We start from the raw sequence: 72,089 nt of genomic DNA on the forward strand, positions 1-72,089 counted from the left end.
AAAGAAAGACCGTTTTATTCGTTTTTATTAGAAATAAGATGATTTATAAACCCTTTTGAGTTGTTAGTAGAAGACTTCTACAATATTAATAATTTAATTTAAATTATTAAACATTCATGTAAAACCAATAAAACCAAAAGTACCATGTGGCCATTGTCGTCTTAACTTTGTTTATAACCCCCAGCGAAATAGGCAAAAAGCATCTTTATGAATTCTATTTTTAGGTTTTAAATAATACGAGTTTTAGGTGTCTGCGATATTTTATATTTTTCATAGAACTCATTAGAACATCATAGAACAACAGATTCATAGAACTCAAACTCAAGTATAGTCTGCGAAATTTTCTCACCCATTTTTTTTAAATTTTTAATCGACTGACTGCTATAAAAAAATATAGCATATTATAGATATTTTACCTATCAATTGTTAAACGACTATCAATATTTGCAAAGCAATTCGCATTCCTGTATTGAATAGATTAACGGAAGAGTCAGAAAATTTTATGGTATCAATTTGGCATGATGTAAGTGACATAAATATTGCAATTGACATTTCATCTGCACAAATTGTGATTTTCCTCCCAGGATATTCCTCTCTTTTGACCTTTTTCCCACTGACAAAACATCCACAAACCAATCTTTGTGACATATAAATCATCCTTCACACGGAAAATATTAATAACACCGCCTCAATGGTATTTTCTGAGGGGCAAAATGTCAAGATGAGTGCGAGAAGTGGAATTAATTTATGAAATACCTAGCGCAATATTTGAATGAGAAATGTGCACAATGTGCTTTCTGATTCAACTGTTTTTGGGGATGAGAATATGAAAGCAATATGAAACACTTGAGGAATTCATTACATTTGCTTCCTATCACATCATAATAATTTCATTTTGTCACGATGATGAACAATTGTGGAAAATGAAGAAATAAATTAAACTTCTAAGACAATATCCTGCAAACTTCATTATATTTGTGGTCTTTTGCTTTTATTGCGATGGTGAGTTGTGGATACGAAAAACGACGAATAAATATTGACGGCTGAGTTAAGATTACCTGGTCTTTAATAAATTCTAGATTAAAGATACAAAGTATATTTCAAATATTTAAAAAATCATAAAAAAGATGATCTTGATGAAGATGATAGATATTAATGAACTGGAAATGAGTAGTAATGCAAACCGCCGGCTTTTAGATCACGCAAATTTTTAATAGCTTACTATTCAAGGATAAGATAATCTTGCATTAGTGAAGTATATAGTTAAGTGAAAATTTCAGGTAGATTAGAAATTTACAGATTTCTTTCTTGTATTATATTTAATATTTAATAATCTCAACAACTTTGTTGGAAATATTTTTCATAATTTTGAGTATTTGTCAAGCTTGCAGAACAAAAATAGTATAAAAGTGGCGTATAATTATTTCTCTGAGTGTTTTTAGTGTTACAATGGCGTTATCTGAGGAATCATACGCCACTATTCCACTGAACATGAATCCTACGCCACTGTATCACTAAACGGTAATCATTTTTTGACATTTCGAGGAATAAACAGTGACAACATAACCTAGTTCGCTCGTGCAGTGCAGTGGATTGTTTTCTAGAGAGAAATTGCAAGATGGAAAAGGTTTACAATGGACCATTGCCTCTAAAAGACACAAAGAAACGTGATCTTATTTCTTTGTGTGAGGGAAATCTTATTCCAAAAAAGCAAAACACATTTTATAAAAATCTTGACTAAATTGTAATTCGAATCTTGACTTTCTTAATATAAAAAATGTCAATTGTATATAAAGTACAAAGAGATCTGAAGAAATGAAAAGGATTCATGGACAAATAAAATGAAATATAAATAAAATACACAACTTTTCATTATTTATTTTTAATTTCAATGGGTCTATGATTTTTAAAATTAATTTATGGTCGAACAACAAAAGAAATATTGTACAAATCCAATAAAAAATAATTCTATTAAAATTTAAATTACTAAACAAGAGGCGTATCTTAAAATCCTTGTCTGGATTTTTAGTATTACAGTGACGTATAATTTTGGCAATTTTGCCGCATAAGTGTAAAAGTGACGGATAATTCTTTAATTCTTTAAATAACTATATTTTTAGGTAATAAAAGTCCAACATTTCGAGTTCCACATATGTGCTCTATCCAGTGGAATCATATACAAACAATCTTTAAAATTTGTTAATGAAAATAAGAAAATATTATGAAATTTAGTTTTTGAAGCCGTCTCCTGAAAAATGCTGAAATCTGACATCCGCCATTGTAATATTCAATGTGCGATATATAATATGAACAATATTTCGAATGAAATAATATTTTCTAATTTACTTTAATAAAACTTGAATTTTTACAAAAAACAGCGAGAACTTTTTGGTACATCCAATATGATAGATATCCTGGTGATTTAACTATTCAAAAGTATTCTGACATATAAAAAACTCATTCTTTTTTAAATCAAAACTTTAATTCGACGTTTTACTGATAATTTTTGTTAATGATCAAGTATATTTTTCACTGACCAAATAAATTTTTTACAGACCGTTTTTACTAAAATATTTATTATTTATATATAATAAATATAATATTTTACCCAGGATTAATATATTTTTTGTTTGCATTAATCTTAAATGTTACTTCTCTTTTTCTTTTAAAGATTTACATTTTTACTGACTAAAATTTAATATCTTACTGATTATTTTTAATGCTGATTTATTTTTTTGACTACAGGTTTTTATGAATAATTTATTTGCAATTCACAATATCATTCATCTTAAATCTATGTGTTTAGCAACTCTACAAATGAAGGTCGTCCGATGGAAAATCACATTAAAGGGAGAAATAAAGAAGTAAAACCGTTCTGCAATGTTGATTGTCTCACGGGAAATTTTCATCGCTTATTCTTCTTTGGATGTGAGAATGTGGGAGAAAGGTGAAAGGACTTATGAATCTATAGATGTGGAAACAAACGATTCAGTTTTGCTGATAAAGACTATTTGCTTGGACCGAAAATCCCCCCAAAGGCTGAAGAGACAAAATAATTAACCATTATGGAGAAAAAGCTCTAATGAACTTGAGTGGCGTAAATTTCCAAATGGACCCCTCGAGCTTTTCCCGGCGGAAAATCCCACTCAAACAGTCAGATGGAAATTGTCAAGAAGTTCCCTCGCTTACGACTTAGAGTCTGGATGGCAGTGATTTTAATTCAAACGACTTGAGCGGGGATAATAAACAGCCAGGGAGATGGAGAAGACAAGAGGATTTTGAGGTATTTGATTGCTTTCTGCAAAAATAAATCTCCGAAGTGGATGGTATTGGAGAATAATACGGTTATTTTGCAGAAAAAAAAATAACCAATCACCTTTTGTGCCGGTGGAAAAGCTCTTGCGTGAGCTTTCCAATCAAAATTTTTTTATCGCTGAGCAAATAATTGAAAAGTTACGTGCTTTAGTGCTTGGATTGAATGTTGTGGTTCCGTTGATTTAAATGAGCGTGAACATAAATAATGAATCTATCGATATTTCCAATAAATCAACCAAATTGCTGGTCATTTCGTCCAGGAGTGTTCTAAATGATTTTCTCACATGACAAAATAAATTCCTAAATTCATCCACTTTGGGTCTATTTTTTTGGAGCCATTGTTATTACAATAAAAATGCCTTGAGGATGTAACTTCACGTGTCCAGGGAAAATGTTGTAAAGTAATATTTTCTCAAAATTAAACCGAAATATCTGGCTTTCAGTGCAATTTCCGAATGGCACTGACATGCTTTTGTTGGGTGTATTTGCCATTAGTGAGAATTTGCACAACAGCAATTTCATTGTGGCTTTCCATAAGCACAGACCACAAATTTTCCAGCCATGGCTCAACAGCGCCCGTCTCCGCATATTTGTGATATGAACTAAATGGATTCACCACGACAGTGGAAGCTGAAGAGGCATCTAGAAGGGAAAGTTCCCAAAAGCTCCACTAAAGTCACAAATTATTTCCTAAATTCATTTTACTCTCCCTTCTCAAATTCACAAGACCATCCAGGAGGGAAGATATTAAAGAAATAAATTTATAGAAAATTATATTGCTATTACATTGAAAACATATAATCTTTCAAAATTGCTTTTAAATTTTCCTTGAAAAAAGCACGTGGTACTAACAGATAGTCTTGAGATCGATTCAAATAATTCTTTCTATTAAATATGAAAATTTCCAATTTTAACTTAAGCCTAATATTCCCCACAAGAATTTTATTAGTACACACATGTTCTAAAAATTTATCACTACTCCGCGGAACTATTTATCTCTCACAAAAGCTTCAAAACGGCAATGTTTACAACGACTTAAGTTTTACAGTTCTGATTAACAAGAAAGTAACTATATAAATTGCTTTAGTACAGACATTGACATCTGAGGAATATTTAAATCAATATTTGACATTGGATTTTCTATACGCTCTGAAGAGCTTTAAAAAGAACTTTCATAACGGCTTACAATTTCAAAATTTCAATTTATAAGATAATTAATATGAATACATTTAGTAAAAACATGTGCTAAAGATTTATAAGTAATTGACATTTTAATAAATTATCTCACACAAAAGGTCCAAAACAGCAATACTTACGACGCTATGTTGGAAATTTCATTTTGTAGGAGTTTTGTCCATAAGGAGATTTAGTACAAACATGTGCTAAAGATTTAAATAAATATTTAATATTGTAACATCTAACGTTTTAAAAAGCTTCCATATAGTAACATTCCTGATGTCTTGAAGTATTATAATTTTAGGTTTTAAGATATTTTTGTCGTGACTTATTCAGTACAAATACAGTGCCCGCTTTGTAATCCGGATGATTGGGAGACAATATGACAGATGTCCGCTTCGTAATCCGGAAGGATTTTTTGAATTTGTTCTACGTCTCGAAAATATAATACAAGATTTTTTTGAAGAATTAGTACAAAAGTATTAAAGAAGATTAAAAAGACATAATTAGACAATTTTCATTTATTAAACAAAAACCTTACAGGATAAGTCATTTTCATTGTTAACACACATGCATACATAACCTCAAAATTCATTTAAATGTAACCGTCGAGAACTCGTCCGGATTACGGCGATCCGGATTAGAGAGCGGGCACTGTATGTACTAAATAATTTACAAGTACTCGACATTTTGATCTTTTGACAAAATTCTGAGGGTTTAGTGTTTAACATCAAATCTGGCTCGTACAGAAAACTGGGCCATTCTCAATGGACTGTCTTTTAACTCTAAAAACTCATAGACCTTTATTATCTCCAGGAGACCCTTATCAGAACACTCAGTCGCACTTTTGATTCCTGGACTCAGGATGCGTGGACTTCTGGTTCCGAGAACTCACTCGAACCATAAGTTTTATATGAAATCTAAAAAAAACAAAAATTTTCTGAGTTAAGGAAACTTATAATTTAGTACTTTGGTTTTAGTACTAAATCTTTTGACTATTCCAAGGTTTTTTTGTCACTTATGGATTAAGTAAATGTATGTACTAATCGATTATATTGGTTTTAAAGTTCTAAAATTATTTAGATTTAGTGTTAAACATTGCAATTTTGAAGGATTTTTTGCCACAAACAGCTTGTAATAAATCTAAAGCTTATATATAGTCATCCACATTGGTATTATTAAAATACTTTTATTAAAACATAAACATTTTATTAAATGGATGTTTTTAAATTCGTTTACCGCGAAAAATTATGCAAAGTAATAGAGAAATTCATGATCCATACATTAGCTGAAGTGCTGCCAATGATATAACTAGAGAATTTAATATTAATTATATGAATTAATAGGTTGGCAATTATTTTCATAATATGAATAATTACAGATTGGTTTTAATCACAAACATCAAAATTATTCTAATGGGAATATTTTATAAAAGATCCCTAATATCGCATACAATGAAAACTTCAATTTAAAATTGAGCCAATCTATGTGGAAATTTGAAATTAAATAATTTATTCTAGTTTCTCTTTAAAGGTAAAAAGAGAGTAGCAAGTTACATTCCCTCATGAATTGTGTGGTGGATATAAAAGTTGAAAGAAACTCAGTGAAGTCATTCAGTCATCGAGGTGTCTTCAAACTGTAAACAGTTCTAAAGAATTCTTCTACAAAACCTTCTCAAAATCCTCAAAATGAAGTTCATCCTTGCCGTGGCCCTCTGCATTGCCTTCGCCGTTGTCCTGGAAGCAGGAATCCCAATCAGCCACACGATGAGGCATGATGACTTTGAGCCCATCAAGGAGGACTGGGTAAGGACTCTCTTCAAGGATCAGGATTATTCCTAAGAAGATTTTAACAATTGAATTTTCTTTCAGCACATTCCCAGCTACGAGTACAAGTACGGAGTCCAGGACCCCAAAACCGGAGACCACAAGGAGCAATGGGAACATCGTCATCATGACATAGTCAAGGGAGGATATATGCTCCATGATGCCGATGGCACGAAGCGTATTGTAGAATACACTTCTGATCCCAAGACTGGTTTCCATGCCATCGTGAAGACTGAAGGACACGCCAAGCATCCACTGATCTACGGAATTGGTCACTAAATCCTGCGCCTGAATTTGAAATTGTAAACCGTTGAAGACAAATCATTTCTCCTCCAAGAAATCTTTTTAAATTAATTTTTTTCAAAACATTTTCTAAAAAAAGAAAAAAATATAAGCTGTGTGCAATTGAAAGAAAAAGCCTGAGGTTTTTAATAGTGTTATGAAATTTTAAAATTATTTTTAAACATAGAACAGGATTAGGGTAGGATTCTGCATGTCGAAACTTAAATATTTCCTTTAAAATATTACTATTCCATTTATTCATTGGACGAATTCGAGACTAATAGAACAGCTGAAAAATCTGCAGCTGCCAAGTCTCGAACCCGAGACTTCATAGTCATAGAGCCATTACTCTATTCACTGATTCACTTGCTCGGCTTGTTGTTTCCGCCTGCAATGAACATCGTTGTCATTCGTTGATGTACCGGTTGCTCACATGAATTTTAACCTTAAGCGTAAATGAGCGCAAATTGCTTATTTTTTTGACTTTTCTTTCCCTTTAGACGAGGGAAACTTAAGATAACGGCTTTAGGGATATTTTGCGATAATTTCGCGTCACAACAATATGTTGACACTCGAATGAGACGCTTTGAAATTCGAACTGGAAGTGTTTGTACTACAGCGAAATGAGAAGCCAAACTTTCCGTAGATTTTGAAATATTCGGAAATCTATTTGAAGATCCAAAAAAGACACTTTCCTACTTTTAGATAATTCTGCAAGGTGGCTGAGATACATCCTGTTCGAATTTCGAAGTGTTCAAGTGTCAAAATGTGATGGTCTTCACATTGTTGTGAGGAAAAAACAGAACAACGATGCTTACTATTCTTGTCCCATTACTTAATCACTCCATAATCACTGAGTAACTCTTTTGCCAGTTTTTCAGTGTGATATTTGATAAATTTTCCCTACCTTGTTCGAAAATTTAGTATGAAAATTCGAAATTGAATTTGAATTCTTCGAACTTCAACGAATTTTTGTGCAAATAGAGTTAAATTTACATTTTATCCAAGACACTATTGGAGAATCAAAATCTACTTGTGTTTAGGCTCTTTCTGGCTTTCGAAACCGATCTTCGAATGCATTTTCTCTTATGGCGTCAACACACTAGAAGCAATTTTCGTCAAAATATCCTTTTTTTAATTCGACATTTCTACCTACAGTGATAGAGGAAATTTTATTTAAAAAAATTTTTTTTACTAAATTATCATATATTGCTCCTAGAGTGTACACACCTCTAGGCAAACTGCTGTTGTAAATACGATGTATGCGGAACTTGTTTAGAATTCTGTGATTGAAAATGGTGAAATGGTTAAAGTTGTGTCATTCTCAAATAACTTTGTAAATTTCGTCATTAGAAAGTTTGTAATGTCAAATTATTTGTTTTTATGCAAAAAGCTTAATGTTTAGCGTAGCAGAAGCTAGGAAAATTGTATAATAGTTTATTTTAATAATGTCATCATTGCAAATTTTAGTACAGCATGATCTCTTCTGAGTGGGAAGTTACTCACTTTAATAGTAGGAAGACAAAGTGTTATGTAATTTGTAATAGTGACATATACAAATCAAATCTCGATTATAATTGATTGATGTAGTTCATTCAAAATTCATAATAACTTCCCTCGCCTCCCACCTATTCTCACAGCAATTGGTGTAATGAATGTATGCTAAACACTATAAAAATTTATAGGAAGGAAATATTAATTTCACAATTCGTGTAAAATAATTAGGTCGAACAAACAACATTCAGCTTTAAAGTTATTTACCTAAACAATATTAAAATGAGGAGGAATTCCAATTATTTCATTTCTTGATTTCTTTTCGATACACATATTTTGTTCAATAAATTAAAATTGCCTTGAACTTGAATTAATAGAAACCCATGCTACATTATTTTTCCAATTTTTTCTCAAATCTTAAATACTATTTTTAATTTGATTTTAAAAGGGGGAAGTGGGATTTTTTAAATGGAATTGAGTCATATCGTCAGTTAAATCAACATTTGTCGTAACTCCCTTTTGACAACTTTTCAGGAAACGAAATTTTCAATTCAATATTATTTTTCTTAAAAATGAGCCCCGAATACGATACTTTTGAGTCAAAATAATAAAAGTGACACTAATAAACTGTAAGTTAACACGAGAGAATCTTTATAAAATTATTTAAAAGCTGCAATATTGAGAAATATGCTCGATGAAACACATTAAGATTTTATCGTAACTTCCATCGTTTATAAAGCCGTAACTTCCAATGTATGGAGATCTTGGAAGTTACGACAATTTTCAAAAACACATTATATCAATTTGAATTATTCTAGTGATAATAAGCGCCTTGATTTGACTAAATTAGTCAATTAAACTGTTATCCCTGTCCCTAAAAGCTTTTATTCCGTAACTTTTATTGAATAAATATTGTGCGCCGTGTCGTTTGTTTTGTTTGGAATTAATGACAGATGGGCAGGGATTTTTCCTCACTTCTTTCTTGCAAATATTGAATTAAAATAATTTAATGTTGCATTATTCGCACGGTCTTTGGACATTTGGAAGAGTTTGTGAACGTTTTATTGAGAAATATTACATTTTTGCTGCAGATTACAAGCCATGCAAAACAGCAAAAAAAAGTTACGACAAATGCTGATTACTAAAAATTTTGTATGGAAATTTGTCGTAATTTCCCCAAAAATGGAAGTTACGACAAATTCTGATAAATTTTTCTTAATAAAGGGCACTTACGATATTTTTTGTTTAAAATAATTTTTATTGGGCTTATAAAAGTTTCTTTTTCACAAGTGCGTTTAACAAACAAAATTAAGCTGATTCCAAATATGTATATATCCCAAAATCGCAAAAATGAAGTTACGATAAATGCTGATTTAACTGACGATATAATGATGTAATTTAGCGTCTCAATCTATATATAATAGGACAAAATTTAAATATTATATAATTTATAATAGGAGAAAAATACCAATTTCAAAGCTGCCCCAAATTAAAAGCTACCCTACTTCCCCCTATTGGTTAGTAAAATATCTCTAAGATTTTGAGAATCAAAATCTGATTAGATTTCAGAGCAAATATGAAAGCTTTTTGGGTTTTAACAAAAATATTCAGAATATTCATTATTACTATATGGCATTTTCCTATTGCAAATATTTAATGAAGCGAATGGTTCATTCCTGTTCTTACCCCTTCTTCCACATTCCATTAACAATTTCTTTAGTTCATTTTAAGAAGAGGGGTATATAAACCAAAAGGTATTCAATGGAAGTCATACAGTCATCGAAGTGTCTTCGAACAGTAAACAGTTCTAAAGAATTCTTCTACAAAACCTTCTCAAAATCCTCAAAATGAAGTTTATCCTTGCCGTGGCCCTCTGCATTGCCTTCGCCGTTGTCCTGGAAGCAGGAATCCCAATCAGCCACACGATGAGGCATGATGACTTTGAGCCCATCAAGGAGGACTGGGTAAGGACCATCTTCAGGATTTACTCTTGGAAGATTTTAACAATTGAATTTCCTTTCAGCACATTCCCAGCTACGAGTACAAATACGGAGTGGAGGATCCCAAAACCGGAGACCACAAGGAGCAATGGGAGCATCGTCATCATGACATAGTCAAGGGAGGATACATGCTCCATGATGCTGATGGCACGAAGCGTATTGTGGAGTACACTTCCGATCCCAAGACTGGTTTCCACGCCATCGTGAAGACTGAAGGACATGCCGAACATCCATTTATCTACGGAATTGGTCACTAAGTTCCTTGTCATGGACTGAAGTATCTCTCCCGCAGAAGACAAAGCATCCATTTCTCTCCATAAATTATAATCTCCAATACTCGTGATATTATTAGTTGAAAATAAACAAGCAATTGTTATTCAATCAATTGATTTTCTATATATTCGCATGGTCTTGTGTAGTAATTGATGAAAAGAATAACCATCTCATTTACAAGAATACTTTCGAGGTATTTATTTTGTAACTTAGGAAATGTGAGTTTTTTTGCCGATACTTAAAGAAAAAAATAGATAGAATTTTCTTTGTTGGAAAAATTAGGTGTGATTCCTTCTAATCACACCTATTTTTATATCTTGAACCTAATTCTTGAAAGATGAATTTGAAATTTTGAACAATATTTCGTAAAGATGCCTAGCCCTTCTAGACCGAAAGGCCGTAAGCTTTAACGGATATTGACTATTAGTCATTCGATAAACTACTTATAAAATGATCTTAATGGCTTTAGCACACATTTTAAACCAGCAAAATTTCAAGAAATCAAGATTCACGCCCCCTTCGTTATTAGTTCTTCCACTATAATTAAGTCTCTCCCACTATTTCGTACTCTTCTTCTTCTTTTAACCCTTTAAGGACGATTGGAACACCGGTATCCCATAAAGAAAATAATTTTTCCTGAGTACCTAAAGTGATTTTTTTCTTATGTCTGTACATAATTGTAAAGTAGAAAATTGAGGAAATCTAGAATATTTTTTGCAAGTCTCTAGCTATTTGCTATGTAGTAAATATTTAAGTTCAAAAATGGCGAATTTTTAAATTCTCAAATTCATAATTGATTTTATTTATTTTTTATACTTCCAATTTTTTTTAAGCAAAACCCTTTTGGAAATAAAAACTACAATACTCATACGTAATATTTTTCATTAAAGCGAAAAATATTATTCATTGGTATTGTCAGAAAAATTACTTAAATTTTTGGGCTAATTTTGTCCCTATCGTTCATAGAAGCACAAAATACACCGAATCAGACTCTGTTGGACTTTTCAAGGTTAAGTGTAGGGGAAAGTGACCATGCTTGATACGATCCAAGCTTGATAATAACTATTTTTTTCCTATGTTAATCAATAGTTATGACTCATCGCAATATATTTCAACAGCTGGTGCTAAGCCTGACATTTCCTAAAAAAATTAGGATCCTAGCTCTTTTTTCCTAGTTTCAGGAAGCAAAAATCAAAAATAGGCACAAAACTGTAATTTCGATACATGATATTTCATAAGTATTTCTTAATTAATGTCGCTGTTCACGAAAACTACTATCATAGGCACATAGAGGGGTCATCAGTACTAATATTTATGTAAAAATATTTGTACTTGGTGGACACTGTTTTTGTGGGTGGTTACAAATTCAAAAATTCTACTTGTGTCCATCCTATATTTTAAGAAGGGTCCATGAATGATAATTTTAATGTGGCAACTATATCATTAGATGTTATTCTTTCATAATTACACATTTTGCAATCCGCCAATTTTACCGACAATTGACATAATCTTCAACCCTGTTGCCTAAATTTTAAGGTTGCAGAGTGTCATTTTCATAGACTCAAAGTGAAAAAATGGTTTTCGCTAGCGCCCTAATGTCATAAAAACATGGCTTAGAAAAATTACATAAAGGTGATTTTAAAACTAATAACCAGTCGTACAAACGATTTAAGCAGATAGATTAGAGTTTCGTCTAAATATTGATGTGCAATTTTTTGTATCCGGTGAATTTTTTGCAGTGAAAATGTGCCTCCGAATTGTCGAATCAATTATTATACAGGAAGGCCCCGGACCCAACTTGTATAAAAATCGCTACTGAATTTCCATTTTCTTCTTGAGGAAAATCTAAGGATTTCCAGGAACCATTTGAGGTTGGATTATGAACCTAATAAGTGAGACATTTTTTTGTCATAGTGGAAGAATCGCTTCGGTTTGTGTGTTAATCAGAAAATAATCACAAACCTTGGACTTTATTTTACAGTATCAAGCATGGTCACTTTCCCCTAAGACTTATCATTGATTATGTTTCTCAGTTTATCTTTTATTATTGGTTTTCAGTCCGTAAAAAGTGTCTCGTTGTTAAAGGGTTAAACATCACATCAAATTTTATTTAGTTCAATCTAAATTAAGGTGCGAAAGACTGAGATGGACAGGACATGGAATTATCCTAATCTGAGAGATGTGCTGGAGCTAGAAGTAAAAAAAAATGATATTCATTCTTATTTTCACTTTTTAAATAAAAAACGCTTTGTGTTTTTTTTTTATTTAAAGACGTTCTGATTTTTCGTAATTTTCGAAAATGTTTTAGTTCAGAAATTACTCTGGCGAACATTTCATCTTTCTGCGTCACTGATCTTCAAACATAAATTCTAACGTTTTAACAAGATTATATATGAACCCTCTATGGACAAGTAGAAATCATTAACCCAAGATCAAAAATATTTTTTGACTTTAAAAGGTTATTTTATCTAAAATATTAAATAATCAGAAAAAATATGCTTTTTGTTTTAAGGACATGGCTGTCTCACTTGTTCTTAAAGGATTTAATAGATTTAGTAAAAGAATTTCTGGACCATAGATATTTGCAAAAATTATGTTTCTTTGATGGTTTATTAAATCTTAAATGCATTAGATAAATTAGCAGTAAAAAGTTAAAATTGAGTAGTAACAAAAAATTTTGAAACAGTGATATTATCGTCCAAATTTTGGCAAAGGGAAAATAAAAGGCTTTTCATTCTATCTATAACAATTTTAAACGTTAAATATATAAATTAGACCCGTTTTTGTAAAGATTTAAGCTTTCTACTGACCATGATTAGATAGGGTAAGTGTGCCAAATTTCGGCATAGTTGCATGCAAGCGACAAAGTCTCATGTTTGAAATGAAATATTTTTAATGAAAATTGAATATTTTCTCTTTTGTTACTCTTTAAAAGGAGTGTTGCTTGGAACCTTGCAGTTAGTTTATCATCTTTATTTTCTTTAAAATCATTCTTAATACATTTTAAAATGAATAAAAATGTAGACATAGCATTGGTGGTCTATTTCGGCCACCTTCTTCTCATAGTTCCCCTTGCCCTTCCAGAATTCTTTTAATGTCTTTTTTAGATCATCTTGCTCGTCGAAGCAACATTTTTTGTTATTTTTTTGCTTTGTGCAATCTCAAGAGAATGCAAAAACTAAAAATTCATGGAAATTCGAGGAACAAAAAATATGGCCGAAATTGCAAGCTGGCCGAAATATGGCACACTTACCCTATTTTAATTTTTTACTGTACATTTTGAATTTTTACTGCTCGTTCTTTTTTTTTCAAATCTTAAATAACTTTGAACATATTCAAACTTAATCGCTTCGAATCGATTATGTCAAACTTAATTCCAATCTGACACAGGGTAAGGAAACCCACCCCGTTAAGACTTTACTTAACAACATCCAGCTTTGGGCACTATTTTAGGTCATAACGCTAGGATCTGATTAGGAGGTCTTAGTTAAGGACTTGTTTTTTTCTACGGACATCAATGGCGGATGAATGATATTGTCCCTGAAAGATAGGGGTTAATTCAGGATTTAATTTACTCTTACCTGGTCAGTCGGGTTTAGAGAAAACTATAATTTTAAATTTCCTATAGAAAGACGGTTATTTGCTGAATTTTCAACAATTTATTTTGCAGTCTAAACCTTAACCCAGTTTCTCATGATCTTGAGATTCTAAATAACAAGACTTTATTAGTGATACCTCAAAAAACAATGGACACTTTCGCCTTTAATTTCCAATTTCACTCCAAAATTTTGTTAAATTTTAATAAGTTAATAAGAAATAATAGAAATTAAGCCGTATAAACTTTTGGTCTGGGGATTGCATAATATGCTATAGACACCACAATCACTAAAAGTGAATGATTCGTTTTGATTCTTTCACTCCCCCCCTCTTCTATCACATTTCATCAAAGATTTCTTTAGTTCATTTTTAGAAGAGGGGTATATAAATCAAAAGGTATTCAATGGAAGTCATCCAGTCATCGAAGTGTCTTCGAACAGTAAACAGTTCTAAAGAATTCTTCTACAAAACCTTCTCAAAATCCTCAAAATGAAGTTCATCCTTGCCGTGGCCCTCTGCATTGCCTTCGCCGTTGTCCTGGAAGCAGGAATCCCAATCAGCCACACGATGAGGCATGATGACTTTGAGCCCATCAAGGAGGACTGGGTAAGGACCATCTTCAGGATCAGGATTATTCCTAAGAAGATTTTAACAATTGAATTTTCTTTTAGCACATTCCCAGCTACGAGTACAAGTACGGAGTCCAGGACCCCAAAACCGGAGACCACAAGGAGCAATGGGAGCATCGTCATCATGACATTGTCAAGGGAGGATACATGCTCCATGATGCCGATGGCACGAAGCGTATTGTGGAGTACACTTCCGATCCCAAGACTGGTTTCCACGCCATCGTGAAGACTGAAGGTCATGCTGAACACCCTCTCCATTACGGAATTGGATACTAAAGACAGAAATCTTCCAGAAAGATTCAATGATCAACAGCAGTTCCTTGGAAACACTCCAACTCTCTTCAACTCTTCATAAATTATAATTTGCAATGCTCATAAGATTAGAAATAAAAAAAAATCAGTCAAATTCTTTTTTATATTTATTTAAAATTGTGGACAAGAAGAACAAATTCATTTCTTTATATTACTTCTCTGCACTGAGAAAAAAAGGAGGGTGCGATTAACTTTTTTTCCTCATAACTTTAACACTTTTTAGATGTAAAAATATATCAACATTTTTAATGTTAATTTTACACCTTTATAAGGGTAAAATTAACATGAAAAAGGGTAACTTTAACCCCCAATACACCTAAAATTAACATTTCCGGAATGCTATTCTAACTTTTTCGGATTGCTTTCAGTGTGTCGACTTCTAGAAGGGTACTTTGGAGATCGCAAGTCGCTATCATTCGCAGTTTGTCCTCCTCTACATATCGCTCCTTGGAAATTACAAGGGGCCAACTCAATCTGAGGCATTTTTCAGGAGACAGCATGAAAGATTAAACTTTATATAAATAACTATCTCAATTAAGTATGTTAATAAAAACAATTTAAGTATTTTCTATTTGTATGAGCATTATTATAAACATCGAAACATACATATTTTTACCTTTCAAAATATGTTTTTTTATTAGTTAGCTCTTTGTCATTCTAAATGATGCGCAAATTTTCATGAAATTAGAATGACACGGGGTCAACTTGCTTAAGTTAGTCCCTTGTTTCACAAAAAATTGAACGATAAATCTATTTTGTGCCCCTTGACTTCTAACAAAACCGCGCAAGCAATCATAAAGAGTAAAATTTTGAAAAACTTTTCTAATAACGAAATTTATTGACTCATATCATCTGAAATTTTATTAAATTCTCTGTCTGAGTGCATTAAAACCTCAAAATTGCCAAAAAGTGAGTTGGCTCCTTGTAATTTCCAAGGAGCGATATTAAAACTGACAAACAAACGGATGTGTTCCATTCAGCTATATTTCTCATAAATTTTTATTCTGAATATTACGACAATATTTAACTCCTAAAGGACTTTAAAATTGATTATTAAAAGTTTTGTTACATGAATATTGAGATAATTAAAGTTTCAGTAAATTAAGGTAAAAAGTTTGGATAATTCAATCAAATTTCAACAGGTTATGACCAGATGATTTCTTGCAAATTAAGACGTTGCTTCAGATGAACTATTGCATTTTCGAGTAAATGTAAAAAAGATTTAATCTGAATGAACGTTAATTGTATAAAAATATTTCCTTCAGCTAAGAGCTTTAGGTTTATTTTTTCTTGATCCGAATTACTCTTTATTGAAATAGTGTTGGGAGGATTTATGAATAATTTCCTGACGTTTTCGAATAGGTAAACTTATGAAATAAGTCGTTAGAAAAAGCTTTGGAAATTGGTAAAACTCATTAGAAGTGCGAGTTTAGAAGAAATTTGTTTCATAAAATAAAGTAACTTTAGTAAGTTTTAGAAAATTATAAGATAGCACATTCCGCAAAGCTTGGACTAGGACATTTTTCTATTCATTTGATTTTTCTAATATAATTTCTATTTTAAAATATAATATTTGCAACCTCTTTAACGCAAAATTTTGACCTAGGATGATTCACATCTGAAGCACTAAATAGGGCTTAATTCAACAACTAAATGCTACAGAATTTATCAAAAACGATTGGATTAGATTGATAACACTTTGAGGACTTTTGGGTATGACACTGATGCCTTCATTTGAATATTAGTTATAAGACAAAGGTCATACTGTCTGCTGTCTAATCTAGCCCAAGTTTTTCCCATTAGTCTCGATAAATCAAATCGTTCTACAAAGTCGTAATGGCCTTATACGCAGGATCAAGATGATTTCGGATTATTTGAAAGTAATTAAAATATAAAAATATTTTATAATCACACATGCTTGTTTATTTATTTTTTTTCCTAATTATTTCACTGAATGCACAAGTACAGATTTGTCATTTTAATTCACTAAAAATTATTGAAGGAGGGTTCTTTGTCTTTAAATAGCTGCAGTTGATCACAAAATCTTTGGGAGAGATTTATGTCTTTAGTGTCCAATTCCATAATGTAGAGGATGTTCGGCATGTCCTTCAGTCTTCACGATGGCGTGGAAACCAGTCTTGGGATCGGAAGTGTACTCCACAATACGTTTCGTGCCATCAGCATCATGGAGCATGTATCCTCCCTTGACAATGTCATGATGACGATGCTCCCATTGCTCCTTGTGGTCTCCGGTTTTGGGATCCTCCACTCCGTATTTGTACTCGTAGCTGGGAATGTGCTGAAAGGAAATTCAATTGTTAAAATCTTCCAAGAGTAAATCCTGAAGATGGTCCTTACCCAGTCCTCCTTGATGGGCTCAAAGTCATCATGCCTCATCGTGTGGCTGATTGGGATTCCTGCTTCCAGGACAACGGCGAAGGCAATGCAGAGGGCCACGGCAAGGATGAACTTCATTTTGAGGATTTTGAGAAGGTTTTGTAGAAGAATTCTTTAGAACTGTTTACTGTTCGAAGACACTTCGATGACTGGATGACTTCCATTGAATACCTTTTGATTTATATACCCCTCTTCTAAAAATGAACTAAATAAATTGTTAGTGGAATGTGGGAGAAGAAGCAAGAACAGCAAGTTGTCCATTCACTTCGAAGAAATAATAATCACTAGACCTCTAAAGTAGGAAGCATTCTTAGAATTCTTATTGCAGATTTACGAAACTTTGTCATTCTTATGACTAATTGGACAAATTAATAAATCAATCGCTATTCTTTTAATTAAGGTCAGAGTCGAATGAAATATTGTAAGAATTTTTAACTAGTTCACATTATATGAACGAAATTAATTATTTGAAGTTTTTAAGATATTCAATTTTTTTAATAATAATATTAATTAAAATGTTTTAATCAAATTTATTTTACATAAAATAAATGTTCTTGAGATAAATAAAAATCTTGTAGAGGTTTAAGAACAATTTTGCACAACAGATTTTTTTTTAAATGTTTAATTTCTTTTAATTATTTCAATGTCACTCAAAAATGCCTGTTAGAATAGATTGATCAACATATTTGAAAGTGTAATCTTTTGGTAAAATCTAATTGTTATTGATTGTTCAACCGTGACATTCGGTCTTTAGAAATGCTAAGAAATCGAATTGTGCATTTTCAGTCACGATCTACATGCCTCAAACACCAACAACACTGAAACAGTTTTTTAGTTATGAAACTAAAATTAATAAACACATTTTTACCATTCATCTGCCTGGTAATCTTTTACAAAATTGGCGCAAAAATAAATTTTTGCATGTTCATTTTACGCTCCATTTTATTTAAGCATTAGTGACTCGAAATTGATTTTTTTAGAAGTTTATGGTTGATGATTTGTATAATATATCCCACAAGAAAATTCTTTCAGTTGGTGATATTAATGTTTGGTTTTTTTTTAATTCTTAAAATGCTTAAAATAGACTAAGATACATGGAAGGTCTTTGGCAAAATTAGACACTCGATAAAGCGGTCTTCAGACTAGAGGTTTAGCCCAGTTTCCGACGGACAAAAAATCCTAAATAGCAACCAATTTTATTGCTCTTTCAGAAAGTAATAGGCCATTTGTCCTTAATAATCCAATACGAAATCAATTTTTTCCAAAAAATCTTGATTGTTGAAAAATTAGAGTAGTTAAGCCACATGGCTAAGTCTCAGGTCTGAAGTCCGTATAAGAGCGGTAGTGTAGACAGTAAGGATACTTCTGATCATATCGTGCTGCCCAGCCAAAGAGGCGAAATAATCTATTTTACAAAAATTGTGAATTCTGAATTCTATTAAATTAGAATGGTGTAATATTGATTCAGGTTGTCCAGAGTGTGAACTTTTCCAATTAAATTTCAATTTTACTAGTTTTCTTGCCACATTATTGACACAATAACTAAATTTTTAAGGTTTGTTTGCCAAACAATCCTTAAAAACCATTTCAATGGAGTAATAGCGGTAATTAATTCAATATATAATTACAATAAGAATGCTTAATAAAATTTAAATAATAAAAGCAAACATTCCTGAAAAGACGTATGCGAAAAAAAATCTAGAGGATTCATAAAGTCAAAAAAAAGCTATCAAAAAATAATTTTGTTGACAAAAACGGATAATAAAGCGACCGAGACTTTGCAAAATGCTCGAAATCGTGAACTTATGACTCAGATACTGTACCTCAAAAGTAAACACTTTCGCATCATTTACTGTTTGAAAATTCTCAACTGATTTGAGTCGATTTAACCCATTCAGTCAATGTACCAGAAATACTTGAGATAGATTGTTCATATTTTGGGATTACAGTAGACTCTCGCAAATTCGGCTCTTTTAAGATCGGGCAACTTTTTAATTCGGGCAGCGGTTACATTTGAAAAAAGTTTGTTGTCATTTTTCAAGTTTGATTATGATTATCAAATGAATCAAATATGCTCAAATTTGGCATGGTTTGTCTTAGTTTTGATGTGATTTTGCATTACTGATGCATTTTCATGCAATTTACGTTATATAAGTGTGTAAACTCAATATCTATATGCACATGAATAAAAAATCGTTGCATTTCAAAAAGTTTGTCGCCCGAATTTCTGTCTAATTCGGCTGACATTTCTGTCCCATATGCCCGAATATGAGAGAGTCTACTGTACAAGCTAAATATCCAAATTTTGAAGTTCTCACTTAAACTGGAATCGCTGGAATAGATCAATCTGGAACTCCCTGACTTCGAGAAACTAAGAAAAACGAGAAAACTACAGTAGACTCTCGCAATTTCGGCTCTTTTAAGATCGGGCTACTTTTTAATTTGGACAGCGGTTACATTTGAAAAAAGTTTGTTGTCATTTTTCAAGTTTGATTATGATTATCAAATGAATCAAATATGTTCAAATTTAGCATGGTTTGTCTTAGTTTTGATGTGATTTTGCATTATTGAGGGATTTTCATGCAATTTACGATATATATCAGTGTGTAAACTCAATATCTTATATGCACATGTTGCCCGAATTTCTGTCTAATTCGGCTGACATTTCGGTCCTATATGCCCGAATTTGAGAGAGTCTACTGTAGTTTCCTATAAATTAATAGATGAATATTTTAAAAAGAAATTTTTTTTACCTATTATGGGGCGCGGGGAGCCCCTGTCAAACACACGTCGTAACGATCACTGAATTTAAATTCTGTGCATTCATGTCAATTCATTACAAACTCTATCGATTTAGATAGAGTATCTATCTAAGAAAACAAACTGGCAACTAGAATTCACATCAGGAAAGAAGAAAGAGGCCAATTTTAACAAATTCGACGGGATGTCGAATTTTCCGTTCGCCATTTTGAGCAAAAATTTCGCATGACCTTCCGCGAAGCAAGAAAACAATAACAAAATGTGTTTTCATCTCTGTCGGACTATTTTTCCCAAGTAATTGAAGACCTAAAGTTACTAAAAATGCATTGCCGACAGCAATTTTGATAAAAATTGCTCAGGAATAAATCATCTAAAATCACTCAATTTGCGTATGATGTATAATACCATGGTAAAGAATGGGTTAAGTTCACTCAAAATATTGTCCAAATTACCTTTGGGGTAATATAATTGAATTTCGGAAAAAACAGCTAGCGGTTTATAACCGGTTCACAAACGGTTCATTACCAGTTTACAATCGATTGGAATTAGTGCAGCCTTGTCAATGATCACAAGACCTTTCCAATGAGCCCAAATATGATACCATTCGGTTGAGAAGAGCCTTTTAAACCTTTGACCTTGAAAAAGCCACTACAGTCGAGTTCCTCAAATTTGAACAACGGTTGAGTTCAAAATGTAAAATTCGAGGTTGTGTGAAGAAAATTTTGCGTGGAGTCTAAATTAGAACCATTTTTCTCTGGTGTTTTTTCAATATTATCGTATTATATTAACTTCCGCGACAAATTCCATTTATTTCACAATAAATTACACTGATATATTTTCTAAAATTGTTTATCTTAATTTAGGGAAGATGCATTTCATATGAATTCCGTTACATTTTTGAAAATATCGTTCAAATTTGAGGAGTGAGAAATGTCATCTATACCCCCCAAATGTTCAAATTTGAGGAACTCTACTGTATAAGGAATGATGCAACGGTATTTTCGTATAAAGACGAAATGTCCGCCTAGGTAGTCTCTAAATTATATCTAAAAATAAAACAAAATCGCCCGATGCGTTTTCCAGTAATTTCAAAAATTTGGTAAGAGCGTTCCGATGTTGAGCGGTATGATCCACTAATTAGCTGTCAATATTGTGAGTTACAGTCCCGCCCGATGCAAACGATTGGAACTTTATGATTAAATATTTTAGTCATTCAAAATAAAAATTAAAGAAATTTTGCTTTCATTACAAATTGCTTGATATATTCATTAATATTTTATACATAGATTATCTTTGTAGGATGATGTGTTCGAAGGTATAGGAGATAGAAGGGTTAGGTTGGGGTCAATTATGAAGCCTTGCGTTGTATCACAAAGGTCCTGCTTCAGTTCCGGTGAGACCATGATTAGATCAGTATGGATGTTCTGCCAGGCCTTCTGTCTTTACGATGGCGTGGAAACCAGTCTTGGGATCGGAGGTGTACTCCACAATACGCTTGGTGCCATCAGGCTCATGGAGCCAGTAGTGTCCCTTGACAATGTCATGATGACGATGTTCCCACTGTTCCTTGTGGTCTCCGGACTTGGGATCAAATACTCCGTATTTGTACTCGTAGCTGGGAATATGCTGGAAGAGTTTAAGGTCAAAGTTAATACTTGAGTCACTAGTTCTCGGTACTTTGAATCCTCACCCATCCTTCCTTGATGGGCTCGAAATCATCGTGCCTCATCGTGTGGCTGATTGGGATTTTGGCCTCCAGCACAGCGGCGAAGGCAATGCACAGAGCTAGAGCAAGAACGAACTTCATTTTGTCACTTCACTCTTAAGAAAAAGCTTCTTCAGAACTGTTGACTGTTGGAAAACACTTGGTTGACTGAATACCATCCATTGAACACCTTCTGATTTATATACAAAATATGGCCCTAAAGTATTAGCCAACCACATTAAAATATCCGCAATTTTCTAATTTATTAGTCAAAATATAAATATATCGTAAAGTCTTCTTCTGCAAATAAAGAAATCTACATGAACATGTGTAGTGTCGCTGTTCTTGTGGCCTTTCGTGTTCTTGTTATTGCACATGATGACTATGAGGAAATTCATTTGAATGGAAAGTCGCTAAAACTTGAGAAATTGTCAGTATTTCGCCACTATCTCCCTGAAAATTCTAAGAGCGTGGGAGGCTCCATCAATGGAGGGTTAAAATGGTTCAATTGAGAGCCTTGAATATCCACTGGGCGACTGTCAGAGTCAATTGCACCAAATGCATTCCACATAAGTAATTTTAGCAGACCGGCAAAGTGCAATTTCCATTGATGTGGCCAACACTTTACATTGAAGCACCTGTGTTATGTTCACATGAGACTCCCGAGACGATGAATTACAGGGAATTCTCATGAAATACCGTTCAGTGATCAATAGGCTGGATAGAAGTGTCTTTTGTCCTGAATTCTGAGGCATTTCCATTAAATGTCTCTAGGTGTAGAGCGTGGAAAAGGGTAATTTAATCTAGCCCTCGAAATGCCAGTGGTTAATGTAGGAGTGAATAAAAAAGCTGTAGGGGAAAATGGGGCAGATTGGGGCAACTTTGAAATTAGGTTGCTTTCTCCAATCTGACGAGCTTACATCTTGGACCAGAAAAGCTGAAATCCAAAAGAATGTGAGCTGAAAGGTAAAAAGGATTACGATGTTTTATAAAATAAATAAATAGGGTGGAATCACCACTTCTCGCCAGTGCCCCACTTTTCGCCACTTATATTAAAATTGCAATTTTTCCATTATTTGTGAAATAAATTGGCCGTAAAATTATTTGTAACTCTACTGCTGTTACTTATAGAGTCGAAAAACACTTTGTTTTTTGTTTTGAATTTAAATGTTTGAGCATTTTTTAGAGGAATATTTTAAGCAAGTGCATCGAATCCAATATTTCTTATCAAATATAGTAAGTGTCATGAAACTTTTATCGAACAAAATTTAATTTTTGAGTAAATAATTTGTCTATTGAACATTTAATTACATTCGCCGAATACATAAAATTTGTATTTAGTTAGTTAATATTTTATTTTATATTATTTTTATGTATAAATGAGCCATGGCGGAAAGTGGTAATATTCTAAAATTGATTCACCACCTGTCGCCATAGCTTTTCAATAGGAGACGCTAACTTCACTTCATAGATTCTCAGTTGTCAAATTTACATTGTTTACTTTCTGCAATAGTCTAATAATTTGATTTCTCAAATAAAAGCGAAGAAAAATCATTTATTATGAGTAATTATAAGGAAAAAGAAATGCTGAATGTGTTCTTTGCATAATATTGCCCAAAATAATCGAGTTTGAACCTTTTCAAGTGGGTGGCGAGAAGTGGTTACAGAACTGGCGAAAAGTGGTAAAAAGTGGCGACGAAGTGGTTATTTTTGCATTGTTAATAAAAAACACTTTTTTATGTACTACCGCGTTAAATTGTAGGACAATTGTTTTGACGAGTCTAGAGCCAATATATCTAAACAGCTTTGTGTCAAATTTGAGTTATTTGATAATAAGGGGTTAAAAGTTATAATATAATACAATTAATTTCACTTTTTCCTAAAAGTGGCGATAAGTGGTTACTCCACCCTAAATAAGTAATTTTCTTTTGATTTTATGACTTTTTGAAAAATTTGCAATAACCTTATTAGGTAGTGTTATTTTCAATTCCAGGAAACTTAATCTGGACAAAACAATTCTCAATTTAGAGCAATGTGTACGTTGTATTGAAAACCGAGAATTGTATCTTTGTTCATATAATTCCACAGAACTCTTACGACAATCCTTCCAATCTCAAGAATGAAATACAATACAGTTACAATATTCTCTTTCACAAAATATACAGCTTCATGCTTCAATCAGAATCAATGATTCTGATTGATATGTACTTAAAAATTCTTAAAATCCCTAAAAGTAAATTCTTGAATTAATTCTCGAATATGAAATATTGAAGACGTACACTGAGAAAAAAAAGAGGGTGCGATTAACTTTTTTTCCTCATAACTTTAACACTTTTTAGGTGTAAAAATATATCAACATTTTTTAATGTTAATTTTACACCCTTTTAAGAGTAAAATCAACATGAAAAAAGGGTAACTTTAACCCCCAATACACCTAAAAAGGGTAATATTTACACCGATTTCGGATCAATAATGCAGGGTAAAATTAACATTTCTGGAATGTAATTTTAACTTTTTCGGATTTCTCTCAGTAATTCAACGTAATTCTTTCAAAGTTTCGAAAATAAAAATTTTAAAATTAACAACTCTTTAGAACCGTAATAAATTCAGGTGAAAACATGAATGATTTCTATAATTAACTGAGAATCCGTCTCCAAAGTAAATTGCAGGGTTTTTCTACGCAAGTTTTGCTGACGTCTAAAGGTGTTCTGTGTCCCAGGCAGGTGAGGGATGATACAATTTAGATGAAATTTTCTTTCCATCTCAGAGAGCAATAAGAAAATTATTTTGCTGCAAAAATAACTAGAGAAGAGGACACGAAGGAGCTGAATTATTTGCTTGGATAACCTTGGGAGTTGTTTGAGGAAGCACAGCAGAAAATGTTGTATGTGTACAGGTGTATTGAAAATGTTTGAAAAAGGGATTGAATTGGGGTAAGAGATGAGAAATTAATTTTCATCTCGTATGTGTACAGAGTGAAAGTGAAAATTCAATATGGGGAGATTCCCTCTATATCTTGATATTTTGATTTGCCAGGAAACATAACGAGGCAATTTGTTATTTAATGTCAGGGAGACCAATTTGGTATTAGTGTGCAAATTGGAGGGAAAAGTGAATCATTTAATCAGTTACTGTTTCGATTGTGACGTCATGAATCCGGAAAATAGCGAATTATGGGCTATGTCATCAATTTGTTATAGGTATTGGGTTTTGGAGAATTCTATGAGACCTTTTATTTCATGAAAATTTAAGGGAAATTGAGAAAATTAAACAGATAGAACTGAAGGTATGCAGGATTTTGATATTTGAGGTTATATATGGAATTTTTGAAATTTTAAATACATTAAAAATTAAAAAAAAAAAATCAATAGAAGAAATTCAGCTAGGGGAAAGTGCCCATGGTTCGTGTGATCCCAAGCTTTGTAAAGCCTAATTTTTTTTATATTCCTGAATAAATGTGTCTCACCTGTCAAATTTAACGACCTCTTATCATAAGCCAAGAGTAGGGAAGTTTTTTCCGAATGAGAAACTCACCACTGTCGAATGAAGAGCCCTGTCTTCTTAGACCGTATTCAGACTAGAGGTTTAGCCCAGTTCCCAATGGTCTCAAAACCTTAAACAGGAAGTGATTTTATTAATTTTTCAAAATGTAATAGGTCATTTGCCCTTAATAATCCAACCCTAAGTCAACATTTTCCAAAAGATCTTGACTAATAAGATATTAGAGAAGTTAAGCCATATGGCTAAGTCTTAGGTCTGAAGCCCGTATTATAGATCCTATAAGAGATGAGGTCACATATACTTTAAGACATTTCGTTTAGCCCTATAAGTTAGTGGTCTCTGGTCCCAATTGAAATGTGACGTAGTATCTACAGCAGAGGCGTGCAAGAACCGTTGAAGCCGAATAAACGTCAAATAAAACATGTACGTCAATGGTCAAAACGCTACCAGAACAAACTTATTTTAACGTTTATTCGGTTTCAACGGTTCTTGCACACGTCTGATTTACAGGATGGGAACCCATCACCGGCAACTATGGAGATCCGTCATTATTGGCCTGGCGAGAATAAGGCCGCCCATGCTTTCAGACCAGATGTCGCCTTAAAGCTCTAAATACGCCTTATGAAGCAAGGAAAGAACCGTTTTGCCTTTTGTTACGAGTCCAAATATTAAGTCAAATAAACCGTCAAGTTTGAAGTTAACCCCAAGTCTTCTTAATGTCACTGGCCCAAGACTTGATCTCTACTTCCCGCTCTAAAGGTCGAAAGGTCTCATCCACAACACTGATTAAAAAACATTCGTTAAATTCCAAACAGTTTCCAAATTTCTCTGTAATTCGATTGACATTTCAAGCCTGAATATGAAATAATCTACTGTAAGTCTTCCTTATTTTATTTTTAGTCGAGACACATTTAGGGGAATTATCATTATTAATCGTGTCGAGAAATTCATTCATTTGTCCGTTCTTTTATTCGTTTTCGATATGTCTTGTAATATGTTTATTCACATTACAGCCGGACTCAAAACAGTGCCATTATTAAACGGTAGATTAAATTCTATTTGCACAAAATATGCATGACTTTTGAATTTTCGAAATTAGCCAGAATTTTCGATATTAATATTCGCGATGCATTGCTCGCGTTCCTTTCACTAATAAACGTTGTGACCTGTGTCAGAGCGGCAGAGCTCAACCAGATGATTCTGGAATTGTGTTACCAGTTGAAAAAGACTGCAAATTCACTAGTGACATAGAATATTTAAATACCCGCAGGAGATATCTGTGGAATATGTTACGAAAACGCCGTTGTGTATGCAAAACTTTTTCGACATCAATTTTTCGGTCGTCTTTCAGAGCTAACGATACAAAAGAAAAACGTTTAATTACCTCAAAATAATAGGCAATATCCATCCAGACCTCTGGGAGAATTATAACAGATGGTCTGAAGATGTTATCTAAGCCACGAACTCACTACAGGAAGGATTTCCCAAGACCCACAGGAGGATAGCATAGTGGGTTTTTTTCGAAATACCTTCGTTTGAATGGACCATAAGGGCCGTGGGTGTCTTGTCTATTCCAGAAAACTTTCCAGAAAAGCCAGCCATAAAAGTTACCAGGGGTGACATGATTTCTTTTCGACATTATCGACTGTCGATTCTGAAAATTTTAAATGATATGTTGCAAATCTTGATCAACAGTCATATTCTTTGAAGAATGGTACACTCAGTCCCCGAATTATGCGTATTTACAGGACAGAAAAAAATGCGCGGAATGGCATTACGCGTCGAGAAAATTTGCATACCCGCAGGGGCTTTCTTTTGAAGAAATCGGCCGTAGAACGAATTTCGCGCGGAGTATAAAAGTAGTCAGAGCAGAGAAATTTAGCCTTTTAAAAGAAATTCATCAACAAACAGTACTTTTTGGAGAGCGTTCTTCAGTAAATTGTTCGAATATTTAAAATTTTCACCTTAATAAAAGAAATTATAGTTTTATTCTGAAAAAAGAAAGAACAGTGTTTTCAAATTTCCCGCGTCGTAAAATAGTATACATTCAGGCGTATTTCAAAAATGATTTCATAAATTCACTCCCAATGGTAGGCAAAGTTGCATAATTGTACAGTACTGTCTCTCTATATGCACACTCTCTATATGCACAGCTTCTGTGTCGGTTGCATTCAAAATCAATTTGTTTACATTTTGGAAAAGTAATAAAGAAAATTATTTTCTTTGTAACTAATTTTTCTTGTTTTTAATATTTTTAATTTTATTTTTTCTGTCTCATATTATATTTAATATAACACGGGAAATTCTAGAACAATAAAAAAAATGATAATTTATTAAAAGAAAGAAAAAAACCGTTGGGAATTTCAAAAAAAGTTGTGCATATTCAGAGAGAGAACTGTCAAATAAAGTACCCAGATTGTGCATATAGAGAGACAGCACTGTATGTGCATAATTCCGTCAGGTGCATAATCCCAAAGTGCATAATGTCGGGACTTAGTGTACAATAAGTGGTCCAATAATGTTTAAAAATCTGTTATTCAGTCAATCTACCAGATACAGATTTATCGATACTATCGATTCGATGGTATCGAAAAGTTAATATTCCACTCCGGAATTTTTCGGAACGGAATCTGTTCGACTTATATCTAGTGGTATTCTAATTTAATTCGATATAGGGCTTAGGCCTGAGTATCTCCTCCATAGAGCATGTCTAAAAATATTAATTTGGGAAATGGCCTAGATCTTCCTATGAAATACTGTGCCTGTATTATTGTTATTATTAGCTGAAAACCAATCTTTCTCATTTCGACCCTGTCCTGATTGAAAATGCAGAAATGCTGCCGGGCGGGAAAATTGTCAAGAGATTTCTGATTGTCTGCGATACGAAAGGAAAACATGGTGGAGTGCAGGAAAAATTTGTTGTGCTCGATGAAGGACATTGTCATTCCCTGGGGACATTTTTCCTCAATGCAGAGGCATCATGATAAAAGTCTGCGTGGCAGAAATTTAATGCCAGAACGTGTGTCCCTCGCACCATGACGTCTTTCTTCCCCGAAAATCAAGGGAGAACTGAGTACTAAAAATATCCAAAGGGGGCTAACTATTTCTGCACATGCGTCCTCCTAATCAGCTTTCACTGAGCTTTCCACCAGGTAAATTTGAGCCATTGCGTTGAGTGTGCAGAAAGCCAGTGAATCGATAACCTTCAGTGTATTCTTGTTACTTTACCTCCCCCGGTCCCCCTCCCAGCTTATTACCATGAGGTGTGTGTTTTTTTGGCTTTCCCATCTTCCCACCCTTTTCCCAGTTTTTCCCACGTGAATACACACACAGACACCAAGTTCATCCTCCAAGAGAGTTCCTGGCTAAGGTCCCTTTTAATGCATATGTGCTTAACCACTTTTTGTCCCATGCTGCGAACAAGAAATTAGGGAGAGAAAATTAATGTTATCACCCATGAAAATGACATGGCAATTGCATGAAATCATTAACAAATTAGGGATTGGGCAGTAAAAGTAAATCATCGTGTTATCACCGTTTTAGTCCTATTTTTTTTTACCTTCCAAGGCTCTCTTTTTAATCATCATGTAGTCTATTTACCTTTCCTGAGTTTATTATTTGTGCCCTTTTTTTTCGTGTTGTTGCTTGTGTCATGTGTAAATCACAAGGCAAATGCCTCAAAGTGGCAATCAGATATTGCCTGGATGAAATGTTAATTGGGAAAGCAAAAGGAAAATGTATAAATTTTCAATTTGAAGATGCAAATGAAGGGTAGAAGAGAATCTGGGGGAATAAATGCCACTTCATGGGGGAATTGTTAATTGGTCCATGGAAATCTGAGCCAAAATTTAGCATATTTATGCTAATCCACCTTGAAAAAGGTGCCTCAATGATTGCTAGGAATATTACTTGGGCGCAGTTTCAATGGGAAAACTTTTGCAATAGCTTTTCACTTTCACTTTGCACTTCTATTTCTGACAGTTCAATGTAACGGAAACGTGAAGTGTATAGATTTTACAAATTGATAGAACAATATACAAATTTGAATTTTAAATTAGAGTATATTTTCATGACTTATGCACCAATTAAGCTAACTTTCAAAATTGTAAAAGAAATAATCATAATAAATTATTTCTGATTTATTAAGTGGTGGATATAAGCCCCGCCCTTAAGAGTTTTTAACCACGCCCCACGCCCGTTTTAAAACTATTATTGTTATATTAAATTTATTCTGGATATTATATATTATTGTTACAAATAATTGTACTCATAATTTGAATCTAGGCGAATCTGCAAACGCCAGTCCTTGATAAAATAAGCCACGCCTACTATAAGCTTTAGGAATCAATGTAGCAATAAAATATTGCCAATTTTTTATATGTCGTGTTGTCGATGAATCCACTACATTGTTTAAGCAGAAACAGATTTGAATTTCCCGTTGAGTTGCTTGGCACCTGACCGATAGTGGCGCCTCCTGAGATTAACTCAGAACACTCCGTTGTCACTGAGAGACTATGAGTCAAAAGGCAATGGTCGGGAGTCTGACCCTTCTAAGCCTCAGACGGGAATTTCAAGTGGGTAAGACAACAGTCGTAATTATTTCTTAAAATTGAATACCAGATTATTTATTGATAATTTATTAATTTATGATTTATTTATTATTAGTTTTTTGAGGTCCAATTCATAAAAATAACTGAAATGTTCACGAACTCAAGCACCCGGGAATGCTTTTATCCCTGCATATTAGGTGAGATTCTTAACAATCTCACCTACTATAATCCTAACAAAATTTCATGTCGTCCGATCGACCTCAAATTTGGCCAAAATGTGTTTCAGCACTTCCTGATCACGAATATATATGTGGCTAATTTACGTTCCCGGCCGGCCGGCCGGCCGGCCGGCCGCTCTTTGGAGCTTAATAGCTCCTAAACTAAAAAAGATATCGACTTGCGGTTTTCGGCAAAGGTTATATATCGGGTGAAAATTGCAACTTGGTGCATAGACCCCCCACCCCCCACCCCTCCTTCCGCCATTTTGAAGACCCCCCTTTTTTTGTTTTCTCAATAGCTCCGCCCCTATGGCATTCAGCGGACTCAAATTTTAGTATGTTATAGCTGGGCCTTAGAGCTTTCTATCAATACCAAACTTAAGGTCCCCCGACCCCCCTGACCCGAGCTATAAGGGTCCAAAAAAAATTTCTTAAAATGGCCATAACTCCGGTTCTAATTGTCACAATTTAAAAAGTGAGGGCTTTTTGGAAAGCTCTCGTGAAATGCCACTTCCCCTTCTAACATCGCAAGTTCATAAAACCACCGCTAGGGGCGCTTTTTTTAAAAAGAAAATTTTTAAATCTTAAAAGTTAAATAACTCAAAAATTCCATTGTGCATCGGGCTGAAAATTTAGTATGTTGTAGCCGTTGATTATACCTATCAAACAAAAAAAACCTTAAGTCGATCCATAACCCCTGACCCGAGCTATAAGGGGTCAAAGTTCGAACATTGACCGGCCTCTATCTCCGGTTCTAATTAACATAGCGACCTAAATTTTACCTTTTTGGTTTCGTCTCGATGAGCACTTTCAGATGGAAGTTCAAAAAGTCACCACAGGTGGCGCTGTGATAGCGTCAAAATTCATTGAAATTCAAAGTCACTTTTCTCAAAAACGGCATTGTGCAAGTTAATGAAATTTTAGTATGTTGTAGTCCAGTCTAGGACGTTTCCAAAATGGTGCGTATGCGCGCTGTGGTTTCAATAGAACCGGAGATATGAGGGGTCAAAGTTCACGAAATTCAAAAAATCATATCTCCGGTTCTATGTGACCGATTTTGATGAATGAGGGCTTAAACGAAAGATCTCACCAAATGCTACAACTTTCTAGAATGTTTGAACTTCGTGGGACCAACACCAGGGGCGCCACAGTCGAAAAACCAATTTCAATATCACATAACCTCAATTATCTCGACTGTCGCTGAACCGATTTTGATGATTACTTCAACATAATTGTAGAGCACATTTGTCTCTACATTTCGTCCATACATCATTTTCCGGTCAGACTACGCTATCACTCCGATTTTGCCGTTTAAGTGTGAAAAAATTGATTTTTCCCATAATAACGCTTTGAAATCACTCAGATGCCAATTTGACTGCCTCTACTCCACCAAGACACTTAAAATAGGGGTTTAAATGGAAAGTCCCGCAAAATACAACAATTCTTTGATTTAGTTGAAGTTCAACAAATGAATACTTGGGGCACTCTGGATGAAAAAACGAGTTAAGAAACAAAAAACCTCGCTTATCTTGGCTTCTGAGTAATCGATGAGTTCAAGTTCTACGGCAAAATTATAGAGAACATTCTGGTCTACATTTCACCCATATAACACTTTTCTGTCAGTTCATCCAAATCCTTGATATTTTGGTTTAAATACAAAATTTGTATAATTTCACGAATTTGATTCCAGATAACTGAATGGCGTCTCCCTACTTCAGCATCAAATCGAATTTGCATGCACTCCGAGTTAGCTCACGTTAAGAATCTCACCTACATAAGCCGGTTAGGATTATCTGTCCTTTTTTTATAACGTTTTATGTTCAAGCTTAACTTAAACTAATTCATCGATAACCTGAAAATTTGCCAAAAAATAAAAAGGTGTGATTAGAAGGTAGGGAAAAGGCTCATAATTTTGTCCAGTTTCTTATTTTGGACACTAAAAATAAATTGAATAAAATGATGGATTTTTTTTTCCAATATGTGATGAACAATGAATTCTACCTAAATATTTGTTCTTTTTTGAAGATTTTAATACTAAATACGTTAAATTTTGAATATGATTTGAGTTGAAATTGCTTTGTTGAAAACTTAGTGTGAGCAATTGCTTACGAGAAATATGACAGAACTTCGTGTTTACTTCAGTCTTATTTAGCTGTAATGAAGTACTAACAATGTTTCTTCCCTTTTTTTGAGTGATATTATTGAATGTTCATTGAAAATTGTGTTGATTCACGTTAGTGCTGATTTGTAAATTTGACCTGAAGTGAGATTTGCCTTGTGAATTAGATTCTTCGTGTGAAAAATGGGAAATTTTCTAAAAGACATTCACCAGTGAGGTGATACTCCTTACTTTGGACAAGTTTTTTTCTCACGAAATTTCGTGAAGTTTTAGCTTTTGTGATGACTAGGTTGGACAAATGGCTGGAGAAACAAAGGAGCATCATCTCTACGAAAGAGATGTAGCGAGAAAAGCCTTGAAAGGCTCCCGGAAAGGCCAGGGAATGAGCGAATCCGCACGTACTTGGAGTACCGAAGTTAACTCACTTTAATGAATGATATGGAATGTTTTCGGGCTTCTTGTGACATTCTACGATTCCCTTACATGAACGGGAAGAGGACTTGGTAAGATTGGTTCATGAAATGAAGAACAATGGGCATCCTGTTGAGACGGATTAGCTGTATTTACAGCCAAGTTGTCCAAATTAATAACCAACTTGTCCAAAATAAGAACCAAATTCACCTCTATATATCAATTCATTTTTAAACGTATTAAGACAAATTTTAGTAAAAATAAGACGATAAATAGCTTGCCCAAGTTTCTAAACAACCCTTCTGAAAAGAGAGTAACAATAAAAGTCAATTAGTATCGAAAATATCGCACTTCAAACTTGGAACATCGATGCTTATAAGCAGACTGGGCAAAATTATGAGCCCTTACCCTATCACACCTAATTAATACTGCAAAATACAAATGAATTTTGGAGAAAAAACAGTTATGGGTTCATACCGTTTCTGCACTGACTAAAACCCTTTAAAACGGTTTTTACAACATGGGAATTTTAAAACCCTTTCAACGAACCTAAGCTTGTCCAAATCGGCTGAAAAATACTTTGTTTAGTGCTTTTCTAACATTTGATTTTGGAAAATCATCGTGAGAATTTTCCGAACTTTTGTTCAATATTAATTGTATTTAAAAGATTCTCCAGAGAAGCTATGCCAGCCATTGCGAGGAGGCGTCGACCTCGAGGCAGACCTAGAACAAGGTGGCTGAATTAAATTCAAAATCTTGTCTTGGTGCGCCAGAGATTGAACCCGAACGTCCTCCCGAATCGGTCGAGGATCGACAACCATGGGCTAGTAAAATGGATGTCATGGGCCCGCGACCCCAATAGGGATAACCGGTTGAAAGTGATGATGATGATTAATAGTATTTGAGTACAGAGACTCAAATGCAATACAGTGACACTCAAATTATCCAGTGTTCTCTGCAGTGGAGTTAGGAAAAATTCCTGCTTTCACTCAGAATCGAACTGGAGACCTCTCGTTAACTAGGCGAATGCTCTACCAACTGAACACATGCTCTGTTTGACTTGCTACACGACCTTAACGAATTGCTTTGTGCAGTGCTCAACTGATTGAACTGTATTTTCGTTTTTGGACAAAGTGTTCGCTTTGGATCCTAAGGCCCTTGACACACTTACGACTTAAGCCGAGGGACGGCTTAGTGTAAAATGATAGAAATGTGGTTCAACTATTATTTCCAGTATAATTACACTAAGCCGTCTCTCGGCTAATCCTCATGTCTGTCAACGCCCTAACTCTCTATCTCTAACCGTTCGACCTGTAAGTCTCTGTAAGTCTGTAAGTCTATCTGTAAAATTCAAAAGTTCTTATTTTCCAAAATTCTACTAAAATAAGACCTTGAAGACAATAGTTCAAAATCGAAAGATTCTATACTGCTCTCTCAGTAGAGTTCTAGTAGTAGAAAATGCAATAAATATAATTTTATGAGGCATTCTTAAGTCAAATTAACAATTAAATGCTCCAGTGAATTCCTATGAAAAACCATCCAATTTTTTTTAGCGGATATTAGGGAAATATTTGTGAGGCGGCAAGAACTGGAAAAGCACGGTGAAAGCTCAAGAATAAATTTTCATCTTGAGTGATCTGGCTGTGAGAATATTCTCGGTGGTTTGGGAGGCATGCTTCTCAACTGAGAAAAAAAAAACGAAAGTGTGTGCCTGGTTTGAAGGCAATAAAGCAACAAGAAGAAACGAGACAAGCTAATGGGAGGGCATTATATTGATTATGTTCATAAGTAAAAGGAAAATGGGTATCCTCTTTCTCACTGGGTCCGCAGACCTAATGCTATATTTAACACCCTCAAAGGCCTGGGGTTGGATATCGGAGAAGGCATACTCCAAATGGGATTTCTCAATGAATTGCTGCAGATTGATCTGTGAATGATGGGCGACATTATTTGGTAGTGAATGAAGCTCGCGATTTGGGATCTTGAGGGTGGGTTCTGGGATGCCTTGGTCATGGAACTTTAATCTTGCAAATAGATCAGTAAATAAGATTGATGGTTCTATTTGACTCCAGCTGCTTTCCAGTGCATTTTATTGCTCGAACTCCACAGAGAGAGAGAGAAAGTAATGTTTATTATTTGTTGATTTTGACTTATAACGGACTATATTCCGATTTATTATTCCCAAGAGTCGATATCTTTAGAATTTTGGAAGTCTAAAATTTTGGGTAAATAACATAACGTAGTTTGTCAGTTTGTTCCGTCTGTTCCACAACTTGACCTTCAAGTAACCTTTATTATCCTATACTTTACTCGATCTAATCCTAAGCTTTTTTGGAATATCTTGCAAATGGTCCAAACGAATTCTTTCATTTTTGGAAATATTTTAAGACTTATTTAGACCGACGATTCGTCAGGATATAGACCTTTACCTTTATTTGAATTTTAAAATTCTGAGCTAAAATGTGCTGAAGTGCGTATTTCGTAATCTAATGTATCAAGTTTGGATTCTTTTGAAAGATCTTGGAATCTAGGATAATTTTGCATTGTATTGTATTGTCATCTCAGGGTTCTAAGGTATAAGAATATATAAATAAGTGAGGTGAAATAGGTGCCCATATGAGAACACTGAGAAAAATCCGAAAAAGTTAAAATAACATTCCGGAAATGTTAATTTTACCCTGCAGTATTGATCCGAAATCGGTGTAAATTTTACCATTTTTAGGTGTATTGGGGGTTAAAGTTACCCTTTTCATTTAATTGTACCCTTAAAAAGGTGTAAAATTAACATTAAAAATGTTAATATATTTTTACACCTAAAAAGTGTTAAATTTATGAGGAAAAAATGTTAATCGCACCCTCTTTTTTTCTCAGTGAAATAAACGCACTGAGAATTAGAACTCAGTATTTGAATAAAAAACAAATAAAATGGATATTAAAATAAAGCAACACGACAAGAACATCCGGTCCGACAGATGTACGAAATGATATTCAGAAACTATGTGCCGTAGCGCGGTTGACACACCCGTACAATGTCTGGGAGCCATCCAGAGGGATATCTACGGTGATTGCCAGTGAAAAGGTAATCTCCCTAAGATGAAAACACTTTTTTGGTTTTGTCTAGAACTTTCGATCCTGATGGAGATCTTCTTCAGTGGCTCGATCCCCATCAGGATCGTAAGCTCTGGGCAAAACCAAAAAAGTGTTTTTATCTTTGAATGACTGTGATTACCTTTTCATAGGCTATCACCGGAGATATCCGTCTGAAATCAATTGCGCCAGTCCATTTGCAAGCGTCTGAAGCCATATTCTCAAGGCTGGTCCACTATGGCTAATATTCCCCTTAATGAGACCTTTGATTATAAATCAATTTCAATTTATTTAGAAAGAAATTAGGACAGTATGTCCTCTATACAAAAGTTAGTCCTAAACATTATGATTGTGATGGTGGACTTGAGGAATAAATGGAAGCCTCATGATTCAAGATAAGTCCCCTCTCTAGGAAGGGAATTCCAAAGATGTCACATTGCACAAAGAAAGACTTGCGAAAATTGCGCTCCCTGAACCGGGTTTACGGAGACACGAAAACCTAGCAGAGGATCCAGGAACTACGAGCTCCGCAAGGTACCGGGTCCTACCGGTGCAAAGAAGCCGGGAAATAAAGTCCACCACACGAACTTCAAAATAGAAGATCAGTGGTAGATCGAGAATGGAGTTTGCAAAAGCAGAAACATGATCATATTTGCGTCAATGTCAAAGGGTCCTAGGCAGACCCTCTGATATTGACCAATCTTATAGAAGGTCAGTCAGCAAAGTAGGACACCCCGGAAATCAAGGAACTTCAGTCTAATGAGTAGCACATCAAGCCTCATAGAAGTGATTGCCCTTTTCAGATCCGCCTTCGTACCGGTATTATCAGTTATGGACCGATAATTATTATCCTGAAATAAATGGCATTTTTTGAACGTTTCTATGTAAAGAACGCGCGCTCTTATCACAGTCTATGCACGGAATGCGCGGTCTGGCCACTACAAATGGTCTGGTCACTCATATATCTACACTAAGAGAAATCCGAAAAAGTTAAAATAACATTCCGGAAATGTTAATTTTACCCTGCATTATTGATCCAAAATCGGTGTAAATATTATGCTTTTTAGGTGTATTATGGGTTAAAGTTACCCTTTTTCGTTAATTTTACACTTAAAAGGGTGTAAAATTAACATTAAAAAATGTTGAAATATTTTTACACCTAAAAAGTTAATCGCACCCTCTTTTTTTTCAGTGTACTTAGTATAGTAACCCCTTGCCTAGGAATCACCAGTAAAACGATAAAAATATGAAGTGGAAAGAAACTCGCGGAAATCTTAAAATCATCAGCATGATGATTTTTCGCATGAGCTAAACGGCTTACTAACTTTCATCATCGATACAATTAATGCGCAACCAATGACCACATGGCATCAGAATCACGAGATCAAGCATTCTGCAAAGCTGGGACGTTCCACAGTTTCTCTCTTCAAAAGAAAAATGTTGATGTTGATATGAAAAGCACTTGCCCACGCATATTTTTATGCCATTGGCCTCATTTCCTTCAGCCTTTTTTAAGGGTTTACTCTTCAGCTTCTTTTTTCTCTACTGATCAATTAAATAGACCCAAACGTAATCTTTTACTTCAATGGTCCTATTTGAGGCCTTGAGATATATCAGCCCAGTATTCCTTTTAGGATATTGAGTTGTGAGATGCGATTGAAAGGAGGGTTCTTTCGAGTGGGCATCATTTCCAGTGTTCGAGGGTGTATTTTGCACTTGTCTTACGTCAGAGAAATCTTATTAGGATGGAAGAAAAACACTGAGGCTTGATTCCAAATCCACCCACAGGGCACCAGATGGAGATGGAAAAAAGGAAAAAAACCCATCCGGAGTCAGGAAAGGTAATTTTTATCGCATTACAACTTCCTCTCTATTAAAGCACCCGGTGTGCTGGAGTACTTTCAGGTGGGCTGAAAGTTTTTACTTCTGCCACTTCTTGCATTTGAAGAGGCTCCATAGAACACATTCCTGATGTATTGCGTGTGAAAGCTCTTTGAGCCCAGTGACCTTATATTACACGGTTTAATAACACTGTTGAATATGCTTGCGAAAGAAACTTTCCATGTTAATAGATACTAAATATAGAATGGCTGCAATTCTTGGTTCATTAAATTTTAGTAAAATGTTTAATTTTATTACTTAAGGTACTTTAGTCAACTAATTCTTCCCCCAGAGAACTCTAAAAAAAAAAAAAAAAACTTGCAGAACTTGCCAATTTAGACAAATTTTGTAAGTTTGGATATGAGTAATTATTTAGAAAATCTTTTCTCATTCAAAAATCAATCTTTTAATTTTAGGATTTTTTAAAAATCCGTTTATGATCTTCTCGTTGATTTCTCATAGTACATATTTGGAAATATTAATTAATACAATTTGTATGTGCACGATTTAAAAACTAGTGATAAGCCTAGATCAGCTTATTGTAGGTGAGATTCTTAACGTGAGCTAACTCGGAATGCATGCAAATTCGATTTAGACCTGAAGTTGGGGGACGCCATTCAGTTATCTTGAATCAAATTCGTGAAATTATACAAATTTTGTATTTAAACCAAAATATCAAGGATTTGGCTGGAGTGATGGAAAAGTGATATATATCGATTAATCAGAAACCGAGATAAGCGAGGTTGTTTGTTTCTAAACTCGTTTTTTCGACCAGTGCGCCTCAAGTGTTCATTTGATGAACTTCAACTATATCAAAGAATTGTTGTATTTAGTGAGACTTTCTATTTATAATCCAATTTTAATTATGGGAAAAATCAATTTTTTCACACTTAAACGGCAAAATCGGAGGGATAGCGTAGTCTGAGCGGAAAATGATGTATGGACGAAATGTAGACACAAGTGTTCTCTACAATTATGTAGAAGTAATCATCAAAATCGGTTCAGCGACAGTCGAGATAATTGAGGTTATGTGATATTGAAATTGGTTTTTCGACTGTGGCGCCCCTGGTGTTGCTCCTACGAAGTTCAAATGTTCTAGAAAGTTGTAGAATTTTGTGAGACTAAGTTGCAATTTTTATCCGATATATAACCTTTGCCGAAAACCGTAAGTCGATATCTCTTTTAGTTTAGGAGTTATTAAGCTCCAAAGAGCGGCCGGCCGGACGGCCGGGAACGTAACTTAGCCCCCCATATATTCGTGATCAGGAAGTGATGAAACACATTATGGCAAAGTTTGTGGCCGATAGGAGGACATGAGATTTTGTTAGGATTGTAGTAGGTGAGATTGTTAAGAATCTCATCTAATATTCTACACTAAGTAAGCGAAATACATGACCAATTTATTGTTTATGACACAGTTAGAGGCCAAACGGTAAGAGATATCGACTTCTGATCTTTGGCTACCCCCCCCCCCCCCAAATTTAACATTACCTAGGACTTTGTTCTCCTCCAAAGCCATGTCATTCTGGTTTATTTCGAAAATGGCTCATAGATTTTTTTCATTTTCGAATATGTTTTGGAGGTAGTCAAGGCGAATATTTCGTCCTTAAACATCCATGTTCGAAAATCACTTCTATATCGAATTTTCAAAGGTCAATGTTCAACCGCTTTGGATGGCCTATTTTTAAAGTGATTTGCTTAGATTTGTATTTTTTCGAAAGATCTTGAAATTTCCGGCAGGAATCAGGAACCAAACCACAGAAAAGTCGATAATGCAGGAGCATTTGAGAACAGTAAAGTGTTAAAAAAAACATATTAATTTTTTATTGAAATAGCACCATAATATGCTCGAAGAAATTTGTCAATGCTTCAAAATACAAATAAATTAAAAAAATAATTTTGATTTTTTTTATTTTTTGATTTTCTTCACATAATTCAGAGGAAAAGAATTCTTCATGTAGTTTCTTATGTATTTTATCAACTGTTTGAGCTTTTTCAGTGCCTAAAAATAATGCAAAGCTCTTGAAAACCTTTTCTTATTCAAATATTCTGATTTGCAAAGTCTCTTTTAGAATCTCGTGAAAATCTCCAAATGCAGCATTTTCTAACTTCTTGACTAATAAGCTTTGGTTTGTGGGCGACAAAAGTAATAATACGGGAATCTGTGAATTGGATGAGTGGGTGGTATTTGCGTGGGAATTCAATCACTTGGCTTTTGTATTTGCACTTGATAAGGCAAAAAAGTGTTAATGACTTCCAAGAAACAAGTGACATGTGTCAATTAATGAAAATTTCACCATGGGACAAAAATAAACCCATGAAAAGTTTGGTTCCTCTTCAGCAACTTCAAGAGGTTTGGATGAGGCAAAGGAAAGGCTCCTTGAAGCGAAACCTGTTGCCTCAGGCATCAATTATTGAGGATTAAATTTGTTACTGGTGGTGACTTGGAGTTTTTAGACTCTGTCTCGAGAGGAACTGAGAAAATCCTTACCACTTCTCCCATCCTTCTGCAATCTCACCATTTCCGGAGCCGACATTTTCATTCCTAACTTTGACTGCAAACGAGCTCGTTTCGGGATTCAAGGGGTTTGTGTGCGGATTGTGTGAATGGGGATTTCCCAGACAATAAGAAAATCGACATGTGAAGAGAAGAAAAAACCCTCCAAAGGATAAAATTTTCCTTCGTCTGGGCTCAGAAGGGGAATGGGAAAAGGAAAATTTGCAAATCGTGAACTTAACCCCTGCAGGGGCTTTATGTGAATAACTCAACAATGAAAATCATTTGAGCGCTTTGCCTAAATTTCCACGTTTTTGTCATTTTTTCCTCAATCGCACAAATAGTGATTTCGCCTCTCGAGGAATGCTCATAAGAAAGTGCACGTAAAAGCAAATAAAGAAGGATTCTAAGCAAATTGTTATTTTATGAATACTTGGCGCAGAAACTTTTTAAAAACGTAGCAATTTGTTAAGGCTTTCAGTAAAGATTTGGAGAAGAAGAAAAATAGGTTATTTATGAACCAAAATAAAATAAGAATAGCTCTTATAAAGAGTTTCTTAAAACTTTATGTAAGTATTTTTTCTAATTTTCTTTACCTCTCTAAAATTTTGCCAAAAAACATTTTTCATCTTAAAGGAAATGTGTTTTTCAGCCGTTGTAAAAAGGTTGATATTGTGGAGATTCTTAAAAATCGGAGGTAAATGTTGAAAAGTAATTACAGAGATGACATGGGGTAATTTGTGGCATTTTGATTTGCTTTATTACGGGTTCATTTGCTTTATTAAGAGGTCATTTGATTTTCCAAATCAAATGACCAAAGTAATGGAAAACTGCCAAAAGGTTGCTTCACTGAGAAAAATCCGAAAAAGTTAAAATAACACTTCGGAAATGTTAATTTTACCCTGCATTATTGGTCCGAAATCGGTGTTAATATTATGCTTTTTAGGTGTATTAGGGGTTAAAGTTACCTTTTCATGTTAATTTTACCCTTAAAAAGGTGTAAAATTAACATTAAAAAATGTTAATATGTTTTTACACCTAAAAAGTGTTAAACTTACGAGGAAAAAAAGTTATTCGCACCCTCTTTTTTCTCAGTGTTTGAGCCTAGTATGTTCTTCGTTAAATGTGACCACTATTATGGCAAGTTCGGACGCCTCTTTGTCTTTCATTGACAAAAAATACCTGAAATTTCACTGAGCAGACAGAGAGAGCAGACAACATGAAATTAGAATACAACAGAAAAAAGTTAAGAAAGGTCTAATTCTACCGTTAAATCGGTATAAGATATCAGATCGATATCACTGTACAGGTCCCGGTAAAAATCCTAAAAGCCAAAATCCGGAAAACCAAAATTCCGAATTCTTAAAAGTGTCATAGCTACTCCGACGATTGCACCCGCGCTTGCTGGAGGCAAAGGGAAATTTTCTGTGTCTTGAGAAATTATTCTATACATTATCCTCCAGAATTTTATGCCTTTCAGAATTTTTAACATTCGGGATTTTAGCTTTCGGAATTTTGGCTTTCGAAATTTTGGCTGCCTCCGCACTGAACACATCAGTGTTAATTTTGTTTACGGTTTCAAATCTATTATTTGCTAAGAAAATGCATAATCGGTCAAATGATTGCTCGACTTTTCGGATCAATTGTTTAATTCGAATTTTATGAAAAAAAATTGGAGTTACTTTCAGATCTCACCGATCTCACAGATTTAATTTTTAACAGTATGTGTTATTTCTACACTGAGAGAAATCCGAAAAAGTTAAAATGACATTCCGAAAATGTTAATTTTACCCTGAAGTATTGATCCGAAATCGGTGTATATATTGCACTTTTTAGGTGTATTGGGGGTTAAAGTTACCCTTTTTTCATGTTGATTTTACCCTCAAAAGGTGTAAAATTAACATTAAAAAATGTTGATATATTTTTACACCTAAAAAGTGTTAAAGTTATGAGGAAAAATAGTTAATCGCACCCTCTTTTTTTCTCAGTGTAGCTTTCTAGTTTGACACTTATTTGAAGAGTGTCATGTACATGTACACCATTTTCGACACATGTCAATAATTACATCAATTTATTGAAAGGTAATATTTACATTAATTTTGAATCACTGCCATAAGGGCAAGCATTGCCGGAATATTATTTTACCATTTTGGGATTATTTTAAGTGCTCTGCCAAAGTTTTGGTTTTTTTAATTGAATCTATAATTTACCCTCTATCTCTCATAGTTTCCGAGATAATCGACTTTAAAGATTTTCAGACACTTTTATGCATTTCTCATCCAATTTTTTTCTATAATTTATTATAAATATTATTTATTTAATTGAATCTATAATTTATTGTAAAGAAATATTTTATGCTCTCGCTAACAGCCCTAACTTCCCCTACTTGATGAACATGAAGTAAAAATAATTGTCCTCCCTAATATTTTTTCTGAGAAGATAAATTTTTATATGGCATGACATGAACAATATAACTTATTTATACAATCTAGAAGATAAATGTAATGGTTAAACTAAGTATCTGGTAACATACAAAGAGCTAATAGAAATTGGTCCAAAAACGATGTAACTCTCAATTGAAGCATCAAATAAGTTGAATACCCTTCAATTTACCGGAAAATTCAACCATCCTTTTTCTGATGCGCTCTCCATTTCTTGAGGAAAATCACTGACCCAAAAGCAAAGTGTGATATTGAGTCCAAACAGCTGCACAGAGGGATTTATGTGTATCAATTAACTGGGAATAAATCTCCTTCAACGCTCCAGTTGATTCTTTGTTGGAGGAGTTGGAAATGGAGTTGTTTGGAATTGTATGGGGTTGAGGGTGAATATTTTCACTGTTTGGCTGAATTATTCGAGCCAGAAATTGTAATAAATTGGAAAGGGTGTTTGCCTGCGAATTTTCTCCCCATTTTCAGAGCATTATTATCTCACTTGCCGCTCAATTTTCCCCAACATTCATACGGTGCCTGTCTGGTGTTCTGGGCTATTTTACGATGGGGTGGTATATTCTAGCCATTCCTACCACATAAATCCATGCCAGACTAAACGTATGGAGCCCTCTTAGGAACATCATCATCATCGTAATTATGGATACGTGCACAGTTCGCACAGAGTATCTCTTTTTTTTCTGGAATTTTTCTACACAACAAAATCAATATTTCAAATTTTTACCACCCTCTTCTTCATCTTTTTTTTATGATTCTTTTTTATTCTGTAAATTGAAAGGATATACTTTTTGCTTCTTTTTTTCTGTACCACTTCTCACACACTTCATTCCTTGAGTATTATTGTAATTTATTCAGAGAGGAAGTTCTTTCTTTTTTTTTTGGGACGAGCCTTTGTTCTCCCTCAAGACTTGCGGAAAAGGGAAATTCCCAGCTTAATAGGACACCAGAGGAGAGCTATATAATTGAATACCACATAATCAGAAGCGAAACTTGTTACAATGTGACAGGAAAAACGTGATACTTGCATAAGTATACAGACTTAAAACTTCTATTTGGACTTTCAAACACGCATCAGCGATTTTTTTTAAGTTCTTGGAGAGTTTCAGAGCTTTTTTGATTCCAACCGTTAATTCAAATTTGCATTTTACTAACAAATAATTACGTCAAAATGTTGCGCCATCTAACGGGTTAGCAAAAAATCAGTTTACCAACTTCAATATAGTTACAAAACTAATTTATTAAAGTAGATATTTTAAGTGAATTAAGATTGAAAAAATATAAATATTCGAGATTAGTAAATTTGTAACATTTAATTTGTACAAGTTTAAAAAATCCATTTTATGGATAATCGCACAATATTTTTGTTATTTCATCGGAAAATTTTGAAGATCCCGAAAAGTTCGATATTCCGAATGGATCAGGATCTCGAAGAACCAAAATCTCAAATGCATTGTAATCCTGAAGAGTCAAAATACCAAAAATACTAAACTCCAAGCGAATTGAAATCTCAAATGGATCGAAATCCAGAAGAGTCAGAATCTGTCACGAAATATTACAAATAGTCAAGATCCCAAATCAAATTAAGAGCCAAGGTTTCTAGAAAGTGTAGATCCTGAATGGATCGAAAACTCGAAAAATCAAAATCTCGAATACATAAGAATCAATATCCCGATGAGATAAAAATCTCAAATGATATGAAATTCCGAATAGTTAAAGCCTGGAAAGAGTAAAGATTCCTTGTGGATTGAACTTCCGAATAGTCAAGGTTCCGATTAGATTACAATCCCGAAGTTCAATATCCAGAATAGATCAAAATCTCGAATACATTGAAATCCTGAAAAGTCAAAATCCCGAAAGAATAGAAACTTCAAATGGATTGAAATCCCGAATAGGTCAAAGTTTAGAAAAAATCAAAATTCCGAAAGGGATATTCCAAATGGACAAAATCCCGATTGGTAAAAATAAAATTCCGAAGAGCCAAAATATCGAATGTGTCGAAATATCCAAGAACCAAAATTTCGAATACATGGAATTCCGAACAGTCGAAATCCCGAAAGGATAAAAATTCTAAATGAAGAGAAATCCCGAATCCATCAAAATTCCGAATAATTAAATTATCGGAATGTTAAATATTCTGTCAAAATAGCAATTGGGTTACAATTCTGAAGAGCCAAAATCCTAAAAAGTCCAAAATCCTGAATGGATCAAATTCTTGAAGAACCAAAATCTTGAATGCATCAAGATCGTGAAGAGTCAAAATTCCGAAAGGGTAAAAATCCCGAACGAGGTGAAATCTTGAAGAGCTAATATCCTAAGGGCCTTGACAGACTTGAGGATTAGCCGAGAGACGGGTTAGCGTAATTATATTAGAAATAATGGTCAAACTACATTTCCATCATTTTCCACTAAGTCGTCTCTCGGCTTAAGTCGTAAGTGTGTCTAGGGTATAAAGTCGCAATTGAAATAATTTGAAGGGTTATGTATTGAAAATGCAACTAAAAAATAGAAAGTTATGTTATCATAAATCCATTGATTAAACCGAAAATGCCAAGGTGATTGATAACTTTTTAACATTGTTTTTGCCAAGAATATTTTACTAAATTTAGGAATTAATAATTTCGATTTTATATGATTCGGGATTTAGATCAAAAACCATTTCGAAATAGCGAGAATAAACTTGAAAAAATAATATGAAAATTGTCATGAAAATATTTTTTTATATAAAAACTGTGATAAGATGAGAAAAAACTTAAAATTAATATTTCTGTTAGCAAGAAGATAATTTCATTTGTTTGTGGTCAATTTTCGAAATTGTTAACTTAATTTTAAATAAGATTCAGTAAATACTTTTCAAGACGGAATTAAATATTTCTTACATTTCTTAAGATGAAGATTAAAACTTGTAAAATCGATTTGAATAATATTCAATGAATTACTTTTTTACTTTCCCCACAAAATTCTTGTTATTAGAAATCTAATATAGTGAGAAATTCATTGGAGCATGAAAATAAAATGTTTTCTAAATTAAAACAATAATAATCAGAAAATGTCAATCAAAATTCATAATACTTGGCTCAAGATTGATCATACTTTTGATAGCCGGTACGTTTCAATAATTTTGACCTGGTTTTGTTAAATAAAAGAAAAATTGGCTAATAAAACATCACAGGTTTGATTGTTTTACATTTTTCCACACGAACAATAAAAATGTAACATTTCTCTAAGGTTTTCATAGGAGAAGTTGTTGACTGCGTCATTTTATTCTAGCCCATTCCACTTGTGTCTTCCTCAAAATAAGCTTACCTCTTAGTTGTTTTGTGTCGTAATTGTATTTCGTTATTGCTTCAAATTGCATAAAGTACATTTTTTTATACATAATATACACATTTTTGGGACATAATACACAGAAGTTGCTTCATTTCTACACGAGCAGTGTTTCTGGAAGCGACAGGGATTTGCGAAGAAGCTTCTAGGGGAGCGGCGGGAATGGCTGTTGAAGAAGGTTTTTGTTTAGCCACGGAGAGGATGCTTTTAGGTTGGAGTTTGTTGATAGTTGAAGCGCTCAATGTGATGATGTGATCCTTGGAGTCATTGTGTCCTGACTAGCTGTAGCCTTAGTAACCGTGATGTCCGATCTTCTTTACGACGGCATTGAAACCATTTTTGGGATCAGCTGTGTACGATACAATGCGTTTTGTACCATCAGGCTCAACAAGGGAATACTCTCCTTTGACGAAATCGTGATGGCGACTCTCCCATTGTTCCTTCTGGTCGCCGGTTTTAGGGTCCTTGACGCCGTACTTGTACTCGTAGTCAGGTACGTTCTATAAGACGGATATCAGAGATTATTCTTCGAAATTAGAATATTCTGGAGATTATTGCTGGAATCAACTGTCACACAGTGTAGAAAATGTAGACCTTTACAATGGTCTTACATTTTCAATCTAACGATATACTTCGGGAGAAAAGATTTAAACTGTTCATTGGGATACAAACGACTAAGTGTTAACGTATTAACGTGATAACGTATTTTGTTCTTAAGACCTCTACACATTGGGAGCAATTTTCGTCAAAAAGTTCTTTTTAAGGAAATTGCCTGCAATGCTGTAGATGCAAACATCAAATTTCTGTCAACAATACCATTCTTGACGAAAATTGCTCCCAATGTGTAGAAATCTTTAAAACCACGAAGTATTCTTTTGTTATATAAACCGCTCTGGATTGCATCCAGTTCCATCAGTGCGGTAAATTAAAGAAATATTTTAAAAGAATTTGATAAAAAATTTGAACTCCCTTTACCCGTCTGAGAGAAATTAATGGCCTCTACACATTGGAAGAAATTTTTATCAAAAATTGCTTTTTTGAAGGAAATTCCCTGCAGCGTTGTAGGGGGAAACGTCAAATTTCTGTCAAAAACGCAATTTTTGACGAAAATTGCTTCCAATGTGTAGACGCCTTAAGGGTCGATAAAAATAGTAACATTCATTCCACTTGAACATTTATTAGAAGAAAATTTTCTAAAAATTTGTTAAATTAAAACCTTCATGAAACGCTAAAATTTTTTGATCTATTTGTACCTCGTACAATAATATGAAACTTTTCTCTTATCAAAGAAAAAATACGCCTATGACAAATTCTGAATAAACATAGAATTTGAAAGTTTTGACTAATTGACTTTTTTACTTGGAATATAAAGAACCAATTAAAAAAAAAATAAAAATTTCCCACAAAAGACCTCTCAAAATTTAAAGGAATAAAAAATTGTAGATTTATATTTTTATTTTTTGACCAGTTTTAATACGATTTAAGAAATAACTGTGCAATGTGTATGCTTCATTATTTGAATGGCCTTTTCGAATTTGTTTAACATTTTGTTCAATACTTTAAAAAAAATCTCAATTTTTTTAAAAACGAATAATCAAAAGCACACAATTAAAAATTCTTTGTTTTTGTAATTCATTTATTAAACAAAAACTTCACAGAATAATTCATTTCCGCTAAAACCGTTAAGATGTCACTATAATTTTCTTCTCTGTAAAATTTTTTTTCTAAGGTTTCGCTAAGATTATTTTACGATTTTACATAATAAGTCATTGGTTTTCGATACTTCTTCAATATTCTCTTCATTTCTACATAATTCAATAATACTCTTTCTTTCAAGGCGCGTTTTTACTGAGAATCTTGACTTTAATGTAGGTTTCGTAAAAGAAAAATGTGGAACAGAGGATTCTGCCATATTGTTCAAAAATATTTATTATCGGATTTTTATTTTAATTGGAATTTTGAAAATGTTAACTTATCGTAATATCGGATATAAATATAAATACGAAGATGAGGAATTTTTCATAAGAGAAAAATTAGACATATATTTCCCGTTTGCAGAAACATTATAAACGTGCCGTTTTATTGCAATATTCGTGTTTCTGATGTGGTCATAACTTAGATTCTCCAATTTTAGCAAATTTATTTCCACGTTTCTAAAAATAAATCCGTATTTTCCGGATTTGGAATTTTGAGATTTTCTATCAGTTTCAGATGGCAAAAGGAAGAAAACAACGAAGAAGTACTCTCGAATGTACAGTCTCGTACTTCTTCCTGGTTTCCTTTTTATCTTTGAGCATTTGAAACAGTGAGAAAATCTACAAGTTATCAAATAAGGCATAATTCCGAATTACCCCATTTTATCCTAACCAGAAACATTTCTCGGGAAAAGGCTTTGAGTTGTACAATGAGTTACGTCTCAATGTCATGAAATAAATATTCTGAAGTAAAAGTAAGATTAACTCTATTTTTTTTTCAGAAGGATGAATTGTATTTGTTCTTTTGATAGAGATATCAGTATCTCTTGAAATTTTTTTTGCTTATGACATAACAACGTGTTTTATCATAAACTTATTATTCATATTTTTGGACTTTTCCATAGTTTTTATTCGTCTTTTCTGTAATCTGTAGTAAAATAAACGTTAAAAAATTGACACCTTTCAAAGGATCTCCGGTGTGTGATCTTTTATTCTTACCAATTTCTCGGTTGGGATTTACATAAATTCTCTATAAGAATTCTCAATTTCAAGAAGGTGATTCATTTTAAGGAATTCATTTTAGTCTCATCGTGATGGTCGCTGATTGGATAAAGCTTTTAATAAATAGTTTTAAGTTCTAGCTAATCAGAGGACATGATGAGATTAAAATATTTTATGCAAATAAAAGTTTAATCAACAGATTTTTTTATATAAATTTTACACTGAGAATACTAAGGTGGTAAAATTTACCATCCTCTATACAAAATTTTAATAGCCGGATAGTAAGTTCCCCAGCAAACGGGATATTAGATTGGATAGTCAAAAATTGTAGAATACATGTGCTCGTTTTCACAATTTACCATGCTATGAATAAGAAATTCTAGTAGTCGGATGGTAAATTCTGCTATCTTTCTTTAGATTTTACCTTTCCAAGGTTCAAGTATTCGGAAAGTAGATTTTACCAGCCGGAGCGTAAAATCCAATAGCTGTATTGTGACTTCAACTATTTCCCTTTAAATTCTATCTTTAGTCACTTCTGTACTCTAATATCGGGAAAGTAGATTTTACTAGTCGGATGATAAAATCTAATAGGTGGATAGTAAATTCGACTATTCTCCTTCAGGTTTTACCTGGAAACTCTTATAGATTGTAATATCCGGGTAGTGAGTTTTACTATCCAAATGCTAAAATCTACTATCCGGCTATTAGAATCTAATATCCGTAGGAGAGTAAATTCTAAAAATTTAAGATAGTAGATTTTCAAGGAAAATATCTAGGCGAAACTGAGGCACCACTAAACACGGGGTGCCACCAAACACTAATTTTTATTTCTAAACTACTTGGACTATCTCGACAATTCATTCAGTGGACAAGCATCCCTATAGTGCCTATAAATTCCTGTCGGTCTTATCATCTGATATCCAATACCCGATTAAAAAATCGCAGTATTTGGTGGTACCCCATGTTTGGTGGTGCCCCAGTTTCCCCTATAGAGGATTGTGTCATCCATGGTGGATTTCTCTCAGTATTAAAAAAATGATCATTAAAGGTACTTCAAATTCTGGTGATTCGGAAGCGCATTCAAACTTACATGTCCGTAGAAACCGGTCAGATCGCCACCTCCGTATCCTTCTCCAGAATCATCTCCACCTCCTCCACCACCACCGCCGCCACCGCTGTATCCACCATATCCTCCACTTCCTCCGCCACCGCCTCCACTGTATTCACTACTTCCTCCACCCCCGCCTCCACCACCGCCTCCACTGTATCCACCGTTTCCTCCACTTCCTCCACCGCCACCTCCTCCTCCATTTCCTCCTTCATCACCACCTTCCTCACTTTCATGAAGGTAAATATCTGCTCCGTCGGATCCATCCTCGGATCCTCCGCCAAAGCCTCCACCGAAGCCTCCACCGTATCCATCACCTCCGAATCCACCAAATCCACCGAATTGGTCGTGAGTCACGTGCACGGAATACTGTGCTCCATCGACGGTCATGGACACGACGAGGATGGTGGCCAAGATAGCCGTCACCTGTTAATCCACAAGATATTAATGCACTGTCTTCACCTCATTTAATCACTTCTTAAACCATTACCACAAATAACTTCATTGTGACTCCTTTGTGTTCTTCTTCCGCTCCAAAGTGAACACTGATACCTCAACCAGCCACATCCCCTCGCTTTTATACCTCAATCAATATTTTTTGGGGCACCTGCCCAAGCGGGGGAACTGGCCTAGGAGGGACACACCAGCTGCTGGAAGCCCCCTTTCAGTCAGTTACGCCAGACCTTGGAGCGCATAACTCATCGTAACAAATCTTGCGGTTGATAACGCTGGTAATTGCATTGCGTGGAAATTGATGTTACAACTCTATTAATTGAGTTATATGAAAGGGGCTTTGAGCCCCTTGCATGCCACATTCCATCTAGAATCATACAAAATTAATGCCATGTTTCCCATTGATTTTTGATTTTGTGGGTGCGAAAAGAAGTGCAGAAATGCATTTGAAATGCAATGGGCAGAAAGATTATTGCATAATGCAAATTGCTCACTAATGTGGAACTTTAATTATGTATTAAATATGGGTGAGGGAGAGTGAGAAAAAAAGTGATAGTGTCTGCATATTAATTTACTATTGGTATCGACTAAATAGTCTATATTTTATTAAATTTGAGAGGGAAAAATAAAATTGATTAGGAAGAGAATTGAATCAGTTTAGAACTCCAAAAAAGAGAGTTTTAAACAGAATTTTATTTTGAATTTTGAGATTTTCGCAGTCTATCAAAAGTGTACGTACCATCCTCGAGGATTGGCGAAGAGATAAGGAGGAGCACTTATTTGTGGTCCTTTTATTTTACATCTAACGCAGTGATGAAATCTCAAAATTTAAAATTAAATTATATTCGAACTTACCCTATTGCACCGTATCATAAATGAGACTTCTTTTTGGTAAACAAATTAAATTATTTTAATTTAATATTTTACGACTCTCATAGTTTAGCCAGCAATTTCATAAATTTTACCATTTAAAATAAAAATAAATTTATATAACAATTAAAGTGGTAAAATTATTATTTTTAATATTACAGAATTCTGAAATATTCATGCAAAGGGGCACATTTAGAAAAGTTTTTAAAAACTATTTAAGCAATTCATGTTTAAGTGCTCAGTTCAGTTTTCGAATATCATCAGCTTTTAAATATTGATTTTTTTTACTTTTTTCTAAAGTAAAAATTTTCTGTTAATGGAATAAAATAGAATGGGAATATTATTAAAGACTAGAATAATTAGAAAAACTTTTCCCAAACTTAATTACTAAATTAACAAAAAACAATATAAAATAATTTATGTATTAAATATTTGTTGTTTTTTTTTAACAAAATGTTGCTGATTTATTTATTTTTTTTTATTATTCCATATCTCTTGAGTATTAAAAGCAAAACATTTATTAGACGATAATTCAATCCCGGCTGACTTGGTGATTTCTGCTTAAGTTAATAACATGCTTGCAATCTAGGTCATAAATCAACTTTAATAAATTTAATGATTGAGTATAAATCATAAACGAAACCAATAGATACATTCACAATTACAAATTTTGTTCAATTTTTATTTAATTATGCGGAATGGGGATAGAAATAAATCAATTAATTAGACTCAAAACAACAATAGATCAATTTTATCAATGATAAATATTAAGGTTTATCAACATTTGGACACAAAGCACATAAAACGAGTGAAAAACGTTTTGTGTGCAATAAATTAGCTGATTAATCAGTAAAAAATTCAAAATAGTAAAAAATCTTAATGAAGATCAAAAAACTTTTTTAAATAAAATCGAAAATGAAGATGATTCATAATATTTATAACTTTTTCATTTTCGCTTTACTAAGAATATTTTAAATGTTTTTAGTTTTGGAATGGAAGCAGCGTTTGAGGTTAAACGTTGAGTTATGAAGGGATTTCTTGAAGATTTTCAATATCAATCTCTAACCGATTAGTTTATTAATCTCATTACGGATTGTCAAGCATAATTCCAATTTTAATCCTTTTCATTGAGTGGGCACGCGGATTTTAAGGCACTTTTCATGAACTTATATTAATATGTGAATAACTTGTTGATTAATGCTTCCTAAGTTGTATGCAGATAACAACGTAGCATAGGGGGGTATGCACAGTAACCAGTTTACTTATTTATAAATAAGTATCTTAATATTTTATTATCTAACAACTTTTGATTTATAAGCATGCTCCTCAAGAGGAGCTAGTTACACTGATTAGTTAAATTAAATAGAAAAAAAACTTTAATAATTGATAAATTTCATCCAGTAAATCACGATTTGTGTAGACTTAGGCAGTTTTACTGATGATCACCTTAAAATCAAGCAAAACATTTTTGATAAAACTAAGAAATTTTCTTTTTTTTTGCAAACATGTGAAAATAACTTTGGACTGTGAGGAATTAATTTTACATTTTCCAAAGAAGTTTGGATTTTAACGATTTTTTTCCAAAGATTTAGTTAACACATAAACCTCATTTGACAAATAATAATTAGATTACCTTTTTTATATTATATTTACTGTAAATATTATAAATTTTCGCTTCGATTTTTTTCAATCATTCTTTTGGAGCATTAATCAGTGATTTTTATCATTTTTATCTACCCAAAAATTGAGCCATTCTTTCAATAATTAATTTATGAATATTTTCAAATTCTTCTTATATTCTGATTTTGCTCTATATTATTTTCAGATTATTCACTAGTTTTTTCATCAAATATTTGTGTAAAAAATTGCAAAAGGGTTCATGGTATTATAAAAAACGAATGCACATTTTCTTCTGCAAATTAGTAACACTTCTTTTGCGAAATCCGCAAAGAAAATAAATACTTATAGCGTAAGAGCTCATAATTTTGGACAGTATCTAAATTTGGACAATTTGAAGGTAAAAATTGGACACTAAAAATAAATTGATTAAAATTATGGATTTTTATTACAATATTTGATGAATAATGAATTCTAACTAAATATTTATGCTTTTTTAACACTAAATACGTTAAATTTTGAATTTGATTTGAGTTAAAATTCTTTTGTTGAAATTTCACTGTGACAGAACTTCGTGTTTACTTCGGTCTTATTTAGCTGTAGTGAAATATTGCTAATTTCTCTGCGATATTTTTGAGTGATATTATTAAATATTCATTGAATATTCTGCTGATTCACGTTAATGGTAATTTGTGCATTTGACGTGAAGTGATATTCGCCTTGTCAATTACGTTTTTCATGTGAAAAATAGGCAATTTTCTCAGAGATTCACCAGTGAGGTGATACTTTTTATTTTGGATAGGTGTTTTTCTCTCGAAATTTCGTGAAATTTTAGCTTTTGTGATGATTAGGTTGTATAAATGCCTGGAGAAACAAAGGATCATCATCTCAACGAACGAGATATAGTGAGAAAAGCCTTGAAAGGCTCCCGGAAAGGCCAGAGATTGAGTGAATCCGCACGTACTTGGATTACCGAAGTCAATTTACTTTAATGAATGATATGGAAAGTTTCCGGGATTCTTGTGACATTCTACGGTTCCCTTACATATTCAGGAAAAGGACTTTGTAAGATAGGTTCTTGAAATAGAGAACAATGGGCATCCTATTGAGGCGGATTAGCTGTCCAAATATACAGCCAAGTTGTCCAAATTAACAAACAAGGTGCCCAAAATTTGAGTCAAATTCACCTCTACATATCAATTCATTTTTGAACGTATTAAAACTAATTTTAATAAAAACAAAGACGGTAAATAGCTTGCAAAGTTTCTAAACAACAGAGCCTTTACCCTATAACACAAAAAATATCAACATCTTACAGTGAAAAAAGACCTTAAATGAACCTGAAAAAAATAATTTCTTGAATGTCTCAAAATGTACAATATTCTTTAAATTTGGAAACCTCTTAAGTTTTCTCAGTCAGCGCTAGTTCTGCCCTCGGACGGTGCATAGAGGAAATCTACTATTTTATTAACTGAGCCTTCGGAATGTCATTTTCTGTGTCTATGCATAGGTTTTTTGATTATTTAAAACATAATAAATTAGTTGTTACTGTGCATACCACCCATAATTCTGTAGGAGTATACTGCGCCCTAGGTCAAGCCGTTTTGACCACTTTTAGGGGGTTAAAATCGCGATTTTAATTTACACGATTAACAAAACTTTATAGAATCTTCTAAATACCATATTATTATTTATTGGAAAATTATAGTTTATTATCTAAAGAATTCAAGCCGTTTTGACCACTTTTAGGGGGCTAAAATCGCGATTTTAATTTACACGATTAACAAAACTTTATAGAATCTTCTAAATACCATATTATTATTTATTAGAAAATTATAGTTTATTATCTAAAGAATTCAAGCCGTTTTGACCACTTTTAGGGGGTTAAAATCGCGATTTTAATTTACACGATTAACAAAACTTTATAGAATCTTCTAAATACCATATTATTATTTATTAGAAAATTATAGTTTATTATCTAAAGAATTCAAGCCGTTTTGACCACTTTTAGGGGGTTAAAATCGCGATTTTAAAGAATTAAAAACTATTTTGCCTAGTCTTCAAGCGTACTCTGAAAAAAATATCTTGTTAAACAAACAAATGGATTTTGTTGAAATTTTGTCAAAAGGATGTTATTTACCAATTTGACAAAACTTTCTCTTGCATTTTATATAGAAAAACACCCTTTTGACAAACTTTTAACAAAATCCAGTTGGCCGCCGATTTGACAAAACTTTTCCATATTCTGTATGGAATAACATCCTTTTTACAAACTTATCTTGCTAATTTGACAAAACATTTTTTTCAGAGTACTTGACCTTGAGCTCGACCGACTTTAAAAATTTTATTAGATCCTAAGCTTAAAATTATTGCCCTATTAATATAATTGATATTTTTCTAAAATCAATAGTTTTTTATTATTTTCAGCTCTGCTTTAAACTCATACCTTTTTTTGCATTATCCCCATTCGATTTTCTTAGTGCTCTCACTCTTGAAGTGATTTATGGGAATTCCTGTGCATTGTTCAATGCGTTCAATTACATTAAAACTAATTATTATTTTAATTAAATTCAACTTGTTGAATTGGTTCAGGTCTTGTTGCATAAATAAATTTAAGCCTTTCCTTCGAAGTATATTAAGTTCTTAAACATAAGAGCACTGTACTAATCGAAGGTGATATTTTTTTTCCTTTCATCGTTGGTGTATCAGAAGTTTTTCAGAGGGGTATTAAAAGTTTTCTGAATCAATTTAAAGTTATAATGAGGTGCAGAACTTGAATTAAATAATGGAAAACGTATGATGTTATTATTGAATTAAATTGGCTATCTAATGAAATGTTGCATTATTTTTTTTAATAGTTAAATGCCATGAGAAAATGCTTTCAATTTGAGTGACAGTGGATGATGTGATAACATTAATCAATGTTGCAATTTTTTGTCATCGAGTTGTATATATTTTTTAAGGGATAGGAAAAAAAGGGATGTTTGGTGATGGTTTTTTTTCTCTGGCTGGAAAAAAATGCAATAAACTTCCATGTGACGGGTCAATTTTGGGGTGAGATGAGGTATGAACATGATGGAAAATTTGCATGTAGCCCAGGATGGGTGAGGGATTTGATGGGAAATTTCGTGGATCATTAAATATTTTGTGACTCTCTGGAAAGATACTCAACTTTGCTATTTTTTTTCTCTTTTTCCATAAGCTCACATGGGTGAAAAATCATCCAGTTGTGCTTTCTTGTCGTGTTCAGCAAATAAACCTAAATCCCCGTATATTGTCTCCTTGTCTCTTCCTTCAGTGGTCTTCTTCAGTGAAATTGCACCTTTGGATGAAATGACTAAATCCATATACTCCTTGAGAAGTGTACTGGTGGCATTCCACTCAAATCCTCAGCGATTTTCCCATCCAATTTTGGGCCTATTTTTGATACACACTGGCAGATCATCAAATAAAAATTCACGATATCGAGCACCCTCAATGGGCGGGGATCCTCAGGAATTTGTTTATTTTGAGCTCACTCCTTCAGGCAAACACGCACATTTATTGATTTTGACTAAGCAAATAGTAAACTGAAGATGCGAAGAAGTGGTCCATTTCCAACCCTCCAACTTTAAAGAGTCAATCGACTGAAACAGAATCCTCAGAATTATTTAAAATGCTTCGCACAGCCAAAGACTGTCTCAAGCAGCCTCTTTTCGAAGGCAAAACCATTCCATAAAAGTGCCTTCTTTTACTTGACAACGGTCCCTCCGTTTGGGAAAATCTTAAAGGCCAGTTTTAATCAATTATTCACCAAACGTAGAGATTTTACTGAAGAATTCATAAATTATTAAAACTCTTTTCCAGAAAAGCAAAACTTTTCTTTTACCACTTGTTGAAGTCCATGATTACAGTCACAGAGAGTTTCCCCCAACGGATTTTCTATTCAAATTGCAGAGTGAAAGTCTCAGGGTGAAAAGGTGTCTTTCCTCTTTCCTTCTAGGGTATTGTCCTGAATACACAAGGGGAAACTCACCCTAGGACACTGAAATTATAGAAGAGGGTGCATTTATTAGATTAATAGCCCTTCAGGATAACATTTTTACAGCAATATATAGCAATCGGTTATAAAAACCGATTCAAGGGGAGTTGATTTGCTCACTGCAAGAAGGATTCGTGTCCTTAATATCCTTCTCTGACGATATTTTATCCAGATTATCATAAAAGTATCGATTACATTTGAATTATTCAAAAACAAAACCGTCTGTGAGGGAGTGCTATGGCACCTTTTGATTTGGGGTTTAACCACAAGGTTTAATTTATGTAATTCCATAGGTCTGCGAGGTCTGCAATTGAACTGGTCCTGACACCTTTTAGATAAAGAAAATGTTATCAAATCAAAATTCACATTTTTTTCCTTCTGAAATTGATTGCATAAATCTATCCTACTCTTTCGTACTCTTCTTCTTATCAACATCACGCCAAATTCAATTTAGTTCAGTCTAATTTTGAATTCAAAAAAGAAGGTTAGAGATATGCAAAACATTCAAGACAGAAAGAAAAAAGATTTGACTTATATTTTCATGAAATTTTCCTAGTTTAAATCAAAAATTCAAATTAGGTTAGTAGAAAAAGCAAATTTGGCCTGTAAAAAATAAATAGGTTCCGTAAAAAATTAATTTGGCCTATAAAAAACTCCAGTAGGTCAAAATAATAATTTAAAACGAGTAGTTGAAAAACTAATTAGTTAGTAATGGTCACGGTACACCTTTTTTATCGGGAAAATTTCATAAAGTCAAAATTCACATATCATTTCTTAAAAGTCTTGCATATGTCGGTCTTACTCTTTCCACTCTTCTTCTTCTTCCTCTTCTTTTGAACATCATGCTAAATTCAATTTATTAAAATAAGTTCAATTTTGAGTCCAAAAGAGTGGGTAGACTTATGAAAATCTCTTTCAAAAGAAAAGGTACACGAATTTTGATTTAATGAAATTTCACCGATCTGGAGGGCCTAATTTTCAACGGATTTGGTTAAATTTGGACTTTTTTAAAAGGTCTTGTAATTCTGAATTGGACTGCATTGGTCACAATCGGTGATGGATCGGGAAAGTAACAGTATTAGGTCTATTTTAAAAATACTGTTTTTTGCACTTTTTCAGTATTTTGACCCATATAAAATTCAAACGGTAAGAGATATCAACTTCCGGTCTTCGATGACCCCTCCTCAACAGACGTCATCTCGAAGTTAATCTCGTTATTTTTTGTAATAGTTCACTATAACATTTAGTCCATATATGATAAAAAAAAATTTGAATTTTTCAAAGTTAAGAAGGCGATGGCCGCTATTACACGAACATAGCTCTCGGTAACACCTGAATACGGTTATAGTTGTTTCTTAGCACAATTACTCATAAACTATATTTTAAATGAATTGAAAGTAAATTAGAATCTTCCACTTCTACAATAGGACTATAAGGCCGCGGTAGAAGGAAGCGCTAAACGTCTCCACCCATGTACAAATCTAAAATAGAATCTTAGTCATGTAAAATTATTTCTCAGCTCATAGTTTTTTGGGAGGGGTGGGGCCACTTTGACATACGCATGATTATAATGAGTTCTTACGCAAGAATGGTTGTTTAAGTAGAAATGTGCTGTTTTTTTATTTATTCAAAAATTATGTAAAACACATAATACAAATGCAATTATTTTTAACAATTCATTATATATAATATTAGGGGAGACTGGGGCAAAAAGTCACAAATCGAAAATTTCAAAATTCAAGATCTTTCAAGATAAATAAGATAGCGGCATAAAATTTTTACCACAAATAGCTTCCATAAACCTTCTTCGAATTCGAACAAGGAATTTAGAAAATAAAAAAGATCAAAATTTTTAGCCCTATTTTTAAAATATTTTCCCTGAAGAATATATTAATTATTACCTTTTTTTAATCAAAATTTATGCACTGATGATTATTTCCTAAATGACTTGGATTCTTTGAATGCGAAGCCGCTATCTATTTTAGAATTTTACAGATTCTTCTCTTGAGAAATCTTTTTATTAAAAACGACCACTTGGGGTAAAAAGTAACAAAAGGTATGGAGCAAAAAATAAGAAAAACCAAAACAAATTATGATGTCTCACGGCAAAAAAAAAACGTCAATGCCATGTGTCGCCGCTTGTTGTTTGCATTGGTCAAACGATTTGCAGTCTTTTGTGCGTTTTTTTTTCTTAAATAGCTTGAAAATCGTTTTTATCGTTCAATTAGAAAAAAATGGTGATTTATTACAAAGGTGTAGAGGAATAAATTTTATATGAAAATATGTTATCTAGGTATTTTCTTTAAATTTACGGAATCCCGTAACAATGTGAATCAAAGTGTGATAATATCCCATGCTTGATACTATTTGCCCCAGCATTTTTGAGAATGATCACAAAATTACCTTTTAGAAAACGGCCCGATAAAAGTATTTCCTTACAAAATAGAGGAAAATTACTTTCATAAAATTGTAGAGCGGTAAATTTCCTAGAAAACTGCGCTAATTGGAAATTTCTGGGGCGTTCGAGTACTTTGTAAAAAAATAAAATACCTGTTTTGTGACTTTTTGCCCCAGTCTCCCCTAATTTAAAAAAAAAATCTATTCGTGAAAGAACTTAAAATTTTTTGAAAATGCTTCATTTTCTATTTAACAATCTTAAGTACTCAAAAATAAGTTCTAGGTTTAATTCTTTAAGGTTGTTTTTTATCAAACAGGGGAAAGCGTGCTACCATCGTATCATTCAAGCATCGAACAATTTATTCTTTTTAACCATTTTTAACTGCTCGAACTCCAAGAGAGAGGAGTTCTCACAATCTTTTCAATGTGTTTTAAATTAATTTAGCCCATTATAGTATTATTATACGGGCTTCAGACCTGAGACTTAGCCATATGGCTTAAATCCTCTAACTCCTTATCAGGCAAGATTTTTGAGGAAATTGTTGCTCCAGATTGAATATTAAGGGCAAATTATCCATTAAATTTTAAGAAATCAACAAAATTGTTTGTTATTTGGATATTTGAGGCTTTTAGGAACTGGGCTAAACCTCTAGTCTGAAGCCGGTATTACATTTTAGCAGGTAGTCCAATGCCTCAATTTTCCAGAAAAGAAGAGCTATGGATAAAATCCATAAGGAACATAGAAAAAAAACTGAGTTGTCTGAAGTCGTTCAAAGGTAGCGCGCTTTCCTCTATCCTTAAAGGGTTCATAAAAGAATAAAAATAAAAATAAATTTAATAACGAAACCCGACTAATTTGACAGTGTAAAAGTTCGAAAATAACTTCAGTGTCTTTGGTGGGATTTTCGAACCTTTTCTATGCCTCAAACGCGTTTTAGTACTCCTTAGCCAAGGCACATTATCAGCTATCAATAGTCGCTCTTTCAAAAATTCTACTAACGGTCATTGTGGTTTACTATTTTCAGGTGACTAATTAATTGATATTTTTTTATTAATTGAAAACAAACATTTGCTTTCGGATTTTTTGATTTTTTTTAAATTACATTTTTCAGGCTAAAAAGCAAAGCAGAATTCAGATGCAGAATTTAATTAGCTTTCAGAATATCATTGTGCAGAATGCATTGAAATGGAGCTAATTGTGCTATTTTCAGAATTTTACAATTGGTGGGTTTTTCTATTGAACTCCATTGATCAAATGAATGATAATTATTTGTTTCAGTTGCAAAAAAAAGAATTTAATTGAAAATAAATGTGATGGATACAATGTATTTGGAATGCATTTGAAAGGAGTGAATAACATTTTTTGACGCTCAATTTTCCGAGAATAATCAAAAATTTCACCTGAAAATAAAATAGGAGTAAGGTACTTGACTGTTTGGTTTGCTGCATAAATTACACAATACCCTTACAACCCTCCTCCCCCTTTCATTTCATTTTATTCAAAAGATAGTGTGTTGCATACACTGATGGGTATTGTTGTATAAAATGCTTTCAATTTTCATTCAAAATTTTTCTCCAAGACAAGAGCATGATGTTGAGCATTTCTGCAGTTGATGGAATATTTTTCTTCCAAGGTAGATTTGAGAGCAATTTCTTCTTCATGGTTGGATTACTTTAGTTGCGGAGCCAAGGCAGTAATTGTTCTGCCTTGAGTGGAAAGTTGTAGGACAAATCTGCGATGATTTGTGCCAATGGCGAGGCCTTCGGATTATAGCGACCAAATAACGATGCCCAAATTGGGGTCAATCGATGAAAGCAATCAGGAGATAAGACAAATTTAATAGTCGAATAACTATGTAACAAATAAATCACATGTGAAGGGTTGAGGACTTCCAAAGAGTCAACATTATGTTAGTTTTAGTTCCCACACTAATTAATTCATGGCAGAAAATTGCTCAAACATTCCGTGTAGATGGCATAAAGTTGTTGTGTGGAAAAATAACTCCTCTTCGCTGTGATGCAAAGATATTTTTCATTTTCCCAAAATGTCCAGATTTATTTACATGTAATTTATTTTCAGTAGAGAAATGTGTTCTGCGACCATAATTTCGTAGTCGTTGATGTATAGTGATATAAATTGTAAATGGTAAAAAAAAAACATTCAAGCCCTTTTAGTGTTCTATGGGAAGAAAAAGAAAATCTGAAAAATACTGACTTATGGAGGGGTCACCGAAGACCGAATGTCAATATCTCTTGTCGTATAGCCTCTAGGTCGATATGAAATGCAAGGCCAAATGAGAAACAATTTTTTAATACCGTAAGTCCGGGTGACTTTGTCCTCTGCGGCTGGTTTTGACACCCCTCTGTTTGTAATTTTTTCTTTACAGTGCCCGCTTTTTAATCCGGATGATTGGGAGACAATCTGACAGATGTCCGCTTCGTAATTCCGATGGATTTTTTGAATTTGTTCAACGTCTCGAAAATATAATACAAGTTTTTTTTTTTGTAGAATTAGAAAAAAAGTTTTAAAGAAACTTAAAAAGACATAATTAGAGAATTCTACGCTATTATACTTAATTTTTAAATAAAAACATCACAGGATAATTCATTTTCATTGGTGAACACACATGCATAGATAACCTCAAAATGATTTTAAATGTAACCGTCGATAACTCGTCCGGATTACGGCGATCCGGATTAGAGAGCGGGCACTGTATTTCTAGAACTTAAGGATGGTCTTTACCAATCAGACATGGTAGATCGTAAAATTCTAGAAATAAAGAAAAGCTTACGAACAGGGGGTGTTAAAGTTACCCGCAAGGGACAAAGTCACTTGCATTTACGGCATCATAGATCAAGTGCCGATACCTAATTCATTACTAATTTTTACACTCAGAAAAATAATCGAGTAAAACTTACCCGAATCGATGTTGAATTAACTCTTTTTCGTTGTGATTTTCGATTAACTATATTTTAGAGTTGATTTTACTTCTATTTAGGTGTAATATTCGGAAGAGTTGTTTTAACTATTTTTTCCTAAGATTTACATGACCAAAGAGTGTAAATAACTCTTTTTAAGACTGAAAATAACTCGTTTTATGAGTTAAAATAACTCATTTCAAGAGTTAAAAAAATCTTCTTTAGAATTAAAATAACTCTTTCAAATCCCAAAATGAATTATATTTTGCAATTTTATGTTTTGTTTTTATTTTATAATTTTCTTTATTAATATTTTCTTGACCTCAAGTTCCCTATGTTCCAAGCGAAATATCACATATGATGCACGAACATGTCTTCATGAAACACTGTGTAAGGCATATTTCTAGTTGATGTTCCATATGAACTTTATCACACGAAAATCTTCTTAACTGAAGTATATTCTTAAAACGAAAACACTTAAGCATATACTTCAGTCGAGATGAAATTTTACATCGAAAAGGAGTAATAATTATATCGATATCCGACGAATTAATTCAACTCGCACGGAGAGTTGTTTCAACGCTATTTACTAAAATTTACAACGAAAGAGAGTAACAATTACATCGATATTCGTAGAGTTAATTCAACTCTGTCAGAGAGTTGTTTTAAGTTTTTAGGTTTTTCTTTGTTTACTAATTAGTAATTTCCCAATTCTAATTCCTAATTTTTAATTTTTTTCATCACCTTGACATGTTTTAGTGTACTGAAAGAAATGTTTTTTGTTTTTAATTATATTTCTTTAAAGAAATTTTAGGACAGAAGAAGAAGAACAACGCTTTATTTACTTCATGTTATTGTGTTTTATTTTTTAAGTTTCAAATGTATGGTCTTTTTTAGGTAAATAATCTCCATAGTCTCTGATGTATTTTCCAAGTGGTAGGCTGGCAGGGCATGAGTTTCAACCGTAACTCGGAGAGAACTTACAATCGGTGCAGAAAAAATATCAACCAGAGAGAGTTCTCAAATCGGGAAGGTTATTACTGAATGTAACGAATTACGTTATAAATTTAAAGCCGATGAAACTTGGATTGGAGTCTAAGTTTCACAAAAAGAGAAATCCGAAAAAGTTAAAATAACATTCCGGAAATGTTAATTTTACCCTGCAGTATTGATCCGAAATCGGTGTAAATATTACCCTTTTTAGGTGTATTATGGGTTAGAGTTACCCTTCTTTCATGCTGATTTTACCCTTTAAAAGGTGTAAAATTAACATTAAAAAATTTTAATATATTTTTACCCCCAAAAAGTGTTAAAGTTATGAGGAAAAAAGTTAATCGTACCCTCTTTTTTTCTCAGTGTTCGTGATGAGACTTGAATTTAAAACTTGTTGCAGAGTTTTCACGTATTCAACGATAGGCTACGCTTCCTGAAAATCGCTAAAAAGTAAAAATACTGAAATAATAGTCAACACCGAAATTTATTCAATGTAGTTCAATACTGTGTCTTTGTATAATAATATACTAAAAGAATGACCCTAAGCAGTAGTTGTGCCATAATATATTTGTCTTTAAACTAATTTTCTATAGAATACTGTTTCACGTAGAAACATGTAATTAAACACCACTGACCCTCGAGAAATATACGAGTTGGTTGTTTTGCCAGGAGGCTGGATCATACAAATGCAAAACTTTTTTAATTAACATCAATTGCCACGATGGTGCAGAAGGGACACATAGTTCCCCAATGTCGCCCCTTGGGGGTTGGCAATAAATCAGAGAAAAGTCCCAGTTTCTCCAATATATCACGCATGGTGCGTAAATTATTTTTTTCTCTGTTTACCTGAGCACCTAACTGATAGGCTTAAGACCATGATCCCCGAGTTACTGATGGGATCATTGATGTTTTTCACCAATTAAAGCCCTCCTCTAGCATTTTCACTCTCTCCCTATCTCTTTCTCCCTATCTTCACGGAAGGAAAATGACCAACACAGAGCAATTTTATTGGAAAATTCAACACCAAGTGACATTTTCACCCCATCACTTTGGCATGCTTCTGACACTGGTGTAATCACTTTTGGTGTCCACTTTTGGCTCTGTCTCTGACTGTCCAAACACTAAAACACAGGGAATCACCTCTTCTTCCGCATCCTGTTTCACGTTTTCCTTCCTACAAAGCCACATGACCCAATGAGCTTGTTTGCAAACTATGCCGATTTTCGGTCAAAGAGCATGGCTTGAAAATTGTGTGATCATCAAGAGACAGAATTGAAAATTGAAACAGGTTAAATATAATAGATTTAAGATAAAGATTCTTATGATAGCTTAAATGAAATTCATTTGTGCCCAACAAAATGATTAAACCGTGAAAATTTTTGACAGAAAACCTTGTAATTATGCATCGGGACCCTGTTAACCCTTTAAGGATGATTGGAACACCGGTGTCCCATAAAGAAAATAATTTTTCCTGACTACCTTAAGTCATTTTTTTCTTATTTTTGTACGTAATTACAAAGTAAAAGGTTGAAGGTATCTAGGATATTTTTTGCAAGTCTACAGCTATTTGCTATATAGTAAATTTTTAAGCTCAAAAATGACAAATTTTTAAATTCTCATATAGAAAATTTATTTTAATTATTTTTTATACTTCCAATTTTTTTTAAGTATAACCGTTTTAGAATAAGAAACTACAATACTCAAACATTATATTTTTCATTAGAGCGAAATTTATCATTCATTGGTATTGTCAGAAAAATTATTTTAATTTTTGGGCTATTTTTGTTCCTATCGTCCATGTACACAAAAAATACACACAATTGTTGGATTGTCTAAGGTTAGATGAAAGACCTATTATTGATTTTGTTTATCGGTTTCATTTTTATTGCTGATTTTCGGTCAGCGAAAACTGTCTCGTCGTTCAAGGGTTAAATTATCTTAATTGTTTTTTAACTTATTTTTTTATTCTCTGTTCTGGTAAGAGTAAGTGTCGAAATTATGAGAAAATCGGAGAAAATAAGGTAATACTCCGTCTCGAAGCTCTTTCCACCTGGTTGCATTGACCTCGTCTCAATTTTCTGAGATCACGCAAGATTGAAAGCATTTTTCAAATATGAAAAGCTTTTAAATAGGGGAAAGTGCCCGTGCTAGATACCATTGGAAGCTTCGTAATGACTAAATTTTCTATGTTTTACAATATATATGTGACTCATCACAACCATATTTTAAAAACTAACCCAGTTTTTAAAATATATTGTGGAGTCACGTTTATTTGAAAACATAGGAAAAATTTAGTCATTACGAAGTTTGCAATGGTATCAAGCATGGGCTCTTTCCCCCAGTACCTATTCCTTTTACTGTGAAAACTAGTGAAAACAATTGGAAGTTATGATGCCAAGCCCCTCTTATATCAATAAAATATTTAAGTCGTACCTACATTTCCGTAATATTGCCGGAAGTATTTTAAATTATATATTTTTCCAAGAAACGTTCCAAATCACAAATTTTCAATATTTAAATACAAGTCACTGTCTTAATGTTCCAGCTTCATAAATATCGATTTTTTTCTCTAAATTACTGAATGAATCCTGATGATGTTACGTAACAAAGGAGATGGACCAACTAAACACTAAAAAACAAAGAAATAAAGTCCAGAAAAAGTCTCTGCCTCTAATTCCTCGGGAGAGTGTTTCAAAGGGAAACACCCATCACAAAGAAAGTCTCATGAAAGAGATGGTTCCTCGACAACGGCACGGTCAGGTAGAAAGCCCTGGCAGATGAGCCCACATGAAAATGTTCGACCAAGTAATTAACTCATTCCTTACCATGGTATTATACATCATACGCAAATTGAGCGATTTCAGATGATTTATTCCTGTGCAATTTTATCTGAATAACTATCGGGAAAGGATTTTTATTAACTTTAGTTCTTCAATTACTTGGGAAAAATAGTGCGACAGTGATGAAAATAGATTTTCTTATTGCTTTCTTGCTTCGCGGAAGGTCATGCAAAATTTCTGCTCATAATGGCTGACGGAAAATTCGACATCTCGTCGAATTTGTTAAAATTGGCCTCTTTCCTCTTTCCTGATTTGAATTCTAGTTGCCAATTTGTTTTCTTGGATAGTTACTCTATCTAAATCAATAGAGTTTGTAATGAATTAATTCACAGAATTTAAATTCAGTGACCGTTAAGACGTGTGTTTGACAGGGGCTCCCCGCGCCCCTATAATAGATTTTTTTTTCTTTTCAAAAAGATCATCTATTAATCTGTAGGAAACTAGACCCAAAATATGAACATTCTATCTCAAGTATTTCTGGTACATTGACTGAATGGGTTAGGAGTAGCAGTCTGCAGTGAGCGCGGGATAAAAGTGGTGATTCTGAACCAGAGGTAAGTGGAAAGCGGACACTCAAGGACAGCGTCCACATGTGCAGTGATATGGTCATACTTTCGCACACCAAAAACATACCTGACACAGGAGTTGACCATCAGACGACCGACATCTTGAGTCAGTACCACAGAAATAGAAAAGCTCCACAGCATAGAGAAAGTGAGGTACATCACATCTAATAAAACAAATTGCAGTATTTACAACTACCCCATGCTTACTACTGCCCTAGTTTCCTCTACACACTTTATACTAAAATCTATACACTTTGTAACTCACTTACCATAATAAAAACTTTTTTTTTCTCTTCTAGGATTGTTGAGTAATTCACAGTTAAAATATTTAAAGTTGCATAGGAGAAAAGGAGATTTTGAATTGAAAATTTCAAATTAATTTACAGGTAGTTTCAATATTGTCTGCTAAATGGAAAGCGTCTCGATTGCGTTCTTTTTAATTTCAACAAAAAACATCGTGTAAGTATCTTATTCACTGTCGTGTTACTGTACTAATCTTAATTTTCAATCTGTGTCGTTATCAACTCTTTTGAAATTTGTCACATTGAAGCAGTTCCACATGGAAAATTGTGCTGGATAAATTTGTCCTTTGCGTATCCGGTTTATTTACCCTTTTTCTTTGAATCACTCTTCCGATACCTCCACAAAGCTCTGCAGAACGTTAGATTCTGCCGCAGACTTTCTCATCGATATTGATGCCTTTTTCCCCGCACTTGGGAATTTCATGGCAAAAGAGACAACTTTGCCATCATTCGGAAGCTCAAAAAAAAAACTGCCATGCAGAGTGATAAAAGTGTCCAATTTTGTGTCGTCAAGTTGTCTGGAAACTCATTAATATTTATACATTGCCTCAAACTGAGACTTGTGTCTATATCATCTGAATTTTGCCTCCATTTCACTCGTCATTTGCCTCTGGAAAAGCCTTCAATCGGCTCTTGGTGCAAAAGAGTTTCAGCTAATTTATCCTATGTACATATGAGTCCTCCTTTCGGAAAATGAAGGAGAAAGATATACATAAATATTTTCTTCTATCAATTTCACCGATCAACGAAGATCCGTTGAATGGGAAACTTTGTGTTTTCATTGATGTGGAAAAACATTAGAATTTCTTTCACCCTTGGGAAGTTTTTCTCATATATGGTGCTCCCTCGCACAAAAGAGAACAAACACAATACTTTTCCACTCTCCATGAAAATTTCTAATTAGAAAACTACGTACATTTAACCCCCCTACCCCACACCACAATTCCATCAAGATACACCACTGACGAAATTTTCTCGGAAAATTCTGCATTGTTGTCACATGTAGAATTTTCTGATATCCAAATTAGGTATATGAATATATAAGAAGAACAAAAACGGGGGATAAATAAATTTGTTACATCTTTAAATTTATGCTTTAATATTTTTTTTAAAGAATTTTGAGGTTTATCCCAAGTAGCATTTTAAGGGAAAATTGTGATAACCAAAATTTTACTAAACTATAAAAAATAGGTCATGAGAAAGTTACTAAAACGTTACAGAAAAGTCTTTGGATAGTAGTGAGGTGCAGCCTCTCTCTTACCTTTATTTTACCTTTTTTTACCTGTTTGTCTTACGCATGTTTTGGTTAAAACTTAAATAATTTACTTTGAGCAAGATTTACGGCAGTAAAGCACTTATATGAATGATATATTTTCACTTCGTTTCCACTCCGGAGGTTGATCATCAAGGCTAAGGCGGCAGTGGCCGCGAAAACCTGTAATTACTTGAAAGAACTCGAATGTAAAAACAATAAAAAATATAAAAAAAATAAACAAATATTAATTTTGACTTCAAGACTGAAATATATTTAAAATGTTTGGGAAAATTTAACTTAGTATTGGATTGTTAAAGATAAGTAACCTATTAGGCTCTCAAAAAGCAATTAAATTGCACGATATTTAGGATTTTGAGACCTACGGGAACTGGGCTAAACCTCTAGTCTGAATACTGCTTTAGATCACTTGGAAAACCTGTTTACACAAAGTAAGAGACAATTGTTGAATGTAACTGGATTCTCGATTGGGAATATGTACGACTACTGAGTATTTATATGGCAAAGAAGCATGTCAAATACGCAATATTTAATTTTAAGAAAAATGAATAGAACATAAATAATAAAATAGTAGAGTAAACTGATATAATTTGGAATTAGTGTTACAAGTTGGACAATTCGCCGGTACAAGTTAGACATGGCTTTTTTCTTGATAAATACAGTGAATAATTTGTTTTTAAGCACAAGGAACCAAATTATAAAACTAAAGCAATAAAAATATACAAATGAAAATGAAGTTCTAAATTTATCAAGACAAAAAGCCCTGTCCAAATTGTACCATTGTCCAACTTGTATCACTTTACCCTAAGTCTTATAATCTCTTTTCATTGAGGCTGATCATCAAGAATATTTCAGCCTATAAAATTTGGCAATGAAGATTTGTTCCAGACAGTTATACGCTAAGGGTTTAGGATTATCGATTAGAGGTCTTTTGCATAAATTTCATTTACCTAAATATTTACTGCCAAATTTTACAAGCTAAATATTCTTAAGGATCAGCTTGTGTCTATTAGGTGAGATTCTTAACAATCTCACCTACTATAATCCTAACAAAATTTCATGTCGTCCGATCGACCTCAAATTTGGCCAAAATGTGTTTCAGCACTTCCTGATCACGAATATATATGTGGCTAATTTACGTTCCCGGCCGGCCGGCCGGCCGGCCGGCCGCTCTTTGGAGCTTAATAGCTCCTAAACTAAAAAAGATATCGACTTGCGGTTTTCGGCAAAGGTTATATATCGGGTGAAAATTGCAACTTGGTGCATAGACCCCCCACCCCCCACCCCTCCTTCCGCCATTTTGAAGACCCCCCTTTTTTTGTTTTCTCAATAGCTCCGCCCCTATGGCATTCAGCGGACTCAAATTTTAGTATGTTATAGCTGGGCCTTAGAGCTTTCCATCAATACCAAACTTAAGGTCCTCCGACCCCCCTGACCCGAGCTATAAGGGTCCAAAAAAAATTTCTTAAAATGGCCATAACTCCGGTTCTAATTGTCAGAATTTAAAAAGTGAGGGCTTTTTGGAAAGCTCTCGTGAAATGCCACTTCCCCTTCTAACATCGCAAGTTCATAAAACCACCGCTAGGGGCGCTTTTTTTAAAAAGAAAATTTTTAAATCTTAAAAGTTAAATAACTCAAAAATTCCATTGTAATTAGTAAAATTACAATGTAAATTTAGTATGTTGTAGCCGTTAATTATACCTATCAAACAAAAAAAACCTTAAGTCGATCTAAAACCCCTGACCCGAGCTATAAGGGGTCAAAGTTCGAACATTGACCGGCCTCTATCTCCGGTTCTAACTAACATAGCGACCTAAATTTTACATTTTTGGTTTCGTCTCGATGAGCACTTTCAGATGGAAGTTCAAAAAGTCACCACAGGTGGCGCTGTGATAGCGTCAAAATTCATCGAAATTCAAAGTCACTTTTCTCAAAAACGGCATTGTGCAAGTTAATGAAATTTTAGTATGTTGTAGTCCAGTCTAGGACGTTTCCAAAATGGTGCGTATGCGCGCTGTGGTTTCAATAGAACCGGAGATATGAGGGGTCAAAGTTCACGAAATTCAAAAAATCATATCTCCGGTTCTATGTGACCGATTTTGATGAATGAGGGCTTAAACGAAAGATCTCACCAAATGCTACAACTTTCTAGAATATTTGAACTTCGTGGGACCAACACCAGGGGCGCCACAGTCGAAAAACCAATTTCAATATATCATAACCTCAATTATCTCGACTGTCGCTGAACCGATTTTGATGATTACTTCAACATAATTGTAGAGCACATTTGTCTCTACATTTCGTCCATACATCATTTTCCGCTCAGACTACGCTATCACTCCGATTTTGCCGTTTAAGTGTGAAAAAATTGATTTTTCCCATAATAACGCTTTGAAATCACTCAGATGCCAATTTGACTGCCTCTACTCCACAAAGACACTTAAAATAGGGGTTTAAATGGAAAGTCCCGCAAAATACAACAATTCTTTGATTTAGTTGAAGTTCAACAAATGAACACTTGGGGCACTCTGGATGAAAAAACGAGTTAAGAAACAAAAAACCTCGCTTATCTTGGCTTCTGAGTAATCGATGAGTTCAAGTTCTACGGCAAAATTATAGAGAACATTCTGGTCTACATTTCACCCATATAACACTTTTCTGTCAGTTCATCCAAATCCTTGATATTTTGGTTTAAATACAAAATTTGTATAATTTCACGAATTTGATTCAAGATAACTGAATGGCGTCTCCCTACTTCAGCTCTAAATCGAATTTGCATGCACTCCGAGTTAGCTCACGTTAAGAATCTCACCTACATAAGCCGGTTAGGATTATCTGTCCCTTTAGCTCTGTATTTGGAAGACAAAGCCATGCATGATGAAGGGCTACCTTCAACGAAACCTCACTTTGGTATTTTTTGATACTAACCTTAACTGTAATACGCATTTTATGACGATCACAAGGAGATTTGTATCCGGTGAACGTAAAGACCATTGCTGACTTGCAGTGAACAAAGTGTTGGAACGTCCTTCTAAATGAATTTTAGCTAATGCTTGTGATTGCTTTTATATAAGGTAAAGTGCCCTCGAGTCGACCGGTTCTTCGACTCGACCGGTGGTCAATATTTGAATGTTTTAATTGTGAATTTTTATAAAATTGTCACTGATTCGTATTTATTTATGGAATAATTGACCTATTAATGTTAGATCATACGCCAAATATTAGTGCAAATATAAATAAAATGAATAAATAACTCTACTGGTTGACTTGAGAGCACTTTACCTTAATGACTGTTTAAAAATTAAGCGATTTACCGTTCTTTGCAATTCAATTGGGACATTTTGTAATACTCAATTGATCATGAGCAACAACTTTTTAACTGATAGCATAATAAAAAATAACCAAAATTGTAACTAAAAGTACCAAAACAGTTTGATATCACAAGAAATGCTATAAAGAGATCTTTGAAAATTATTTTACCGAGCTTCTCAAAAAATTCCTGGAAATGTAATGGAAAGTTTCCAAAGGAATAAATTGAATTGTATGGGAATTCCATAGGATTTCTCGTGGAAATACGATAACTTTAGTATTTGTTTTCAAATACATGGAGGAATTGGGCAGAAAATGTGGATGGGTATGTAAATAAAGTGATTGAGAATATAGTAGCATTTTCCAGGGGGTTGGAAAATTTAGAGAGAATGGGAGGTAAATGCTGACGCCACGGATATTCCCACGTACAATCAATTCTGATGCCATTTGCAAGCACTTGCTCGCAATTTTAATTAAATGTGCTGTTTTGACCGACAGCATGAAATCAAATTTGTAATTAATTATCTCACCCAGTATGGAATCCTTACCCACTGAATTTCCCACGAATGATACACCTATAAACACATTCCGCGTGGAAATTCACTCCCAAAATTATGGGTGGTGTGTTATTCAGCATGTATTATTTCAGTGAAATGCTATAAATACCTCTAATCACATTGTCGGTCGCATTCTGCACTTTAGGGAATATAAAGTTTATCCCTAGCAGAAATTCACTGATTTAAGTCCGAATCTCACATAAATTTGACTCATGTGAGCATTTATCTTAAGATCAACATTTCATTCAAATATAATCCGTTAAGAAAGTCTGTTTTTGGGGATTGTTTGGGGTTGAAGGAGAAGCAAAAGAATTTTTTGGCACTTCTGTCTAGACTCTAGACATAATTTACAGGAATATGAATC

The 72,089-nt window shown here is 33.5% G+C and overlaps 6 protein-coding genes across 6 annotated transcripts; 3 read left to right on the top strand and 3 right to left on the bottom strand.

Moving 5' to 3' along the window:
* Nucleotides 1–6,153: 6,153 nt before the first annotated feature.
* On the top strand, nt 6,154–6,596 carry LOC129801121 (larval cuticle protein A2B-like). Its single transcript, XM_055845886.1, has 2 exons — nt 6,154–6,296; nt 6,363–6,596. The coding sequence occupies exons 1-2, from the start codon at nt 6,180–6,182 to the stop codon at nt 6,594–6,596; spliced, it is 351 nt and encodes a 116-aa protein (XP_055701861.1). The 5' UTR covers nt 6,154–6,179.
* A 3,344-nt stretch (nt 6,597–9,940) lies between these two features.
* On the top strand, nt 9,941–10,350 carry LOC129801122 (adult-specific cuticular protein ACP-20-like). Its single transcript, XM_055845887.1, has 2 exons — nt 9,941–10,057; nt 10,117–10,350. Exons 1-2 carry the CDS (start codon nt 9,941–9,943, stop codon nt 10,348–10,350), a joined length of 351 nt encoding a protein of 116 aa, XP_055701862.1.
* A 4,102-nt stretch (nt 10,351–14,452) lies between these two features.
* LOC129801123 (larval cuticle protein A2B-like) lies at nt 14,453–14,868 on the top strand. The gene is made up of 2 exons (XM_055845888.1): nt 14,453–14,569; nt 14,635–14,868. The coding sequence occupies exons 1-2, from the start codon at nt 14,453–14,455 to the stop codon at nt 14,866–14,868; spliced, it is 351 nt and encodes a 116-aa protein (XP_055701863.1).
* A 2,043-nt stretch (nt 14,869–16,911) lies between these two features.
* LOC129800787 (adult-specific cuticular protein ACP-20-like) lies at nt 16,912–17,471 on the bottom strand. Its single transcript, XM_055845426.1, has 2 exons — nt 17,263–17,471; nt 16,912–17,203 (listed from the first exon to the last, which is right to left on the bottom strand). The coding sequence occupies exons 1-2, from the start codon at nt 17,377–17,379 to the stop codon at nt 16,970–16,972; spliced, it is 351 nt and encodes a 116-aa protein (XP_055701401.1). The 5' UTR covers nt 17,380–17,471; the 3' UTR covers nt 16,912–16,969.
* Nucleotides 17,472–21,362: 3,891 nt separating this feature from the next.
* Nucleotides 21,363–21,868, bottom strand: LOC129801124 (cuticle protein 19-like). Its single transcript, XM_055845889.1, has 2 exons — nt 21,752–21,868; nt 21,363–21,687 (listed from the first exon to the last, which is right to left on the bottom strand). Exons 1-2 carry the CDS (start codon nt 21,866–21,868, stop codon nt 21,472–21,474), a joined length of 333 nt encoding a protein of 110 aa, XP_055701864.1. The 3' UTR covers nt 21,363–21,471.
* Nucleotides 21,869–46,094: 24,226 nt separating this feature from the next.
* On the bottom strand, nt 46,095–50,113 carry LOC129801125 (uncharacterized). The gene is made up of 3 exons (XM_055845890.1): nt 50,099–50,113; nt 49,591–50,034; nt 46,095–46,304 (listed from the first exon to the last, which is right to left on the bottom strand). The coding sequence occupies exons 1-3, from the start codon at nt 50,111–50,113 to the stop codon at nt 46,095–46,097; spliced, it is 669 nt and encodes a 222-aa protein (XP_055701865.1).
* Nucleotides 50,114–72,089: the final 21,976 nt, after the last annotated feature.

Source organism: Phlebotomus papatasi, chromosome 2, assembly GCF_024763615.1.
Source record: "Phlebotomus papatasi isolate M1 chromosome 2, Ppap_2.1, whole genome shotgun sequence".
Taxonomy (NCBI): domain Eukaryota; kingdom Metazoa; phylum Arthropoda; class Insecta; order Diptera; family Psychodidae; genus Phlebotomus; species Phlebotomus papatasi.

Excerpts from the sequence above, each read along its gene's own strand:
- LOC129801124 (XM_055845889.1), bottom strand. The coding sequence starts at position 21,868 with ATGAAGTTCGTTCTTGCTCTAGCTCTGTGCATTGCCTTCGCCGCTGTG. Across the intron at positions 21,688-21,751 it reads AGCCCATCAAGGAAGGATGG|CATATTCCCAGCTACGAGTA; the intron begins GTGAGGATTCAA and ends AAACTCTTCCAG.
- LOC129800787 (XM_055845426.1), bottom strand. The coding sequence starts at position 17,379 with ATGAAGTTCATCCTTGCCGTGGCCCTCTGCATTGCCTTCGCCGTTGTC. Across the intron at positions 17,204-17,262 it reads AGCCCATCAAGGAGGACTGG|CACATTCCCAGCTACGAGTA; the intron begins GTAAGGACCATC and ends ATTTCCTTTCAG.
- LOC129801123 (XM_055845888.1), top strand. The coding sequence starts at position 14,453 with ATGAAGTTCATCCTTGCCGTGGCCCTCTGCATTGCCTTCGCCGTTGTC. Across the intron at positions 14,570-14,634 it reads AGCCCATCAAGGAGGACTGG|CACATTCCCAGCTACGAGTA; the intron begins GTAAGGACCATC and ends ATTTTCTTTTAG.
- LOC129801121 (XM_055845886.1), top strand. The coding sequence starts at position 6,180 with ATGAAGTTCATCCTTGCCGTGGCCCTCTGCATTGCCTTCGCCGTTGTC. Across the intron at positions 6,297-6,362 it reads AGCCCATCAAGGAGGACTGG|CACATTCCCAGCTACGAGTA; the intron begins GTAAGGACTCTC and ends ATTTTCTTTCAG.
- LOC129801122 (XM_055845887.1), top strand. The coding sequence starts at position 9,941 with ATGAAGTTTATCCTTGCCGTGGCCCTCTGCATTGCCTTCGCCGTTGTC. Across the intron at positions 10,058-10,116 it reads AGCCCATCAAGGAGGACTGG|CACATTCCCAGCTACGAGTA; the intron begins GTAAGGACCATC and ends ATTTCCTTTCAG.
- LOC129801125 (XM_055845890.1), bottom strand. Across the intron at positions 46,305-49,590 it reads TGACCGGTTTCTACGGACAT|AACGTACCTGACTACGAGTA; the intron begins GTAAGTTTGAAT and ends TCCGTCTTATAG.